Genomic DNA, 72,089 nt, shown 5'->3' on the forward strand with positions numbered 1-72,089 from the left:
TGAGCACTCCTTGTGGGAGGAGTCGTCCAGCCCCTCGTCGGAATTCCTTTGTCTGAGAAGTTGCTGAGAGACTGACGCTTTGTTTGATCAAATTTTTTTCTAAACCTGTGAGACACATCGAAGTGGACAGGAAAAACACCTCCGTGTTGAGAACCATTTGTAAAATCCAGGCGGCTTTTGATGGCTTTCAGTGGAGTGAGTATATGAGAAATTGATTAACAGCTGGACATGTTCCAACTTGTCCTTAAGGCTTCCAACAGAGGTGTTTTTCCTGTGGCGGAGCGTCGCGGCGGCTGCGAGCCGACGCTGCAATCCGCCCGCACGTCTTTCATTAAAAAAAATCTCCTTTAACAGTGGAATATCCGGATAAAATGCTGAAACCGACTTCTTCTGAAACTTCTCTGTTCTCTCACGACGTCCTGGATCAATAGAGCCTGAAATGTGGAGGTTTTAAGCTTGAAACAGGCTGACGATGGCGCCTGAGAGCGTTTCGCGACGTCTCGCACCGTGGGAAGTCCTTAAAGCGACAGTATCACCTCAAAATCTCTCATCAGCTGTTAAAATGTTTACCGAAAACCAGCTTAATTTTTCGAACCATGTCCACTTCGATGTGTCTCACAGGTTTAGAAAAAATTTTGATCAAACAAAGCGCCAGCCTCTCAGCAATTTCTCAGACAAAGGAATTCCGACGAGGGGCTGGACGACTCCTCCCACAAGGAGTGCTCACAGGTGAATGACGTCACCGACAGGCGTGGAAAAACTCACGCATGCGCACGAGGGTTCAAGCATGTCTGACGTAAAAACATATGAATGAAATCCATATAGTTTTTGAAAAAAATAAAAAGGACCTATACTTTATGGACAGCCCTCGTATATACAACCCCTGGCAAAAATTATGGAATCACCGGCCTCGGAGGATGTTCATTCAGTTGTTTAATTTTGTAGAAAAAAAGCAGATCACAGACATGACACAAAACTAAAGTCATTTCAAATGGCAACTTTCTGGCTTTAATAAACACTATAAGAAATCAAGAAAAAAATTGTGGCAGTCAGTAACGGTTACTTTTTTAGACCAAGCAGAGGAAAAAAATATGGACTCACTCAATTCTGAGGAATAAATTATGGAGTCACCCTGTAAATTTTCATCCCCAAAAATAACACCTGCATCAAATCAGATCTGCTCATTAGTCTGCATCTAAAAAGGAGTGATCACACCTTGGGGAGCTGTTGCACCAAATGGACTGACATGAATCATGGCTCCAACACGAGAGATGTCAATTGAAACAAAGGAGAGGATTATCAAACTCTTAAAAGAGGGTAAATCATCACGCAATGTTGCAAAAGATGTTGGTTGTTCACAGTCAGCTGTGTCTAAACTCTGGACTAAAAACAAACAACATGGGAAGGTTGTTAAAGGCAAACATACTGGTAGACCAAGGAAGACATCAAAGCGTCAAGACAGAAAACTTAAAGCAATATGTCTCAAAAATCGAAAATGCACAACAAAACAAATGAGGAACGAATGGGAGGAAACTGGAGTCAACGTCTGTGACTGAACTGTAAGAAATGGCCTAAAGGAAATGGGATTTACATACAGAAAAGCTAAACGAAAGCCATCATTAACACCTAAACAGAAAAAAACAAGGTTACAGTGGGCTAAGGAAAAGCAATCGTGGACTGTGGATGACTGGATGAAAGTCATATTCAGTGATGAATCTCGAATCTGCATTGGGCAAGGTGATGATGCTGGAATGTTTTGTTTGGTGCCGTTCCAATGAGATTTATAAAGATGTCTGCCTGAAGAGAACACGTAAATTTCCACAGTCATTGATGATATGGGGCTGCATGTCAGGTAAAGGCACTGGGGAGATGGCTAAGTTTACGTTGATATTTTGGACACTTTTCGTATCCCATCAATTGAAAGGATGTTTGGGGATGATGAAATAATTTTTCAAGATGATAATGCATCTTGCCATCGAGCAAAAACTGTGAAAACATTCCTTGCAAAAAGACACATAGGGTCAATGTCATGGCCTGCAAATAGTCCGGATCTTAATCCAATTGAAAATCTTTGGTGGAAGTTGAAGAAAATGGTCCATGACAAGGCTCCAACCTGCAAAGCTGATCTGGCGACAGCAATCAGAGAAAGTTGGAGCCAGATTGATGAAGAGTACTGTTTCTCACTCATTAAGTCCATGCCTCAGAGACTGCAAGCTGTTATAAAAGCCAGAGGTGGTGCAACAAAATACTAGTGATGTGTTGGAGCGTTCTTTTGTTTTTCATGATTCCATAATTTTTTTCCTCAGAATTGAGTGATTCCATATTTTTCCCCTCTGCTTGGTCTAAAAAAGTAACTGTTACTGACTGCCACAATTTTTTTCCTGATTTCTTATAGTGTTTCTTAAAGCCAGAAAGTTGCCATTTGAAATGACTTTAGTTTTGTGTCATGTCTGTGATCTGCTTTTTTTCTACAAAATTAAACAACTGAATGAACATCCTCTGAGGCCGGTGATTCCATAATTTTTGCCAGGGGTTGTATATAACAACTTTTATGACACTTTATAAAGGTAATTTGAGGTCCTGTGTGAAAGACTGAACAATAATAAGGTTCAAACAATAAACACAAATGCACATTTTGAACAATATCTACAAAATGGTCTATGCGTTTTGTTGTCCATTGATATGGTAAACAGTGCTTTACACAGAGAAAGCAACAGAGTTATCCAGTAACATTCACATGCAAATTAGTGGAGCAATCCTGATAGTTACACACTCTTTGTTTGAGCACGCGAGATTGTCATCAGAGGCTTTCCGTCTGCTCCTGCTTTCACTGATCGCTGTGCGTAATGGTGCAGGGTGCACTGAGTATGTACTAACAGTATGTACTCAATGGACCACCTAGGGGGCTATTCAAACGGGCCAACTAGTAACATATCACTCCTGAAAACGATCGTTGGGTTTTCACGTGAGGTAAATCTGCCCTGCGATTGGATTTTGGGAAACCATGCGACAGTGAACCAATTCCGATTGGACACTCACATTGGGCACGTCATCACACAGCTTCTATAAGGAGTACAAAGATGGCCGATGGCTGGCTCGAAAGTCCACTGAGTTAACTTTTCAGCAAAAAAAAAAAAAAAGTAAGTTTCTATCTCACATCATTCAAAAGTTATTTATAATTTAGTAAAGCTTGGTCTTAGCCGTCGTATATGACGCCCCATATGTCGGCCCCAGAGGGTTAAGATTCATATCCTGACAGGCAAGAACTGATTAAATTCAAGGTCAAAGGTCAAAGTCAGGAAGAATCTTGGCATACCAGAAAAATCCCCATCATTAACATTCAAAAATTCATAACCTGTCAAAAAAGAACATTTATTTAATATCTGACAGTGTCATGCAGGGTGGTATCCTTTATTAACTGACAAAGTTTGATATGGATCTGATCCAGATTATGAATTCTGTGGACATTTGAATTTAATATTGAAAAGCCCATTTGGTTTACATTTTGCATTATATCTCAATCAAAAGTTCCTCAATCACTCATTTTTATGTTATGGATTCAACTACACCACCAAAATTGGATGGAGCAGAGGTGGGACGAAGTCTGTTATGTGCAGACACGGGTTGAGGAGCGGACCTGCGTCTGACTGAACCCAGCGCTAAATAACCAGAAAGCGGTTCCAAAAACAAAACAATTTTATTTTTCTCCTGTGCAATAATTGGTGTACAACATAAATGTGCATTTGTCTGGCGAGGTGAAGGACGGCGCGCTCTCCAGCGCCCAAATGGATCAAAGCTTGGCGCTTCTGGACCCAGACTCACCACCGAACACCCCCCAGGTGGATACGACAAACTGACTCTGAAGGATGGAAAAGGTGAGGTAAGTCAACAGCTACAACAAATATCCTTCAAAGGCACACACTATCAGCAACACATTCAGGTCTGAATTTAAGCTTTATGTAAATGAGCAGCTTCTCACAACAGGTGGAGGATCATCAGTCCGTACACCACGGCAGTGAGAAGCGAGGTGCACAATTCTCATCAATATTCAAATATACTGCGTAACAAAATACCAAATTACTATTAACGATCATTCAGACGATAATCACCTCTGATGTGTGCTGACAGCATGTGTCCCTCACCCGTCCTCCTTCACAGGCACGATGTGTCAAACCCAGGCGCGGTCCTCAGCGTCTCACAAACGAACGTCACAAGGTCGAGTTCCCAGCAATTCTGCTCGAATTACTCATGGCTTAAATGCAGAATGCCATCTCATTATCTGCTTCAGCTGAAAGTCCTCAAGTCTGCACGTGAGCATCATCCACAGGTGCTGCAAATCATGCTGATGAGGGTGAAGGACTCTTCTGCCAGCACCTTCTCCACAGACAAAAACCAGTTTGCATACCACCTGGAGAGTAAAGAAAAGAAAAAACAACACCAAAATGTCCAGCCAAACCCCCCAACACACAACGGTACCCCCCCATCAATGGGAAGCCTCCTGGTGACCGAACAGACCAGGCCCGAGAACAGCACCTCCCTCCGGGGTCCTCATCAGGAAGCAGACGGCGTAACGCTCCCAAGGTCCACCGCAGACAGGAGGACAGGGCACCGCGGCTGGAAGGCCGGCTGGCAGCAACAAAAAACCCCAAAAAATCCCATATACAACCCAATAAACAAGAAAAAACACAAAACCCACCCAAACCCTCCCCAGGGGACCGTCCCATCCAACCCCGGGAAGAAAAGAAAAACACCCAAATCCAAAAACCCAACATAGCCACAACAACACAATACCAACATAAATTCACAAAGAAAAATAACAAACAACCCCCCCAGAACGACTTGCAGAGCCCAACACCCCCCAGAAGACCTTTACCACCAGTTCCAGGAGTAACAGCCAAAGCCGGAATCCCACAGAGGTCCCCAGGTATTCATGGAGCAACAGCGCCCCCCAGAGGACCGTACCATCAACCCCAGGAGGCACCCTCCCCACAACCCAGGAACCCCAGACCCGGCCACACTTGGCTAGTCGGCCCCACAAGCCAATTCCCCCCCAGAGGACCGTCCCATCAACCCTGGATGTGGAACCTGGAAGGAAACATAAGAAACACAAAATCCAACCCCCGGTGGACTTCATTAAACCACCCCAGGGGCAAATAAAACAACCGGCAGACCCCGTTACCTCCCCCAGCACCCCGAAAGACCCCAGATCACTCCCAGAGCCTATCGTCGGCTCAATTATGGCGAACGGCACAAAACTACCAAGCTGGGGAAGGAAACAGGAAAAACTAACCCAGTCCCATCCCCTAAGCGCAGCGGAAAACCGGAAAGACGTCCGGTGCCCCAAACCAACCATACCAACAGCCCATCGGGAGGGGTGGAACTACCGAAATGGCGAACGGCACAGATCGGCCCACCACTCCGACTGAGGTACGTTCCCGCTGCACCACACCCCGGTAACACCAATGACGAATGGTCAAAGGCCCACCGGGGCTGGAGTGGAACCGGGAATCAACCAAACCCAAAAAACGCCCCTGACAACCCCCCCTAGGTGCAGAGGTTTTCTGAGAAACGCTCTGCGTAACCAACCTGCACCACCCCACAACCCAAAAGACAAACGGTCTTAGAGCATGTGAGGTTGGGGTTAGGGAAACAGGGAAATAAAAACAACAAAACAAAACGACCCAATCCTCAAACAAAAATTACCTAAACTTCAAATAATGATTACCTGAGTCCGGCCGAGCTCCGAACTGCCAGTCATTCACTCCACCAGAACCGCCTCTAAATCCCCAAACAATTTATAACCCCTTACAAGAAAACAAAAACAGCCCTAATAACTGAACAACCAAAGATCTGCCCCTTTTTTTTTTTTTTTTTTTTTTTGTGTCCATTATAATGCCTGTCCCAGAACACCTGGAGATACGTCATCACTATCTTTCTTGGCGCTTATGTGACCGGGGCAATATGGCGGCTTCAGCTCGTCCGAGCTGCATGGGCTCATCCGCAAGAGGAGCCAGAGGTCCCGTCAGAGGAGTCTCAGTGGGGCGAAGAAGAGGCAGCCCAGATCTGTGTCGGGGAAAGCCACGAGACGAAAAGACCCGCTCTGATGTCCGCCCTCTCTCGCGTCCACGCTCCTTTATCCAATCATCTAGATGAATAACCAAAGATATTAGTTCATCTAAATCTTTTGGTCTTTTAATGAATCGTTCAAACCATCCACAAACACTCCTCTTAAAGCTGCGGCATCCCAACCGGACTGAGTAGACAAAATTCGGAAATCCACGGAATAATCCGCCGCACTCCGCCTCCCCTTGGGTGACGGAGTTATCTGCACCGGTATCGATAGTGCTGCAGCTGGAGCAGCAGGAAGCAGAACGGCTTGCGCTGCAAGCTCCGTAATGCGAGCATCTGTTTGTTTAATTTGATTTGCGAGAGGCCGTAATTGCTCCCATATCATTCTTGAACTTTTTCAGCAAAAGGAACCGCTTCTGCCGCTGGGTCCATTTTGGAATGGCTGGGAACTACTGTTATGTGCAGACGCGGGTTGAGGAGCGGACCTGCGTCTGACTGAACCCAGCGCTAAATAACCAGAAAGCGGCTCCAAAAACAAAACAATTTTATTTTTCTCCTGTGCAATAATAAATGTGCGTTTGTCTGGTGAGGTGAAGGATGGCGCGCTCTCTAGCGCCCAAATGCATCAAAGCTCGGCGCTTCTGGACCCAGACTCACCGCCGAACACCCCCCAGGTGGATACGACAAACTGACTCTGAAGGATGGAAAAGGTGAGGTAAGTCAACAGCTACAACAAATATCCTTCAAAGGCACACACTATCAGCAACACATTCAGGTCTGAATTTAAGCTTTATGTAAATGAGCAGCTTCTCACAACAGGTGGAGGATCATCAATCCGTACACCACGGCAGTGAGAAGCGAGCTGCACAATTCTCATCAATATTCAAATATACTGCGTAACAAAATACCAAATTACTATTAACGATCATTCAGACGATAATCACCTCTGATGTGTGCTGACAGCATGTGTCCCTCACCCGTCCTCCTTCACAGGCACGATGTGTCAAACCCAGGCGCGGTCCTCAGCGTCTCACAAACGAACGTCACAAGGTCGAGTTCCCGGCAATTCTGCTCGAATTACTCATGGCTTAAATGCAGAACGCCATCTCATTATCTGCTTCAGCTGAAAGTCCTCAAGTCTGCATGTGAGCATCATCCACAGGTGCTGCAAATCATGCTGATGAGGGTGAAGGACTCTTCTGCCAGCACCTTCTCCACAGACAAAAATCAGTTTGCATACCACCTGGAGAGCAAAGAAAAGAAAAACAACACCAAAATGTCCAGCCAAACCCCCCAACACACAACAGAAGTCACTGTCAAGTCATTCTCAAGTCATCAATGTGCAAGTCCCATGTCAAGTCTGAAGTCAGCTTGGAAACAATTGGTGGTCATTATGACTTGAGACTGACTTGATGGTGACTTTGTCCCACCTCTGGGATGGAGGTCTCAATTTTATGCCTGTTTGTCTATCTTCCAGTTCTCAGTCAGAAAAAAAGGAAGAATGCAGAAACCAGAAACCAGAAAAGTTGACAAAAAAAGTGACAACACCACACACACACAACAAAATTTTATTCAAGTGCCTGAAATAAATACATACTCCTGACATTTCATCACATTTAATTTAGCTTATGAAAAGTCACTTCTCACATCTAACAATTCAGCCACATGGGGTGTGCAACCAGTACATTCTGAGTGCCGGTCCCAAGCCTGGATAAATGAGGAGGGTTGCGTCAGGAAGGGCATCCAGCGTAAAACAAGCCAACCCAACTATGCAGACTCAGAATCGAATTTCCATACCGGATCGGTCGCGGCCCGGGTTAACAACGCCCGCCTCCGGTGCTATTGCTCAACAGGGTGCCGGTGGAAATTGGGCTACTGCTGGGCAAAGACGACGAAGAAGAGGAGGAAAACGCTGCCACGAACAGCGGGAGAAGAAGAAAACTAGAAGGGTGGAAATGAGAGTGGGGACTTTGAATGTTGGTAGTATGACTGGTAAAGGGAGAGAGCTGGCTGATATGATGGAGAGGAGAAAGGTAGACATATTGTGTGTGCAAGAGACCAAGTGGAAGGGAAGTAAGAGCAGGAGCATCGGCGGTGGGTACAAGTTGTTGTACCATGGTGAGGACAGGAAGAGAAATGGTGTTGGGGTCATTTTAAAGGAAGAGTATGTTAAAAGTGTGTTGGAGGTTAAGCGAGTGTCTGACAGGGTGATGAGTGTGAAGTTGGAAACTGAATGGGTGATGATGAATATCATCAGTGCATATGCCCCACAGGTAGGTTGTGAGATGAAGGAGAAAGAAGATTTCTGGAGTGTGTTAGATGAGGTGGTGGAGAGTGTGCCCAAGCATGAAAGAGTGGTGATAGGAGCAGACTTCAATGGGCATGTTGGTGAAGGGAACAGAGGTGATGAGGAAGTAATGGGTAGATATGGTATCAAGGATAGGAATGGGGAAGGACAGATGGTAGTTGATTTTGCAAAAAGGATGGAAATGGCTGTGGTGAATATCTACTTTAAGAAAAGGGAGGAGCACAGGGTAACATATAAGAGTGGAGGAAGGTGCACACAGGTAGACTACATTCTTTATAGGAGATGCAAGCTAAAAGAAATCACAGACTGTAAGGCGGTAGCAGGAGAGAGTGTCACTAGACAGCATAGGATGGTTGTTTGTAGGATGACTTTAGAGGTAAAGAAGAAGAAGAGAGTGAGAGCTCAACAAAGGATCAGATGGTGGAAGCTGAAGGAGGAAGACTGTTGTGTGAAATTTAGCGAGCAGGTGAGAGAAGCAGTAGTTGGAGGGGAAGCAATTTTGGACAACTCGAAAAGTACTGCAGATGTGGTGAGGGAGACAGCTAGGGCAGTACTGGGTATGACATCTGGACAGTGGAAGGAAGACAAGGAGACTTGGTGGTGGAATGAAGAGGTCCAGGAATGCATAAGGAGAAAGAGGTTGGCGAAAAAGTTTTGGGATAGTCGGAGAGATGAAGAAAGTAGACAGGAGTACAAGAAGATGTGGCATAAGGCGAGAAGAGACATGGCAAAAGCAAAGGAAAAGGCATATTGTGTGCTGTACAAGAAGTTGAATAGTAAGGAAGGAGAAAAGGACTTGTACCGATTGGCCAGACAAAGGGACAGAGCTGGAAAGGATGTGCAGCAGGTTAGGGTGGTAAAAGATGCACATGGTAATGTGCTGACAAGTGAGGAGTGTGTGCTGAGAAGGTGGAGGGAATATTTAGAAGAGTTGATGAATAAAGAAAATGAGCAAGAGAAAAGGCTGGATGATGTGGTGAGAGTAAATCAGGAAGTAAAAGAGATTAGCAAGGAAGAAGTGAGGGCTGCTATGAAGAGGATGAAGAGTGGAAAGGCAGTTGGTCCAGATGACATTCCAATGGAGGCATGGAAATGTCTAGGAGAGATGGCAGTAGAGTTTCTAATCAGATTGTTTAATAAAATCTTGGAAAGTGAGAGGATACCTGAGGAGTGGAGACGAAGTGTGCTGGTTCCTATTTTCAAGAACAAGGGTGATGTGCAGAGCTGCAGTAACTACAGAGGCATAAAGCTGATCAGCCACAGCATGAAGTTATGGGAAAGAGTAGTAGAAGCTAGGCTTAGAAAACAGGTGAAGATCTGTGAGCAGCAATATGGTTTCATGCCGAGAAAGAGCACTACAGATGCAATGTTTGCTCTGAGAATACTGTTGGAAAAGTACAGAGAAGGACAGAAAGAGTTACATTGTGTGTTTGTGGACTTAGAAAAAGCTTATGATAGGGTGCCAAGAGAAGAGTTGTGGCATTGTATGAGGAAGTCTGGAGTGGCAGAGAAGTATGTTAGGGTAGTGCAGGACATGTACAAGAAGAGTGTGACAGCGGTGAGATGTGCAGTCGGAATGACAGACTCATTCAAGGTGGAGGTGGGATTACACCAAGGATCAGCTCTGAGTCCTTTCTTGTTTGCAGTGGTGATGGACAGGTTGACAGATGAGATCAGACAGGAGTCCCCATGGACTATGATGTTTGCAGATGACATTGTGATCTGTAGTGAGAGTAGAGAGCAAGTTGAGTCTAGTCTGGAGAAGTGGAGATATGCTTTGGAGAGAAGGGGAATGAAAGTCAGTAGAAGCAAGACTGAGTACATGTGTGTGAATGAGAGGGAGCCCAGTGGAATAGTGCAGTTACAAGGAGTAGAAGTGGCGAAAGTAGATGAGTTTAAATATTTGGGGTCAACTGTTCAAAGTAATGGAGAGTGTGGTAGAGAGGTGAAGAAGAGAGTGCAGGCAGGGTAGAGTGGGTGGAGAAAGGTGGCAGGAGTGATTTGTGACCGAAGAATGTCAGCAAGAGTGAAGGGGAAAGTTTACAAAACAGTAGTGAGACCAGCTATGTTGTATGGTTTAGAGACAGTGGCACTAAAAAAAAGACAGGAGGCAGAGCTGGAGGTGGCAGAGCTGAAGATATTGATATTCTCTTTGGGAGTGACAAGAATGGACAAGATTAGGAATGAACATATCAGAGTGACAGCTCAGGTGGGACGGTTTGGAGACAAAGTCAGAGAGGCGAGATTGAGATGGTTTGTACATGTGCAGAGGAGGGACCCAGGGTATATAGGGAGAAGGATGTTGAGGATGGAGCCACCAGGCAGGAGGAGAAGAGGGAGACCAAAGAGGAGGTTCATGGATGTGCTGAGAGAGGACATGCAGGTGGTTGGTGTGACAGAGGAAGATACAGAGGACAGGGTGAGATGGAAACGATTGATCTGCTGTGGCGACCCCTAACGGGAACAGCCGAAAGACAAAGAAGAAGAAGAAAAGTCACTTCTAACAGGACTTTGACCTTGAAAACATTTTCCAGGGTACAAATTAGTGGAATTGGAAACTAGCGTTGGCAGAGGATTGCACTCTACGAGTGTGCTGCTCAAGTTTGAAACTACTGGTGTGGACAGATTGACAGCTGTCCACAAAGATTAGTTGTATAACTGATCAGTGATTAAAAGAAAACAAAGAGCCCTATCTTCCTCTCGGTGCAAAGTGGCACACAACAAAATGCAGGCATTACTGCTAATTTCCACCTTACAGAGCCAGTCACCACATTGCCTTATTTACAAGTCCCTTTATCCTCATTTGCGCACGTATGGATGTGTTGGCTTAAAGTGAGCTGGTCTGCAGCAAGCATACACTCTGCATACATGGATGCACAATAGTACATTAGAGGTCCATGAAACTGAATTAAAATAAATAAATTAATTAAAAAATCCTGGTCCCAAAAGACTGGCTGTGGCTGGTGCTGTGTGGGGATCATATGGGGATTTAGAGTTTGTCCGGACTTTAAACATGGTTTGAAAGGAAATTGATAGTACATCACCAGGATGCACAGCAACCTGTGGTTTGATACAACTATAAGACACGCTAATCACACACGCCCAACTTTAACTGAAAAAAAACAGTCACTTCATGTGCATCACGGCAAACAGGTACAACAGTATGTAGAACAGAATGCACAACAGTGCATTTCCACTTAGAATCAGACTGAACTGTTTTTAACTTACCTTAAAAGGTACTGCAGGCAAAGGGTATGGGGGTTGTTCATCCAGCATTGTGCATGTGAAGTCTATCTTAAAGTCCCACTTTAACAGCTGTATGTTACATGCATGGCTTGTGCACAGGGTCAGTGAACAATTTGACATAGCAGTGGATGCTACAGGTATTAATCCCACTATCATAGCAGTCACTGCACTTCCAGTATTATATTTATTTTGCTGGCTGATTTTGTGCAAGTGGCCTATGTGATGACGTGTTCTTGCCAGAAAACCTCTCACTGATGAGAGCATTCTTTGCTGCAAGCACGTGGTGCACTTGTGTCTTAAAGATGATGACAAGTGCCACTTTTATTAGTTGTTTATGAGCAGTGTTAGCACCGTTTCCTCATGGTAAGAAGGTCATGGGATTGATTCCCACCTGTGGCCTTGCATGTTCTCCCTGGGTTTGCGTGGGTTCCCTCCGGGTGCTCCGGCTTCCTCCTACATCTAAAGACATTGCAGGTTTGGTGAATTGGAAACATTGTAATTGTCCAGGTCTCTCTTGTAAAAGAGATCTTGCTCTCAATGGGACTTGAGATACTATTGCACTTTCACACCAACCTTATTTGATTCTGATTTTTCAGTTTAGTCTGCACGGTGTGAAAGCCACAGAAGAGAAGAAGGTTTTTGTTTGGACCAAACTCAAACAAGAACTTTTTGTGGCTGATTCAGTATTCCGGGCCAACTATCTGAAGTTCTTGCAAAGTAGGCTTGTGTCAATCATCTTGTTCTAAACAGAAATTGTGTGGCTTAATGGATTGTGTGTGGTCTTCTCCTCTTCTGTCAGCAACACCACAATTTTTATATAATAACTTGGAACCGGTTTTGCATCTTGTATGTAAAGATGTTGCAGGTGGTTGCAATGCCATACTACTAATTACAAAGACAACAAAGTTAAATTAATCAGTGCATGTTCTCCTCTATGCACTTTAATAGCACAGTGACGTCAGACCTACATCCGCTTTTACTCACAAATTACAGGGAACCACAACCTATGTGGGTGAGGATGACAGGATATGCATTTTCTATGTAAACATCTATGTGCTCACTTAATTGTTATGTGAATGCAAACTAAAAAAAACCTCTGTGGAGCTTGGTGACAAAAATAACTGCACATTTTTGTTGGCGTGATACCACAACACAACATTTGTGTGCTGATGCTGAATGTACATTTGGAATATTATGACTGAAAATAAATGACAGTATCAGTTTGTCATATTAAAAATTCATGCCATCTTGTCAAAAAAGACATTTGGTATGTACACTCTCATCTGAATGTGGTACCATATACAAAAATTGGTAGATGAGCGATATAGAGTTAGCCTCTCCAGCTGTTTAACATGATCAATAAAAACCAGAGTGAACAATCAAAATCAATAAAAGCTGGCATCTTGAACATCAGATTAAAAAGGATAAACTGAATAAAACCTGTTTAAATTTTGGGGCACCTGATCTATCCAAAAAGTAATTTTGACTCACAGTGCCAACATATCTATTCACAAATGTAATGACAGGTTTTGATGATGTGTACGTGATGTGTTTCTATGGAAGTAAAATGCTTCTGTCATTAAGGCATCACAAACTGCATTCACAGAGACAGGACAAATGCACTCTTTGACAATCTCACACTATCAGAAGAAGTTTGTCCACGTAAGACCTAGTCCCTTGGTATGCCAGTGATTGGAGTGACTAGACCACCCGTAGGCATCTTCACCTACCATGGTATGGCCGCTTCTGGAGCACTGCCATTGAAATGCAGAACTTTCCAAGTTCCCTCTATATTGGGGGAAGATGGTCTTCCTTGCTAAGGGTCCAGTACAATGTTGCCCTGTGACATTGTACTGGCAGAGCTTGACGGCCACTGACTTACTATAGGATATAGTTCAACTCACCAGAGGGTGAGCACATTGGTAATGCATTAGGTGGAGCACTAGCATAGCCTGGTGGAGGTGATCACTGATTTAATATTTGAGACATAACGTGACGTAGCCTGTATAAACCCGATGTCTGCAATTCCGTTACTCGCTACTGGTGCACTGTCAAAATATGTTGTACATATTCCTTCAATTTTATTCATTTTTCTACCTATTTCTTCATGCACAAGAGATCCAGAGGAAGTGGTGCCTCCAGTCAAACCTCCGATTTTGGCCATTGGAGGCAAATTGAGCAGTAACGGCATAATAGCAAAAAGGTGACATATTGGGTAGTGGTAGCGGAGCACAGCTCTTGGCAGCATTTTAGCGCACATCTAGGATTTTAAGAATATTGAAAATATTTCTGGGACCATGACAAACTTCAATGTTGCCCAACTGTCGTTAACTTAGCTCCTGCACAGTCTGGCGGACCTTGACACAGGTTAATGCTAATCAAATTTCCACTCCCCATCGGCAAATGCCGGCCTAATCGTCAGAGAGTGAATGGGCCTTATGTGAAAGAATGTTCTAGGTGCACACCTATGTCAGCTGTTTCACAGCTCGTGGCCTCTATCTGTCCTAATTGGTTGTGTTGATTGTTCTTCCAACACATGGTCACAAACAGTTAAACCAGGCTGCAGGACCATGACAGCTGCCGCTTTAGGATTGGACCTGGGAATTGTCAGGTAGTGGATGTTGAGGACTTCAGGAACTGGAAAAGACCAAGGGAATGCTCATGTATCACATGGCTGTTGCAGACAGATGACTACTTTCAGGAAGTGAGGATGGATCAGTTGGCAAACCAGGAGCCAGAGCCATTCTGTCGTGGACGATGATAATCAGAACTACAGAAGAATATTTAGACAAACACAGATTTGGTTTCAAGTGAAACACTTTTCCAAATGGTTATTTTAAGAAACCAACATGCCAGCTCCTTCAGTTAACTTTTGTGATGCTGCTAAATGTGTCAAGTCCAACTGTAAAATGTTGTGCATTCATTGATTTAATTTATAAGGACAAAAAAGGAAAACAAACAAACAAAAACATTATGGCATTTAGAAAAAACTATGGCCATATTTGGTACTTTCTTGGTTTTAGGGTGAACTATTGGCTTTCCTCATTGGTTCCCAGTTGTAACCACATTAGTTCTGTGAGGTAATCGAGTTCACCTCGGCCACCACTGACTGATTCCAGGTAGTTGAATACACTTTGTACTGTCCCTTTCAGTACTGGACTAATAAAGTACAGTATCATCACCTCAAATGCAGGAAAGAGTATCATCTGGTATTTTTCTCTTTAAACTGAATTGATTTCATGAAACCTGTAATTCATTTACTCCATGACCACTTTTTCCAAATGGTCACTTTAATCAGCTCACAGCACTCGTTTCCTCTTGTGGAGTAGCTCTTGTCATCCGATTGCTCATTCGTTAATGCGTTCCTTCATCTAAAGTCATCTTGATTTTCTCCCACCCTGAATGCTCAGATAATGTGCGAATGCACCTTTTTTTTTTTTTTTTCTGTACTCATGTGGCTTATTTTGGGCAGGCCTCGTCATATCTTTTCTGAGGAAGGCTGTGTTCTCTCTCTGAGTGCCTTGTCCAGCTGTTGGCCACGAAAGCTAAAACAACAAACCTGTGGTTAGGTACAGAGAGCTCTTCATGTGGATCTGAAGAGGCCCCGAGGACACCGGTATGATGAAGAGCAGCCGTGGATGCAAATGCTTCAAGGACTAGTCAAGGAAGCACTTGTCAGAGGGCAAAGCCAGCAACCAAAATCACCTTTAAAAGCAACTTTGTGTGGTAATTTTACAGCATACAGTGTGTCAGTGTATGTGCATTTTACAAAAAAGCAGAAAATTGTTGCATTGAAGCATTCACTTTATAAAGCCCTTTTTATATTCAAGTTGGAATCTTAAAATACTGCATAGACACCGAGGGTGAATCACTGTAATAAATAAATAAAAAATAATATGAAGGTCACTTGAAAAGTTTTGCCTCCAATGTGATTATTTCGACAATAATAATCGCAGTGAACATGGTTGAGAATAATCCATTACTTATTGACTTTTGACTTCAAATGGTTTTCACCTGCAATTTCAGGCAACACAGAATCACATCAATGGATGAACGTCAGGATGTGGATCCTCAGGTTTACGAGTGGATCCAGATCCCCCAGATGAGGTGTAGTGGATCCAGGTTGTGTTGAACTATTTTCTTTCAGCCATCTTTGTTTCAGTTGGTGCATAATATGAATTTGTTGTCTGCTCATACCAACACAAACAAAATGTCAGACTTGTCAACCTCTGAGATATCACCTGAAAATGATGATTTTCAAACAATGAAGCAGATCAAGGTTTGAGTCTCCTATGTACCTTCCAGCAAACTGCCACTGAACTTTCAAATCTTCCTTTCAATAAATCTTTCTCTGCTCCACCATGATGTCATGTAGCTTTTGATGCAAAATACAAAACTTGCACTATTTCCAGTTTTTCCAGTTGCAGCCAGGGAATAATTTAACTCCTTCAGAGCCAGACAGCGTGGTGGTCAAGTGGTTGATGTGCTTGTGTCCAAATGTGAAGGTTCCTAGTTCAAAACCACCTATGCTCATTCACCGTGGCGTACAACCACCCCCGTCGCTATGGGCGGGCCCTAGGGGGCAGTGCCCGCCCACTGATATGCTTGGGCCCGCCCACCCAAGCCAGATCACAGTCACAGATCTCAAATAAATAAATAGATAAATAAAATCCTAATTTCATTTTATTGTACTTGCTTTAGGTTAAAACGTCCAGTGTTGCATAATCACTAAGACATCAAATATATTAAAACCGTGTGAGTTTGTTGGAAAGTTTGTCTACGTATGTAATCACGTCAGTGTTGCCCAGCAACAGTCAGTTACCGCGTTTATGGGGGAAACGAAGTGTGAGTTTTTGCCAGCAGACAGCAGCTAGTTTTTGTGCTTTCCTAAATGTGGATATACGTAACTGGTTTAAAACCCCAACATCGGTAACTTCAGATAAACCAACACATGATGTCGTTGGCAAAGAAAACCCTGGACCCATTTCTACCTGCGTGGATCCTGCACTGACACAGGGTGGACGAAAGAGAGGACAGCGCTGGCACTCTACTCAAAGTAGGTCCAAATTTTTATTTTGTGTGTGTGTGTGTGTGTCAGAGGCGATTGTTCTAAGACTGCAAGGGAAGCTCAGCTTCTCCTAAATTGTCAAAAAATAAGTGATCAAATATATACTGTTGTGTGTACATGTCACTGACTAAATATGCGCTACAACGCGCTCATCTTTTGTTCAGAATCAGCTTCTTATCACTGGTAACGACGCGCCTTTCCTCTCACTCAAACCCGCAGCTGAGCGTCCACAGACTTCAGTAGCGAAGCAAAGAGTGCAGCGAAACAAGACGAGTCATTGGATAAATGCTGGGCTTTGTCCCGCCCATCGGACGCTCAGCGTGTCTGGGGGTCTATGGGGCAGTGGGCTGGCCCGGACGCTCAGCTTCTGCATGATGATTGGATGATCTGTCTGAGGCTGAATCCCTTTTTGATTGACAGCGAAATGAGCGAATCAGCGATCTTTTGGTGTAAACATCCGTGGGAGCATTTTTTAATTTTCATTCTGTTCCAAGTTGAACGAGAGACTTTCCTAATCCTTTTAGCGGGATTTTCTTTGTTAAAAATGACTAGCGACAAATTGAGCTTCTATTTCTGGTGGGTTTTTTTTGTAGCTGTTTGTGTTTGGAGACTGACTTCTGTCACTCTTTCTGACTTCTACCGAGCAGCGGGTGCTGCTGAGCTCCTCCACCGTCACAAAGCACTCACAGGCGGACAAACTTCACATGAGCCTTGCGCCAGTCAGTAGCAGGCTGCACATAATGGCAGACAATTTGAATGTTGTGGACCGGATTTTGGCGAAGCCATTTGATAGTCTTCCTTACGAAGAAAAACTTAGTTAAACAGCAGGGCCGATCAACTCCTCAGATTAATTTGGTGCAAAAGGTGGGGAAAAGTAACAGGTCTTTTCAGCTGTCCTGGTATGACAAAGTGAGCTAGCTGAGTGGAAGTGCTGTAACAAATAAAATGTACTGTTTCTTGAAAAGGAACGGAGGGTAGAATTTACGTATAAATAAACCGACATATGATGTAGGCCGAAATTGAGCTTCCCCTCCTGGAAAGACCAGCATCCGCCACTGGTGTATGTGTGTGTGTGTGTGTGTGTGTGTGATGGCAATTGGTACTATTGCTACCCCTCTGTTGGTTGCTTTGAAATACACCCGCCGTGGTGTTTTTTGTTTGTTTAGTTCGAGATTCTGCGTGTGATCTAATACGTTATTTGTACTTGTGTGTGTGTTTGTGTGTGTGTGTGTGTGTGTGAATGAGTGAGTGAGTGAGTGAATGAGAGAGAGAGAGAGAGAGAGAGAGAGAGAGAGACAGAGAGAGCGCGCTGGTCCGGTCATGGTTAATGTGATGATTATTGTGAGGGATTAGGGCTGTGTGAATAGTAAAAATAAGCAAAAATAAGCTATTAATAGTGGTGCCCACCTGGTGGATTTTATAAGCCCCCTTAAGACTGAGATCTGGTGACGGGACTGTGTACAACTAATATAAACATAAGGTAAAATGAAATGAAATGTGGACCAAGTAGAATGTAAAATGAGAATTATATACAACTGTGGAATCATATTGCAGGGGAATATTGCACATGGTTTACAGATATTGGTTTTAAGAAACTTGAAAGGTGCGGATTAGAGCGATTTGTTTTTGTTCAGAGCAGTGATCTCTCTGGGGAGAAAGCTGTCCCTGAGTCTGTTTCTCCTAGTTTTGATTGACCTATACCGTCGGCCGGAGGGTAGTAGGTCAAACAGGTGGTTGCTGGGGTGGGATGTGTCTTTGCTGATGCTGGCAGCTCTGCTGAGGTAGCGAGAGCTGGCAATGTCTTCCAGGCTGGGCAGAGAGCAGCCAGTGATGCCCTGGGCCATTTTGATCACCCTCTGCAGTGCTCTCCTCTCTGCTGCTGAGCCCCCCCATACCACACTGTGATGCAGTACGTCAGGATGCTCTCGATGGTGGCTCTGTAGAACAACACCAGCAGCTTCTCCTCCAGATTGTTTCTCCTGAGCACCCTCAGGAAGTGGAGTCACTGCTGGGCTTTCTTCACCTGTAAAAATGATGATTTACTTACATTCTACTAAAGAGTGCCATTACTTATGCAATCCAAAATTGAGAAACTAGTTCAATACGCCATGAAAATTACTGGCAAGAGAGAGTATCCCTCTTTAAAAACTATTTTCGAAACCTTGGTCCTGGCGTAAGGTAAAAGCATTCTTAAGGAGCCTTCCCATACGCTTTTCAGTGAATACGAGCTCTTGCCATCAGGGAGATGGTATCGAGCTGTCAGGTATAAGTGTAATAGATTTAAAAATTCTTTTGCTCCTTTGTCAATTACTCTTTTTAATAAATCTGGATAGTACCTACAGACACATTACTGGACATTGAGGGGCTTCACTGAAGATTATCTCATTTTTACTGACTGTTTCCTGTGTTCTTGTAATGGTATATTGTGTGGTTGTTGTATGATTGCATGTGTTTTTACTTTTCTAAACCTAGCATTGCAAGCCCAAGACAAATTTGCCTTGGGACAATAAAGTAAACCTTGACCTTGATCATCATTTTGGCTTTGATATGTTTATTTAATTTATATCAGAGATTTATTGTTGGCTGGATTTAAAAATGATCATTTTAAAAATTTTAACTTAAGAGAAGCCTGAATTCATGTGTTTTTCAAAAGGGCATAAAGAAATTAAACATGGAACAGCCTGAGGGGATTAATACTTTTAACAAGCACTGTAGGTCAGAGTGATTAAGGAGGTGGTCTGTGAATAGACCTGGGTGCAAATACCACTCATGCTCCCTGTTTGTGATCTTGGACAAGACACTTAATCTGTATTGTTTCAATCAACCCAGCTGTACGGGCCTTACCTGAGGAAGTAACCTTCCTCAGACTGGTGTCCTGTCAGCTTCATGCTATGGAATCTGGAGATAAACACCAGCAGATCAGACAGCCTGTAAAGGAGCTCTTTGCATGTACATGAGTTGACTCCTCCCCACGTCCAAGACTTCCTTCAAGGTTGGCAGGTCTGCGAAGTGGAAAATTGTCTTTGACTACCCCTAGATGGGACGTTAATCAATCACAGATGACTTCTCCTTCCCATTACCTTTGGGAATTCCATTCCATTACCATTCCATTACCACTGTCCCATTCCCATTGGTCAGGGACAATGTAGATGGAGTGTCTGTTTCAAGGACAGAGGCAACAACAGAGTTTCTTTTTGCATCTCTTGGTTTCTTTTAATACAGGTACGAAATATAACAACAGTTTTCTAGAATATGCAATTCACAGTAAAACCAGTAACCATAAACCCTTTAACATTATTATATTTTTCAGTAGAATGCAGTAGATCAATATGCTCTCCCAAACGGTTGAGTTGACTGTTAAAGGGTTTAAAACAGTGACAGTGTCACAACAAAGGGTTGCAAGTCACAGCATCATTATGGCTTTCACATAATGGCAGTACGTTTAACAGAACTTGACTGACATTCAAATTCCAGAAATGAAAAGTGGAGCTGTATTACAGTGCTGTCTGACTTGGGTAAGGTACTTGATGAGGGGCATTTGCAGTTCCCACTAAATTCTGTTGTACAGTTGTGGACAAAGGTTTACATAAACCCTGGCTAAAAGACACTGACTTTCAAATTTTCCAAAACGCAAATATTCCACTTATCAAAAACCATTTTGTTAAGTCAAACTACTGAAACAAAGTGCAATAACTTGGTCACCACCCCTGCCCTGAGGTCGAAGGTTCTAAAACATTCTGGACTCACACGGCATTCCAACTCACTGTCAAAACATTGCATAACTTATTACCAGCATTTCTAAATGTGAGCTCCCTATTTTATAAACACTACCTCATCTAGAGCCTGTGGATGCCAACGGGCAATATGCTAGTATTGAATGAATATGTTTTATGGAAACCTTGAATATATTGAATGGCAACCTTGAATAGGTTTTATGGAAACCTTGACTCAACTCTCAGAATATTGAATAGAAACTTGATTAATCTCCTTTTAACATATGCACAGTCATTTTGTAGCAGACATAATGTTCGGTTCAGGCTTGGTGACATATTTTACACTCAATTCATATGCTTTTCTCAGTTATACGTAACTCCTAAATTGTCATACCAGCTGTAAAACAAGGGAATGCAAACAGATGAAATGAGAAAAAGGTGGTGTTGCTTTTGAAGGAACTGCTGATGAATTAAGTTAGATAGCCAATTACAATGTTATTTATTAAAAATCTTTTTTGTTCCCCTCCAAAATTAGCCATGTTCGTAAAGTGAAGATTTAGCTGGTGCAACCACATGTCTTAAGTGCGGTAGCACAACAAGCAAGAGACCAACAATGTGCAAAGCGAATCAGATGACACCGCATCCCATCGGTTATAATTATTTAACAGACACAAATGTTACTATGTGCAGCACTGTGAAAACCTTGGACCCATATTTAAACATGCAATCCCAGAGATTCCCTAGAAAAAGTTCAGCCAGAAGTCAATCATTTGCATGAAGGTCAGTATCACTGGAGTCAAACTGCTGTTACATGTAATGTCTTCATGCCCATGGGTGCTGTCAGTTTTACAAAATACCCATTTTCTTTTAGGTGGTCACATACATAAAAAATAAGGTTTATTAAATATACCATATTTACTTTATTAAATGCATTTATTGACAGTTGTTTGTGCTTGCTTGCATGCATGCATGCAGAACACAGTATGGCCTTATGTATGTTTAAACATGCATACTGCATGTAAGAGAAGCAGTGCAGGCTCAAAACAAATGTTTTCTGCATGCAGTAGCTGCTACACAATTAGATAAAATGGCTCTATGCAAATGTTACTCTGCAGTGTTCAAGCTAAAAGTTGTGAAAGAAGCGGAAGGGGAAGCACCATGCTGCTCAGATATTCCTAGTCAATAAGAAATGTATTTGGGAATGGTGTAGCTTGCAACCTTGTCCAAATCAGAAAAATGGCTGCCTGGTGAGGGGATGAAAGTGTGTTATCAGGACATTGAAAAGAAGCTGATAAAATGCTTCCTGGAAAGGAGAACGGAAGGCGTTCGCGTGACAGGGAAGGGTCTGAAATATGGAGACGCTGCGACTGCATAAACAACATGGAAACCAGAACAGTCTTGATGAGATTTTATGTCAGTGAGCTAGGATGGTTTCATTTTCCTCTGTTCTCTCACGAATTCACAATTTCACTACATGCAATGTGCCCAAAAAGAAGTTGTTGTTGGTGGTGGGCGCGTTTAATAGGCTAGGAGCCTTTAATTGAGCAAATACGGTATTCAGGGTTCGTTCAACATATTCAAAGTTCATTCAATACCCTCAAGGTTTGCATTAAGGGAACTCAAGATTTCATTTCCATATTCTCATATTTTCCTGTTTGGCATGCCATAATATATACAGTAGTGTTCAGAATAATAGTAGTGCTATGTGACTAAAAAGATTAATCCGGGTTTTGATTGTTACATGGGAAACAAGGTACCAGTAGATTCTCACAAATCCAACAAGACCAAGCATTCATGATATGCACACTCTTAAGGCTATTGGGCTATTAGTAAAAAAAAAAAAATAGAAAAGGGGGTGTTTACAATAATAGTAGCATCTGCTGTTGATGCTACAAACTCAAAACTATTATGTTCAAACTGCTTTTTTAGCAATCCTGTGAATCACTAAACTAGTATTTAGTTGTATAACCACAGTTTTTCATGATTTCTTCACATCTGCGAGGCATTAATTTTGTTGGTTTGGAACCAAAATTTTGCTTGTTTACTAGTGTGCTTGGGGTCATTGTCTTGTTGAAACACCCATTTCAAGGGCATGTCCTCTTCAGCATAAGGCAACATGACCTCTTCAAGTATTTTGACATATCCAAACTGATCCATGATACCTGGTATGCAGTATATAGGCCCAACACCATAGTAGGAGAAACATGGCCATATCATGATGCTTACACCACCATGCTTCTCTGTCTTCACTGTGAACTGTGGCTTGAATTCAGAGTTTGGGGGTCATCTCACAAACTGTCTGTGGCCCTTCGACCCAAAAAGAACAATTTTACTCTCATCAGTCCATAAAATATTCCTCCATTTCTCTTTAGGCCAGTTGATGTGTTCTTTGGCAAATTGTAACCTCTTCTGCATGTCTTTTATTTAACAGAGGGACTTTGCAGGGGATTCTTGCAAATAAATTAGCTTCACACAGGCGTCTTCTAACTGTCACAGCACTTACAGGTAACTCCAGACTGTCTTTGATGATCCTGGAGCTGATCAGTGAGTGAGCCTTTGCCATTCTGGTTATTCTTCTATCCATTTTGATGGTTGTTTTCCATTTTCTTACACGCGTCAGTTTTTTTTTTGTCCATGTTAAAGCATTGGAGATCATTGTAGATGAACAGCCTATAATTTTTTGCACCTGACATAGGGGACACCTGCATATAAGTTTTCCCCTCTCCAATCAGCTTTTTAATCAAACTACGCTGTTCTTCTGAACAATGTCTTGAACGTCCCATTTTCCTCAGGCTTTCAAACAGAAAAGCATGTTCAACAGGTGCTGGCTTCATCCTTACATAGGGGACACCTGATTCACACCTGTTTGTTCCACAAAATTGACGAACTAACTGACTGAATGCCACACTACTATTACTGTGAACACCCCCTTTTCTACTTTTTTTTTTACTAATAGCCCAATTTCATAGCCTTAAGAGTGTGCATATCATGAATGCTTGGTCTTGTTGGATTTGTGAGAATCTAGTGAATCTACTGGCATCTTGTTTCCCATGTAACAATAAAAAATATACTCAAAACCTGGATTAATTTTTTTAGTCACATAGCACTACTATTATTCTGAACACTACTGTATATATATATATATATATATATATATATATATATATATATATATATATATATATATATATATATATATATATATATATATATATATATATATATATGTATACACACACACTCACTAAAACTAGCCAAAACCGTCAATGTATAAACTGGATACTCACAGTCAATGGACAAAAGCAAGAGTCTCAATGTAATAAACACTGTATATACACTGGATGTTGTACAACAGATTTTTGCTCACATTGGACAAAATGTCCTTTCCGATAGCAATGCATTTCCATTAAAGAGAAAAAAAAAAAAACTGGTCAGAGCAGTCTGGGTGTGCCCAGTCACAACAGATGTATGAAATGATCAGTACTGACACTAGCTGATTTGAGGACAGTGGGTACTGTATTTCTTTGATTAAAAGCCTGCGGCACCTAAACAAGACAGGCCTTTATTCAAGGCCGGCGACTATTAACAGAATGCTGGTTGCACTCTAATATTTCTAATATTGTGTTACATTTCACACATGTGTGAAATGTACCAAAGATGTACCAATATGTGTTGCAAACCAAAGACAACCACTTATGACCTGCAATTCATGGAAGGAAATTGCATGTACTGTAATGCTGGTTTGGAGGTTGATGATTGAATAAAGAAGTGGAGCTCTTTGAAAGACAAATTGATCCAGACAAAGCCACTGTTCCTGCGGCAAATTACAACAAGACACCCACCAATGCAATGTAGAATTTTAAAGGGTTATGCGCATGTCAATGTCATTGTATGGCCATGGAGTTGTAGAAGCATAAATCAGGCTTTAAATTTTAAAAAGGTACCACTCTGCAGTGGGCTTTAAAGAAAAAAAAAGACTCGATGAGATGTAATCTTTAATGCCCAGCGCTTATTTAAGTAATTTATTTTTCTCAGACGAAGTTTTGACACGCCCATGAAATGAGTTAGGCCACTATGTAAGATCAGGCAATTAATTATGGAAATACGTAAGTCTAACTGGTGCTGGGGATTCCCTGTAAATCCTTCCACACCTCCTGCAATTACTCTGTTACATGCATATAACAGATTATGTCCATTTTATACATATAGCAGATTTCAATTATAGTAAGTAAGCCCCTTCGTCTGCTCCCTTGTTTTCACTCGGGGTCACCACAGCAGATCCAAGATGGATCTGCATGTTGATTTGGCACAAGTTTTACGCCGGATGCCCTTCCTGATGCAATTCCACTTTATATGGAGAAATGTGGCAGGGGTAAGGTCGTCTTTCAGAACCTTCCGCATTGATACGAAGCACAATAACCACTTGGCCACCACCCCTGCTACTACTATTTCAGTTATAATGGACATAATTCAATGGTCCACCTAAATCCATTATATACGAGATTTACGGTACATAGCACTGCATATCATTCACTACATCAGAATCAAATTTATTGCCAAATAAGTTCTCACATCAAGGAATTTGATCTGGTATTTTTGGTGCATAAACGACAATAAAAAAAGGAAAAAAATACTTCTGTAAGAAGTAAAAGTCAAATAATGAAATAGGCAAAACTATGTTCACTGTTCAATATAATGTAGTGGGATGGGGCTTTGCAAAAACATGTGATTGGTGTGCAGATGTACAGTTCCTTTCAGTGCAGGGATAACCAGTCTGTACTTTGTGGAAGTGGGGGGAGACCAGGAAAATGGGGGTCTCTGGCATTATTTATTAGTCTCGCTCCAGATGGAAAGAAGCTGTTTTTGTGTCTTGAGGTTTTACTCCTGATCGACCTCAGCCCTCTGCCAGATGGGAGGGTGACAAAAAGTTTGTGTCCTGGGTGAGGGATCGGCCACAATCTTCCTTGCTCACCTCATGGCCCTGGAGGTGTACAGGTCCTGTAGGGATGGCAGATTGCAGTCGATCACCTTCTCTGCTGCAGTCTGCTCTGTCCTTAGCAGTGATGGAAGAGGAGATGACTGACACAATGATGGCAGTGTAGAAGTTCACCATTGTTTTTGCCAGGTTGAATTTACTCAGCTTAGGCAGAAAGTACATCCTCTGTTGTGCTCTCTTGATGAGAGAGCTGACATTCAGCTCCTACTTGAGGTCCTGGGTGAGGGTGATCACCAGGTAACAGAAGAACTCCACACTGGTGACTGGAGAGTCACACAGGGTGACGGGGTTGGCCAGTACTGGGTTCTTTCTGAAGTCAATCAAGGAAGAATCAGAATTCAAAGAGGACAAACACCAGAAGTGAGAATCATGAATAAAAAAGGAAGTATACTGCCACCTAGACTCACTCCTGGACAAGATGTGGAACATGGATATATTGGCATTTTTCTCTTTTTTCTTGTAAATCTATTTTTTCCTCTTTCTTCATATTGAGTAACAGTTAAGTGGCATAACCAAATTGGACTGGCACTCTCCTCCTCCATCATGGGCTTAGTGTGGTAGCCTTTACTGCATTTTAATATGGAACAAACATACTGGGATGTGATGGGACACTGCAGAGAGGTGTTTTTAAGGCTGACATAGGTACAGAGGCCTTTTAAGCCATCATAAAAAGGTTTCCAGACAAACATCTGTCTCCATGGTAATCAGCAGGCTAGGACTGATGAACTCAGACATCTGAACCACTCTGCTGCATCACTTCATACATCCTACTATAAAACCCATTTTGATCTTTACAGAGCAAAGAGCCTTAAAAGCAGTGGTACATTAACCCTCAAGCGACCAAGTGGGGTCATTTATGACCCCAGACATATATATTTTTTGTGCACCATTTTTTCTAATTTTAATCAGAAAAAAGTTTCCTACCATGAATGTGCCAATCTATTTGTCCTGCATTTGTTCACAGAATTTTGCAAGGATCGGCTGATCCATGTGGCAAGTATATATTCCAAACTTGTGCTGGGTTACTTATGACTCCAGGAAGATCTATGAGATTTTTGACATTATAGCTTCAGATGGCATGGGAGTTTGCCAACTCTAATCATTATATTTTACTGTTGTGCAAGGAAGCTGTTACAATTGGGGGTTATGGCAATGAACTGGAACCAGGACCTAGGCGGACAGAGTAGAACCTCAGGATGCAGGTCAGCTCAGACACAGGATGGCGTTAAAGCACAGTTTTATGAAACAAATGAGAATCAAACAGTCGTAATGGAGAAAATCCTCTTCATAAACTTGTGCAGCCAAACTCAAGAATCTTCCTACTGGAGTGATCAAGCCAAGCAGTCTTCTTCTGAAGACTGGAGAGTTCCAAACACAGACAGAATTAACCAAGGAGTTTCATTTCTACAAAGAAGGAGAATGTCAATACAAACAGAGTTCAAACTTAGAAGTGTCCTTTGTTCAAGGGAGGCAAGTGTCAACACAAACAGAATTAAACTGAGGATATCTTCTTCATAAAAGAGTGCAAACTTAGAAATCTGTCTTCAGAGGTGGGAATCAACTCACGAATAAGATGTTAATAATAATAAGAGTAAAAACTCAGACTATGTACAACGAAAGAATATATTTTTCTTCTTCGGAGTGAAATACAAACTCAAAGACAAGACTCAACCAAAGTATTTTCTTTTTAACAAAAGGTTCAACCCAGAGAACAGAGTTAACTTAGAAAGTCTTTTCTTCATAGTAATGAGTTCATCTCTAGAGTGCAAAGACCAAGACCATCACTACCAAGAGTGGCAACAGGAAACACCATGGAAATGAAGCTATCAAACTATTATATACCAAAGACATATGAAGTCTGTCCAAAAAGTATCGGACCTTTTTATTTTTTGCAAAAACCATATGGATTTGAATCACGTGTGATTGCATCAGCCAAGCTTGAACCTTCGTGTGCATGAGTGAGTTTTTTCACGCCTGTCGGTTGTGTCATTCGCCTGTGAGCAGGCTTTGTGTGAGCACTGGTCCACCCCTCTCGTTTTATTGCGAATAAATGTCTGAATGATTTGGAGCTTTGCTGCATCAAATTTTTCCAGAAACTGTGAGAGACCTCCAGCTGGACACCATTCGGAAAATTTAGATGGCTTTCAGCGATGATTTTATGGGGATTGCACAGATTAAGGAGTGCTCCAGCCGGTTTAAAGACCGCCCACAGCGTCTGAGAGTGCGGCGTGCTCCGAGCGCCGATCGACAGGCTCAAACCCTGCTCAAACAACCAGATAATTTCCAACGTGAAGGCTTTGTTGCTCTGGGACGTCGTCTAACTTTCACAAAAAAGGCAGAAGGCATGGACATCAGCACTTTTTCGGCACATTCTACTGTTACAGGAGTTTTTGTTCATGGAAAGAGAAGTGGAGGATTGCAACACCATGCCGCTCATGGCGCGGGACAAAACCACCTCCATGTTGGTCTCACAGGACGGCTTTCACGTGGCTTTCAGACGGCTTCCAGTTGCTTTTCAGTCGTGTGAGTATCTGAGAAATTGTACATGAGCTGGACAAGCCCCAACATGTCTGGTGAGGCTTCATCACGGCGATGCTTTGCGTCATGCGGCTCCACCACGACGCGCGGAACTCCTCTGCACGTCTGTCTCAATGTGCCGAAAAAGTGCTGATGTCCATGTCTTCCGCAATTCCTGTGCTAGTCAGACGACATAGTGGATCAAGACAGCGTCCAGTTTAGAAATGAACGGCACATTCCACTGTTACAGGAGTTTTTGTCATGGAAAGAGGAGCATCAACAAAGCCTTCACGTTGGAAATGATCTGGTTGTTTCAGCAGGGTTTGAGCCTGTCGTTACTGTGAGTTTCTCTGTGAATTTTCAGAACTTTTGTCTGACTTAGTGCTTAGCTCAGATAAGATAATTATAGTGGGCGATTTTAACATCCACACAGATGCTGAGAATGACAGCCTCAACTCTGCATTTAATCTATTATTAGACTCAATTGGCTTTGCTCAAAATGTAAATGAGTCCACCCACCACTTTAATCATATCTTAGATCTTGTTCTGACTTATGGTATGGAAATTGAAGATTTAACAGTATTCCCTGAAAACTCCCTTCTGTCTGATCATTTCTTAATAACATTTACATTTACTCTGATGGACTACCCAGCAGTGGGGAATAAGTTTCATTACACTAGAAGTCTTTCAGAAAGCACTGTAACTAGGTTTAAGGATATGATTCCTTCTTTATGTTCTCTAATGCCATATACCAACACAGTGCAGAGTAGCTACCTAAACTCTGTAAGTGAGATAGAGTATCTCGTCAATAGTTTTACATCCTCATTGAAGACAACTTTAGATGCTGTAGCTCCTCTGAAAAAGAGAGCTTTAAATCAGAAGTGCCTGAATCCGTGGTATAACTCACAAACTCGCAGCTTAAAGCAGATAACCCATAAGTTGGAGAGGAAATGGTGTCTCACTAATTTAGAAGATCTTCACTTAGCCTGGAAAAAGAGTCTGTTGCTCTATAAAAAGCCCTCCGTAAAGCTAGGACATCTTACTACTCATCACTAATTGAAGAAAATAAGAACAACCCCAGGTTTCTTTTCAGCACTGTAGCCAGGCTGACAAACAGTCAGAGCTCTATTGAGCCGAGTATTCCTTTAACTTTTACTAGTAATGACTTCATGACTTTCTTTGCTAATAAAATTTTAACTATTAGAGAAAAAATTATTCATAACCATCCCAAAGACGTATCGTTATCTTTGGCTGCTTTCAGTGATGCCGGTATTTGGTTAGACTCTTTCTCTCAGATTGTTCTGTCTGAGTTATTTTCATTAGTTACTTCATCCAAACCATCAACATGTCTGTTAGACCCCATTCCTACCAGGCTGCTCAAGGAAGCCCTACCATTATTTAATGCTTCGATCTTAAATATGATCAATCTATCTTTATTAGTTGGCTATGTACCACAGGCTTTTAAGGTGGCAGTAAAAAGCCCAGCTTGACCCAGCTATCTTAGCTAATTATAGGCCAATCTCCAACCTTTCTTCTCTCTCAAAAATTCTTGAAAGGGTAGTTGTAAAACAGCTAACTGATCATCTGCAGAGGAATGGTCTATTTGAAGAGTTTCAGTCAGGTTTTAGAATTCATCATAGTACAGAAACAGCATTAGTGAAGGTTACAAAGGATCTTCTTATGGCCTCAGACAGTGGACTCATCTCTGTGCTTGTTCTGTTAGACCTCAGTGCTGCTTTTGATACTGTTGACCATCAAATTTTATTACAGAGATTAGAGCATGCCATAGGTATTAAAGGCACTGCGCTGCGGTGGTTTGAATCATATTTGTCTAATAGATTACAATTTGTTCATGTAAATGGGGAATCTTCTTCACAGACTAAAGTTAATTATGGAGTTCCACAAGGTTCTGTGCTAGGACCAATTTTATTCACTTTATACATGCTTCCCTTAGGCAGTATTATTAGACGGTATTGCTTAAATTTTCATTGTTACGCAGATGATACCCAGCTTTATTTATCCATGAAGCCAGAGGACACACACCAATTAGCTAAACTGCAGGATTGTCTTACAGACATAAAGACATGGATGACCTCTAATTTCCTGCTTTTAAACTCAGATAAATCTGAAGTTATTGTACTTGGCCCCACAAATCTTAGAAACATGGTGTCTAACCAGATCCTTACTCTGGATGGCATTACCCTGACCTCTAGTAATACTGTGAGAAATCTTGGAGTCATTTTTGATCAGGATATGTCATTCAAAGCGCATATTAAACAAATATGTAGGACTGCTTTTTTGCATTTACGCAATATCTCTAAAATCAGAAAGGTCTTGTCTCAGAGTGATGCTGAAAAACTAATTAATGCATTTATTTCCTCTAGGCTGGACTATTGTAATTCATTATTATCAGGTTGTCCTAAAAGTTCCCTAAAAAGCCTTCAGTTAATTCAAAATGCTGCAGCTAGAGTACTGACGGGGACTAGAAGGAGAGAGCATATCTCACCCATATTGGCCTCTCTTCATTGGCTTCCTGTTAATTCTAGAATAGAATTTAAAATTCTTCTTCTTACTTATAAGGTTTTGAATAATCACGTCCCATCTTATCTTAGGGACCTCGTAGTACCATATCACCCCAATAGAGCGCTTCGCTCTCAGACTGCAGGCTTACTTGTAGTTCCTAGGGTTTGTAAGAGTAGAATGGGAGGCAGAGCCTTCAGCTTTCAGGCTCCTCTCCTGTGGAACCAGCTCCCAATTCAGATCAGGGAGACAGACACCCTCTCTACTTTTAAGATTAGGCTTAAAACTTTCCTTTTTGCTAAAGCTTATAGTTAGGGCTGGATCAGGTGACCCTAAACCATCCCTTAGTTATGCTGCTATAGACGTAGACTGCTGGGGGGTTCCCATGATGCACTGTTTCTTTCTCTTTTTGCTCTGTATGCACCACTCTGCATTTAATCATTAGTGATCGATCTCTGCTCCCCTCCACAGCATGTCTTTTTCCTGGTTCTCTCCCTCAGCCCCAACCAGTCCCAGCAGAAGACTGCGCCTCCCTGAGCCTGGTTCTGCTGGAGGTTTCTTCCTGTTAAAAGGGAGTTTTTCCTTCCCACTGTAGCCAAGTGCTTGCTCACAGGGTGTCGTTTTGACCATTGGGGTTTTACATAATTATTGTATGGCCTTGCCTTACAATATAAAGCGCCTTGGGGCAACTGTTTGTTGTGATTTGGCGCTATATAAAAAAAATTGATTGATTGATTGATTGAAGTTATTGTACTTGGCCCCACAAATCTTAGAAACATGGTGTCTAACCAGATCCTTACTCTGGATGGCATTATCCTGACCTCTAGTAATACTGTGAGAAATCTTGGAGTCATTTTTGATCAGGATATGTCATTCAAAGCGCATATTAAACAAATATGTAGGACTGCTTTTTTGCATTTACGCAATATCTCTAAAATTAGAAAGGTCTTGTCTCAGAGTGATGCTGAAAAACTAATTCATGCATTTATTTCCTCTAGGCTGGACTATTGTAATTCATTATTATCAGGTTGTCCTAAAAGTTCCCTGAAAAGCCTTCAGTTAATTCAAAATGCTGCAGCTAGAGTACTAACGGGGACTAGAAGGAGAGAGCATATCTCACCCATATTGGCCTCTCTTCATTGGCTTCCTGTTAATTCTAGAATAGAATTTAAAATTCTTCTTCTTACTTATAAGGTTTTGAATAATCAGGTCCCATCTTATCTTAGGGACCTCATAGTACCATATCACCCCAATAGAGCACTGAGTGTTTCTTTCTCTTTTTGCTCTGTATGCACCACTCTGCATTTAATCATTAGTGATCGATCTCTGCTCCCCTCCACAGCATGTCTTTTTCCTGGTTCTCTCCCTCAGCCCCAACCAGTCCCAGCAGAAGACTGCCCCTCCCTGAGCCTGGTTCTGTTGGAGGTTTCTTCCTGTTAAAAGGGAGTTTTTCCTTCCCACTGTCGCCAAGTGCTTGCTCACAGGGGGTCGTTTTGACAGTTGGGCTTTTTCTGTAATTATTGTATGGCTTTGCCTTGCAATATGAAGCGCCTTGGGGCAACTGTTTGTTGTGATTTGGCGCTATATAAATTAAATTGATTTGATTTGATTTGAATTTCCCTCCTTGGCAGATAAACTGCACTATCACAATAGTGGATTTTTTGCAGTCATTTCCCGGCTAAGCTAATGGATTCCCCACCCACCTTTGTCATAAACCTTGCAGGTTCTCTACTCACCTGCTCCGTGGCCTTCATTAATTTCAGGTTTGTTTCGTTCCTTTTTGTGCTCTTGATTTGCAGCCTTTTCAGTGATGGGAAAAGGGCAGTATCATTCATCCACCTTTTCTCAATGTTTTGTGACTTTTTATCCTTCATTTCGTATCACCATGTGCCGGGCCCTTAGGAATTGCAAAATAAAAACAACACATCATGAAAATGTGACTAATTTCGTGATGGGCGAACAAAAAATAAGAGCAATGGGAGATTTTAACTAATCAACTAATATGACCCCGGACATCTTGTGTTTCCTTGTGAAAAAGGTGAGCTTCTTCTATCACACTTAAAAATGGAATTTCAAACATACATGTTTTGTTTCTACTTATTTCTATCAAAGACATATAGATTGTCGCTGAATGTATTCCCTTCTCCCGTGGTTTCATTAATGACATCATCAGCAGTTAGAAGACCTCCACTCAGCTTTAATGACATAGCCATTGACTTTTAAGAACCTGAAGCTATTCAACCCCTACTTTACACCCTATTTAACCTTCAGTTATTGTTGAAAGGCATACAGTTCTGATGTACAGACATGCAAAGATCAGCAGAGAGGTTGGGCGTGTGCAGGCAGCAGCCCCTCGAAACCGTTCGGTGGGTTTGTACTCCAGAGACATTCATTGCACCTCAGAGTGTAGTTCAGCTTGGCTGCATAAGACAGCGGGGCAGCAATGAAATTAACAAGTGAGAGGGCATCGAGGTGGAAGATAAAATGGAAGCTGAGGGCTGTGTGTCAGTTTGTGGAAGTACGAGGTCTGTCCGTAAAGTATCGTACCTTTTTATTTTTTTCAAAAACTATATGGATTTCATTCATATGTTTTTACGTCAGACATGCTTGAACCCTCGTGCTCATGCGTGAGTTTTTCCACGCCTGTCGGTGACGTCATTCGCCTGTGAGCACGCCTTGTGGAAGGAGTGGTCCCGCCCCCTCGTCGGATTTTCATTGTCTGGAAATGGCGGAATGAAAAGGACTTTTTTTCCATCAGAATTTTTTCAGAAGCTGTTAGAGACTGGCACCTGGAAACCATTCGAAAAATTTATCTGGCTTTCAGTGAAAATTTTACGGGCTTTACAGAGAATAAGGACTTTAACTACAGGTTTAAGGACCCCTTTAAAGGACGGTCGGTGCTCCGCGCTGCGAGCTGCGATGATGCGGCACAAACCACTGGATCATTTCTAAGCTGATGGCTCTGTGGATACGAGACCGTCGTGTGCTCTTTCTCTGGTTATCACAAGAGCTGGACATCAGCCATTTTCCGGCAGATTTCACTTTTAACAAGAGATTTTGTCATGGAAAGCCGCGCGGAGGCTTCGCGCGTCACGACCGATTCGCTGATGAAGCGAGACAAAGGAACACCTCCGTTTCGGAGTGTTAGAGGACAAGTTGGGACATGTCCAGCTCTCCACAAGTTCTTTTATACTCACTGGGCTGGTAAGCACTGAAAGCCGAGATAGACATGTCCCAACTTGTCCTCTAACACTCCGAAACGGAGGTGTTCCTTTGTCTCGCTTCATCAGTGAATCGGTCGTGACGCGCGAAGCCTCCGCGCGGCTTTCCATGACAAAATCTCTTGTTAAAAGTGAAATCTGCCGGAAAATGGCTGATGTCCAGGTTTTGTGATAACCAGAGAAAGAGCACACGACGGTCTCGTATCCACAGAGCCATCAGCTTAGAAATGATCCAGTGGTTTGTGCCGCATCGTCGCAGCTCGCAGCGCGGCGCACCGACCGTCCTTTAAAGGGGTCCTTAAACCTGTAGTTAAAGTCCTTATTCTCTGTGAAGCCCGTAAAATTTTCACTGAAAGCCAGATAAATTTTTCGAATGGTTTCCAGGTGCCAGTCTCTAACAGCTTCTGAAAAAATTCTGATGGAAAAAAAGTCCTTTTCATTCCGCCATTTCCAGACAATGAAAATCCGACGAGGGGGCGGGACCACTCCTTCCACAAGGTGTGCTCACAGGCGAATGACGTCACTGACAGGCGTGGAAAAACTCGCGCATGCGCACGAGGGTTCAAGCATGTCTGACGTAAAAACATATGAATGAAATCCATATAGTTTTTGAAAAAAATAAAAAGGTACGATACTTTACGGACAGACCTCGTATATTGTTCTCTACTGGGCTCAACTTGGTCAACCATCATTACTCAACAGACGGGTGGACAGGAGGGGGTCGAGATCAACCGGTTCAAACTTCTGTGTGAATGTCCTAATAAGTTAAAGATTTCAAGGTGGAACAGACATGGTTTTTTAAAGAAAACTGGGTTTTCATGTGACAAATCACTTGATCATTCAAAGTCAGCACACAGATGTAAGAAGTGCAAACATGGATGGAGAAAATGGATATTTATCAGTAAATGTCACAAGAGCACTGGTCATGCCCAAAACGAGGCATAGCTGAGGTAGTAGAGTAGTTTGTCTGCGATATTGATAATTTCAACTCTAACTCATTCTATCTGTATTTAAAAACCAGTGTGATGAACAGAACTGAAAACATATTTCACCTTCAGAGTACAACAAACAATGTATTCATGTGCAACAACAACTCTGGAGAAGTATTTTCTAGATTGTGGATTTTGACATATCCTAATTCATCCACTTGATGCTGTTCCAGGTCATTTGGTGTCTGTGAGTCTACAACTGCATTGTTTCTTTCTCAGGCTATAACAAACAGCTGATCTGACCACAGTTAATGTGGTCATGATCACTCTAATGGGTAGCTCTGATGGTTTGCTGTACATGCTTTGGCAGAGCTTTGGACTTTACACCACATTCAATAGCAATGGATTTGAAGAACAAAACCAGCATGTGATGTCATTCTACACTCTTTTTCTGCTTTTAACTGAAATAATGAGGAATTACCACGCACCTGGTCATGAAACACATAAGTAAATAATTGTTAATTTACATTTGATCCTTTAAGCTTCTGGGTCCATGGGCACTCCCTGCAGATGAGTGTACTTTTATTCATGTTTCTATTGACATATCAGGGAAAGAACATACAGATTTCATTCACTTCCTGAATCTACAAACTGTCAGCGGTAAAATGCATCTCTGCCCAAGGCAATATGACTGTCAGCCAATCCGAGAGGCAGGAGGTCACATGGTATCTTCTGTTCATCTCTGCTTTTAGCACTGATGACACTCAGACTGTGTCCAACATTGCTGACAGAACGCTGGAAGAAATACTTGAAATCTCAATATAAAAGGAAGAGTAGGCTTGTCAACAACTGGAAGACTTTAAATTTATTCACTTTTTCACAAAAGGAATTAAGATGTGCAATAACATACAGGCGGATGTGTTTGCATAGCTGTGGACACACCCTGAAACGTCAGGGCTTCACTGACCAATTTCTAAGGATTTAAAAGCAAGACGGCATCCTGCTAAGTTGGTGAGTGCTATTATAGTATTCTGTCTATATTCAGAAAGCTACAAAATTGTGTAAATGTTTTATCCAGACATGAGCAGCATAAAGCAATAGCTTGTTTTGTTAGAACATATCTGATTGTTTCTGTGTTTGACAAAGTGACTAAACATTCATCTTCAATCATTCATTCATTTTCCGACGCTAATCCGTGTCAAAGTAGCAGGAGACCAAGCAACTCATCCCACACTTTACTGTTTCAGCCAAGTCCTGTCACTCTTCCCAGGGGTTCCTGAGGAATTCTCAAGCCATCTGGGAAATATAATGCCTCCTGCGTGTTCTGAATCTTCTCCTCGCCCTCCTCCAAGTTGGACATGACTAGAAGACCTCCTTCAAAAGATGATTGGGGACCTCCTCACCAGATGTGCAAACCACCTCAGCTGGCTCCTTTTGATGCAAAGAAGCAGTAGCTGCATTACAAGTCACTCCCAGATAGGTGAGCTTCTCACCCTTTCCCAGAGTTTAAGTGCAGATGCCCAACAGAGGAATCTCATTTCCACTACTTGTATCAATGGGTTCAAGGGCACCCCCACCCCCGCCAACATTTCCGCTGATCATCCTTAAAATGTTTCTACAGCTTAATTGGAGTCCACCTGGGGTAAATTCAGTTGACCTGATTTGGAAAGTCAAACACCTGTCTTCAGATAATGTGACTCAGTTGACAGTGCAATGTCAGAGCACTAAGCATGAAGTCAAAGGAATTGTCTGTAGACCTCCGAGACAGGATTGTCTTGAGGGAGAAATCTGGGGAAGGGTACAGAAACATTTCTGCTGCTTTCAAGGTTCCAATGAGCACAGTGGCCTCCATCATCCATAAATGGAAGAAGATAAGATGCACCAAAACTCTTCCGAGAGCTGGCCACCCATCTAAACTTAGCAATTGGGAGAGAAGGGCCTTATTCAGGTAGGTGACCAAGAACCCGATGCGCACACTGTCAGCTTCAGCATTCCTCTGTGGAGAGAGGAGAACCTTCAAGAAGGACAATCCATCATTCTGTATGGTAGAGTGGCCAGATGGAGGCCACTTTTTGGGGCAGTATGTCTCATGGTTAATTTGCTACTTTGCTAACTTCATATAATACTAATAATAACTTCATATCTCCTTATACAGATAATGATAGTAATAATGATAACTTGATATGATATGCCATGATGCATACTGTTCTGCTGCTTACCATGCTACACAGACAGAACAGTTTTACTTTTACACATACCATTTAATACAACATGAGCACTCACCACAGATAAAGGTCAAAATGCAACATCTTTCAACCAATCACATAACTTTACTGATCCACATTGAGGGGAATGGCCCGCCCATCTGGGGATGGAGCTGATGTGCAGGGAGAAGAGGCAGGCAGAGGGGGTGTGTGGTCAGCTTACAAGCTGAAGTAGAAATGATCTATTCATTGAAGGAATGAATGTTGTGTGGGCCGCTGAAGAGGAGGTACTGCTGGCCCACCACCACCAGAGGGCACCCTGCCTGGAGTGCGGGCTCCAGGCACCAGAGGGCGCTGCCGCCTCACAGGAGCAGCCGGGGTGACAGCTGTCACTTATCACCTACGACAGCTGTCACCAATCATCTGATCTTCAGTGGTATATCAGCAAGACGACATCTCCACCTCTTTGCCGAGATATCGCTCTACCGAGGAGGTAAAGTACTCAACCGACTGTGTTGTCTTCCTGACAGGAATACTTGTTGCTTTGTGTGTTGGATAGCAGATATTTGCTTTTTTTTCGACGAGAGGTGGAGGTGGTTTTCCCACCATACGTGTTGCTGGGTGCAAACGCACCCACATCTAACTGTTTTTGTTCCTCGCCAGCAGTACCAGATCCGACAAGTGGAGGCAGTGGCCACCTGGGAGTTCGGGACTTGGCGGCTCCAGTATTCCCGGGGTTCGGTGGCGGAGGAAATCGTGTGGTTCCGGTTCTGCTTTGGACAGACGTCTCTTATCTTCGAGCCTGCCCACGTGACACATTTTGTGAATTGACTTCTTGTCTACTATTGTAATTTGCCGTGTTTGTTGTGCTTATTCACAACAGTAAAGTGTTGTTATTTGACTTCCTCCATTGTCCGTTCATTTGTGCCCCCTGTTGTGGGTCCGTGTTCCTACACTTTCACAACAGGATATCTCGGCCAACGTCATGGACCCCGAGGGGCGTCAACCGGCTGTTGAACGGCCAATGGAAGAGCAGGGCGCACAGGCGTCTGCAGGAGGTATGATCGGTGAGTTGCAGCGAATCCTCACCGCTTTTACAGCTCAGTTGGATCTAATGACCGAGCAGAACGTCCTCCTTAACCGCAGGGTGGAGGCTCTTGCCGCGCAGGTGGAAGCGCGCCCTCAGGGCGCTGCTGCGGCTCCCCCTCCTGTCGATCCTGTGCACAACAGTGACGTTCCACAGGTCGTTCAACGACCCCTCCCACCTTCCCCTGAAGCATACATAAGCCCTCCAGAGCCGTACGGGGGTTGTGTGGAGACGTGCGCGGACTTTCTTATGCAGTGTTCGCTCGTCTTCGCACAACGTCCCGTCATGTACGCGACTGATGCTAGTAAGATAGCTTATGTGATTAATCTGCTTCGCGGTGAGGCACGCGCTTGGGCTACAGCGCTCTGGGAGCAAAATTCACGGCTCCTTCAGACATATGATGGGTTTGTGAGGGAATTCAGAACAGTGTTCGATCACTCAAATAGAGGAGAGACCGCTTCAGCCGTGCTGCTGTCAATGAGACAGGGGCGCCGGAGCGCAGCTGCTTATGCAGTCGACTTCCGCATCGCGGCTGCGAGGTCCAGCTGGAATAGCACTGCCCTCCGTGCCGCCTTCGTAAACGGACTGTCGTTGGTCCTGAAGGAGCACCTGGTGGCTAAGGACGAACCGCGGGATTTAGACGGGCTTATTGATCTCGCTATACGATTAGACAATCGGTTAGAAGAACGCCGTCGGGAACGTGGCGTGGCCGGGCACGCGCCGTCCCTCTCCCTTCCGGTTCCGACCGAGTTCCACCCTCCCCACGCTCCACGGCCTCTACACTCCGTGTGGTTACAGCTCCCCCTGCTGATGAAGCTATGGACACGAGCAGGGCCACATTTAGGCCACCAGATAGACAGAGGAGGCTGGTCCGCGGAGCGTGCTTTGTTTGTGGCTCAATAGAGCATCAAGTGAGGGACTGCCCCGAGCGGTTAAACACCAACGCCCGCCCCTAGAAACTGGGCCAGCGGTGGGCCAAGTCATTCACGTGGGACATACCCATATTGCCACACGACTCCCAGTTACAATCCTTTATGAGGATTTAACCCTTCAGGCCCCAGCACTGGTGGACACGGGCTTTGAAGGGAATCTGCTAGACAGCAGATGGGCCAGGGAGGCAGGGCTCCCTCTGGTGGCGCTTACTTCACCTGTGCAGGTGCGGGCACTAGATGGCTCCCTACTCCCTCTAATCACACATAAGACACCACCAGTAACTCTGGTGGTGTCAGGGAACCACCGGGAGGAGATCGAGTTTTTTGTGACTCCTGCCACCTCCCGTGTGATTCTCGGGTTCCCCTGGATGTTAAAACACAATCCCCGGATCGATTGGCCGTCCAGGGTAGTGGTTCAGTGGAGCGAGACCTGCCATCGGGTATGTTTAGGTTCCTCGGTTCCTCCCGGTTCCCAGGCTAGGGAGGAGGTCAGAGTCCCGCCCAATCTTGGGACGGTGCCGGTGGAGTACCATGACCTTGTGGATGTGTTCAGTAAGGACCTGGCGCTCACCCTTCCCCCGCACCGTCCGTACGATTGTGCCATTGATTTGGTTCCAGGCGTTGAGTTCCCGTCCAGCAGGCTGTACAACCTCTCACGACCTGAGCGCGAATCAATGGAGACCTACATCCGGGACTCGTTAGCTGCCGGGTTGATCCGGAATTCCAACTCCCCAATGGGTGCAGGTTTCTTTTTTGTGGGAAAAAAAGATGGCGGACTTCATCCATGCATTGATTACAGGGGGCTGAACGAAATCACGGTTCGTAACCGATACCCGTTGCCCTTGTTGGATTCAGTGTTCACGCCCCTGCATGGAGCCCAAATATTCACTAAGCTAGATCTTAGAAATGCGTATCACCTGGTTCGGATCCGGAAGGGAGACGAGTGGAAGACGGCATTTAACACCCCCTTAGGTCACTTTGAGTACCTGGTCATGCCGTTCGGCCTTACAAACGCCCCCGCGACGTTCCAAGCATTAGTTAATGATGTCTTGCGGGATTTCCTGCACCGATTCGTCTTCGTATATCTGGACGATATACTCATCTTGTCTCCGGATCCTGAGACCCATGTCCGGCATGTACGTCAGGTCCTGCAGCGGTTGTTGGAAAACCGGCTGTTTGTGAAGGGCGAGAAGTGTGAGTTTCACCGCACTTCTTTGTCATTCCTGGGGTTTATCATCTCCCCCAACTCCGTCGCTCCTGATCCGGCCAAGGTTGCGGCGGTGAGAGACTGGCCCCAGCCTACCAGCCGTAGGAAGCTGCAACAGTTCCTCGGCTTTGCAAATTTCTACAGGAGGTTCATTAAGGGCTACAGTCAGGTAGTTAGCCCCCTGACAGCCCTGACCTCGCCAAAAGTCCCCTTCACCTGGTCGGATCAGTGCGATGCCGCGTTCAAGGAGTTGAAACGGCGCTTCTCGTCTGCACCCGTTCTGGTGCAGCCCGATCCTCGTCACCAGTTTGTGGTTGAAGTGGACGCCTCGGACTCAGGGATAGGAGCTGTGCTTTCCCAGAGCGGAGAGACCGATAAGGTCCTTCACCCGTGTGCCTATTTTTCCCGCAGGTTGACCCCGGCCGAACGGAACTATGACGTTGGCAATCGAGAACTCCTTGCGGTGAAAGAGGCTCTTGAAGAGTGAAGACATCTGTTGGAGGGAACGTCCGTGCCATTCACGGTTTTCACTGACCACCGGAACCTGGAGTATATCAGGACCACCAGGCGGCTGAACCCCAGGCAAGCCCGCTGGTCACTGTTCTTTGGCCGTTTTGACTTCCGGATCACCTACCGCCCCGGGACCAAAAACCAGAGATCGGATGCCTTGTCCCGGGTGCATGAAGACGAAGTCAAAACGGAGTTGTCGGATCCGGAACCCATCATCCCGGAGACCGCTATCGTGGCAACCCTCACCTGGGACGTAGAGAAAACCGTCCGGGAGGCCCTGGCACGGAGCCCGGACCCCGGAACTGGGCCGAAGAACAAACTTTACGTCCCACCAGAAGCCAGGGCTGCAGTCCTGGACTTCTGTTACGGCTCCAAGCTCTCCTGTCATCCGGGGGTGCGAAGAACCGTGGCAGTTGTCCGGCAGCGCTTCTGGTGGGCGTCCCTGGAGGCCGACATCCGGGATTATATCCAGGCCTGCACCACCTGCGCCAGGGGCAAGGCTGACCACCGCAGGGCATCGGTACTGCTCCAGCCGCTGCCTGTGCCTCATCGCCCCTGGTCCCACATCGGCCTTGATTTTGTCACGGGCCTCCCGCCGTCCCAGGGCAACACCACCATCCTCACGATAGTGGACCGATTCTCCAAGGCGGCCCACTTCGTGGCCCTCCCGAAGCTCCCGACTGCCCAGGAGACAGCGGACCTCCTGGTCCACCACGTCGTCCGGCTGCATGGGATTCCAACAGACATCGTCTCCGATCGCGGTCCCCAGTTCTCCTCGCAAGTCTGGAGGAGCTTCTGCTGCAAAAGGTGCAAGTATTGAGCAAAGGGTGTGAATGCTTATGTACAAGTGATTTCTTTTTTTAAAGAAAAACTGAAAAGAAAAACTTTTTTCATGTTGTTATTATGGATTGTTGAGTCGAATTTTGAGGGAAAAAATCCATCTGGGAATAATGCTATAGCATAACTAAATGTGGAAAAGTGAAGCATTGTGAATACTGCCTGGATACACTGTAATGAAGCTTGATATACTTTGTGCATTGTTTTTGTTGTCATTTTATCTAAATTACTCAAATTTTGTTTATATTGAGTGACTGAAAGCATTTTAACTCACTATCTCTCACTTAATTACATATTTTCAATTTGGACTTTTATTATAGTACAATGATCTACAATTTTACTACATTTATTACACTACTTCTGAGACCTCAGGACTTTGGCAGACCCATTTCAAGCACTGAAACAGAAGGTGTCATTTCATTAAAGATGTGAAGAATTTTCTAAAAATGCATTTTTACTTAACATGACACAATCACAGGCAGCACAGTGGCTTAGTGGTTAGCACTGTTGCCTCGCAGTGAGGAGTCATGGTTCAATTCATGCCTATGGCCTTTCTGTGTGGACTTTGCATGTTTTCCCTGTGTTTGCGTGGGTTTCTTCCCACGTCCAAAGACATGCAGGTTAGGTGGACTGGAATCTTTAAATTGTGCGTAGGTGTACGAGTGGGTGTAAATGCATTTGTTTGTCTGTTTGTGGTCCTGTGACAGACTGGCATCCTGTCCTGGGTGTACCCCGCCTCACACTCTATGACTGCTGGGATAGGTTCCAGCCCCCCGCGACCCTTAATTGGACTAAGTGGTTGAAGATGAGTGTGTATGAGTGAGTGTGCATTTTTACAAAAAATCTTACGGGATGTCTAAAAGCTTGTTTCATCTTATATGTAACCCAAATCAATATGATTTCAAGATTTTAATAGATCTTGTCATTACACAGTATCTCACTGAAACTGTACTTGTTAGGTGATTGTGCCATCCATCCATCCATCCATCCATCCATCCATCCATCCATCCATCCATCCATCCATCCATCCATCCATCCATCCATCCATCCATCCATCCATCCATCCATCCATTTCTATATCTGCTCATCCCAATTAAGAGTCACAAAGAGGCTAGGCCTATCAGTAGGGCATGAGGCAGGATACACCCTGGATGCCAGTCTGTTGCAAGGCCACATATAGACAAACATATTCACACCCGCACGCACACCTGCGGACAAATTAAAGTTTCCAATTCACCTAACCTGTGTGTGCTTGGATGTGAAAAGAAGCCAAAGCACCTGGAGGGAACCTACACAAACACAGGGAGGACAAGCAAAATTCACACAGAAAGGCCACAGGTGGTAATTGATCCCTTGTGAGGCAACAGTGCTAACCGCTAAGCCACCATGCTGCCTGCGATTGTGTCATGTTAAGTGCAATTAGATATTTTCACTACAAATTATACAAATCCAATTGGTAATATTGTGAGTTGCTGCAGTGAAGCAGTTTTTGGTAGTTTCTGTTTTTACTTTATTTTATTTCCAATGCCATAACCTCCAAACTACTTGTTGCTGCTATGAAAAGAGAGCAGGAGATACAGTTAGCGAGACACCTGAGACTTGCTGCTCAGCAACAAGTATATTTGATGTATTAAAGATCAAAAGGTGTTATTCAGATATTTTCTTTGTCCATGAAGGACATTTAATTCAAAAGCTACATCCTGATTCTGCCTGATCAGGTGTAAATGAATTCTACAGAAAAAGTCTATTTTCATATATATTTAAGTACAGCTGCCACCTTATCCGCTCCGTTAGAGATAGGGTGAGGAGCTCGGTCACTCGGGAGGAGCTCGGAGTCGAGCCGCTGCTCCTCCATGTCGAAGGAGTCAGTTGAGGTGGCTCGGGCATCTTTTCCGGATGCCCCCTGGACACCTCGCTGGAGAGGTGTTCCAGGCACGTCCCATTGGGAGGACCATCGGAAGACCTCGGGACTCCTCCAACCCCTGCCGGTGCCTCACCGCCCCTGGTCTCACATCGGCCTGGACTTCATCACAGGCCTCCCGCCGTCCCACGATCCCGCCGTCCCACGGTCTCACGATAGTGGACCGGTTCTCCAAGGCGGCACACTTCGTGGCCCTCCCGAAGCTCCCGACGGCCCAGGAGACGGCAGACTTCCTGGTCCACCACGTCATGCGGCTGCATGGGATACCATCGGACATCGTATCAGATCATGGTCCCCAGTTCTCTTCGCAGGTTTGGAGGAGTTTCTGTAAGGAGCTGGGGGCCACCGGGTACCACCCCCAGACAAACGGCCAGGCAGAGCGGGCTAACCAGGAGTTGGAGCAGGCCCTTCGCTGCGTCACCTCCACGCAGCCGGCGGCCTGGAGTCACCATCTGGCCTGGATCGAGTATGCCCATAACAGCCAAGTCTCGTCTGCCACCGGCCTCTCCCCTTTTGAGGCATGTTTGGGGTACCAGCCCCCATTGTTCCCACTGGTGGAGGGAGAGGTTGGTGTGCCGTCGGTCCAGGCCCACCTCAGGAGGTGCCGCCGGGTGTGGCGGACCGCCCGCTTTGCCCTGTTAAAGGCCCGGACGAGGGCCAAGACCCATGCGGACCGCCGGCGTTCCCCGGCCCCCACATACCAGCCCGGGCAGGAGGTATGGCTTTCGACAAAGGACATCCCTCTCAGTGTGGACTCCCCGAAGTTGAAGGACAGATTTATAGGACCCTTCAAAATCCTCAAGATCATCAACCCGGCTGCAGTGAAGCTCCAACTCCCAGCTTCACTGCGGATCCACCCTGTGTTCCATGTGTCCCGCCTCAAGCCACACCACACCTCGCCCCTCTGTGCTCCTGGACCTACGCCGCCTCCTGCCCGGCTCATTGACGGGGAGCCTGCTTGGACAGTCCGCAGGCTCCTGGACGTCCGTCGTAAGGGCCGGGGGTTCCAATATCTGGTGGACTGGGAGGGGTATGGACCTGAAGAACGCTCCTGGGTGAAGAGGAGCTTCATCCTGGACCCGGCCCTCCTGGCCGATTTTTACAAGAGACACCCGGACAAGCCTGGTCGGGCGCCAGGAGGCGCCCGTTGAGGGGGGGGGGGGTCCTGTTATGTGGGCCGCTGAAGAGGAGGTACTGCTGGCCCACCACCACCAGAGGGCACCCTGCTTGGAGTGCGGGCTCCAAGCACGAGAGGGCGCCAGACCCAGAAGAAGTGACAGCTGTCACTCATCCTCAGCACCAGCTGTCACTCATTCATCATCATCACCATCACCATAAAGGCCGGACTGCAACTCCACCTCCTCGCTGAGAAATCAACTACCGAAGAGGTAATTTTCTCTGCTGACTCGAAACGTTGAGTAATAATCTGAACTTCTTTTGCAGCCGTTTTCCTGTGGTGCTTGCCTTATCTGTGGGATTGGCGTTTGGTGTGATCAGCGACGGCTTCGCCTCACACCCCAAACCAGATAAGTGGTTAAACAGGAGCTGCACGAGTGTGTGATTGGAGGTGGAGGTGCTCCCTCCTAACTGAGTGCAGACTGTGGATTACTGAGTGTGCGAATTCACACTCATCCATCCTGTCTTTGTTTTCTGCCAGCAGTACCAGGGTCGACAGCCGAAGACAGAGGCCACCTGGGGATTCGGGACTTGGCGGCTCCGGTGTTCTTCAGGCCGTTGGTGGTGGAAGCCGTGTGGGACGCGGCTCATCTCTCGTCGGGGGTCTTCTATCTTCGAGCCTGCCCACACGTCACCTGGTGTTAATTGACTATACATATCTTGTGCGTTTGTCACAACATTAAATTGTTACTTATTGGCTTATTCATTGTCCGTTCCTTTGTGCCCCCTGTTGTGGGTCCGTGTTGTGGGCTGTGGAATCCATTAGCTTAGTGGGGAAATTAGTGCAGAAAATCCACTATGGTGATAGTGCAGTTTATGTGGCAGGGAGGGAAATTCGTCCAGTTGAAACTGTGGCCTGTCACTGCAGATGTGTCCATAAAAATCATAGAGGGGTATGCTTTGCAAACTTAATACCCATAACTACATTGGATGACACTGAAATTGAGGATCGCCTGCTGGCTGCTACAGCAATATCAAATATTTTGTGCCTGCTACCTAAAATCTGAGTGGAATGTCTCAAACCTAAACCTACTTCCAGGCAACTAATGTATGCTACTTGGATACCACCCCTAAATCCAAACAGTCCAACTGTTGGTCCCATTGAGGTCCTTAGTCTGGATCTCATTAACATAAGCTCACAGTCCTCAAAATCATTGTTGATTAATGATCTAATTATGTATCATCACTTAGATATGATCGCGTTATGTGAAGCCTGGCTTTACACTACAGCTGTCCTCCCCTTAAATGAGGCCTGCCTACCGACATACACATTTAGTCACACGTCCTTTGTGATGCGAACCGAGGCGGGGGTGTCAGAAGAATGTCAGAAGACTAAAAATCAGCCACATTACTTTGTCACTGTATATATACCCCCTGGCCCATACTCTGAATTCTTAGATGGTTTTGTTGATTTCATCTCTAACTTCTCAACTAGTGTAGATAAAAGTGATTACTGGTGACTTCAACATTCATATAAATAATCCTGCTGATCCCCTCTGCAAATCATTTATGAAATTTGTGGATGCATTACAACCCCAATTCCATTGAAGTCAGGACGTTTTGTAAAATATAAATAAAAACAGAATACAATGATTTGCAAATCCTCGTAATGTTCAAACTCATAAACTTTATTGTTTTTGTGTAAATATTTGCTCATTTTGAAATGGATGCCTGCAACACGTTTCAAAAAGCGTTTGGAAACTGAGGACACTAATTGTTGAAGCTGTGTAGGTGGAATTCTTTCCCATTCTTGCTTGATGTACGACTTCAGTTGTTCAACAGTCCGGGGTCTCCCTTGTTGTATTTTATGCAGGAAAGCATAAGGAGAAAGAGGTTGGCGAAAAAGTTTTGGGATAGTCGGCGAGATGAAGAAAGTAGACAGCAGTACAAGGAGATGCGGCGTAAGGCAAAAAGAGAAGTGGCAAAAGCAAAGGCAAAGGCATATTGCAAAGGCATATAGAGGACAAGTTGGGACATGCCTATCTCGGCTTTCAGTGCTTACCAGTCGAGTGAGTATAAGAGAAATTGTGGAGAGCTGGGCTTGTCCTCTGGCACTCCGAAACGGAGATGTTCCTTTGTCTCGCTTCATCAGCGAATCGGTCGTGACGCGCGAAGCCTCTGCGTGGCTTTCCATGACAAAATCTCTTGTTAAAAGTGAAATCTGCCGGAAAATGGCTGATGTCCAGCTCTTGTGATAACCAGAGAAATTGCACACGATGGTCCCGGCTCCACACAGCCATCCGTTTAGAAATGATGTGGTGGTTTCTGCCTCTTGATGATGGCTCAGAGCACGGCGCACCATTGTGGGCTGTCCTTAAAGCTGTAGTAACACTCCTTATTCTCTGTGAAGCCCGTAAAATTTTCACCAAAAGCCAGATAAATTTTTCGAATGTTTCCAGCTGCCTGTCTCTAACAGTTTCTGAAAAAATTCTGATGGAAAAAAAGCCCAAATCATTCCGCCATTTCCTCGCAATGAAACAACAACGAGAGGGGTGGACCAGTGCTCACTCAAAGCCTGCCCACAGTGCGAATGATGCAACCGACAGGTGTGGACAAACTCACGCATGCGCACGAAGGTTCAAGCTTTGCTGACGTAAAAACATATGAATCAAATCCATATAGTTTTTGAAAAAAATAAAAAGATACGTTACTTTTCTAACAGACCTCGTATGTATGGTTTAAGCACAAATCTGTATAAATTACAGAAAAGCATATTTATATTCACACATGCTGCAACTTGTCCAGTTTTGATAAGTTCCACAATAGACACAGAAAATAGAGTGCATACACAGTAAAATCACCAGTGTTAAATTAACACTGACAGTGAACATACCCAGACAGCAAATAGATCCGGGCCGGATGTAGTCCAACATCTGGTACCAATCCTGAAAACAGATCCGGTCCAGACAGTTTTTGCACCCTGGCCCAGATCCGGCATGGCTCCACTTTACCATTCTGGAACAGATCCGGACCAGATCTGAACTGGATCCGCAAAAGACCAACCGTTTACAGACCATATCTGGCACGGATCTGGGGCAGATGTAGACCGCATCACAGCACTGTGGCTGGAACAAGTTTTACAGGGGTAAGTTCCGTGGATCCGAGGAAACAGATTTGTATCTATAACACACAGATCAGTGTCCCTGGACTTATAAAACTTGATTGTCGTAAAGAAACAAACCGCTTTGCAATAACCATTTAAAAAAGCCTCAGTGATGATCACGATTACAGAGTACAGAGTTTACAACCACTAATGGATAGTTTCTACAGAGTGCAGATAAAATTGCTTATCATTATGCCCCATGTTCCTGCCACAGTGCTGTGATGTGGACCACATCTGTCCCAGATCCATGCCAGATATGCTCTGTAAACGGTTGGTGTTTTGCGGATCCAGTTCAGATCTGGTCCCGATCTGTTCCAGAACTGTAAAGCGGAGCCGTGCCGGATCTGGGCCAGGGTGCAAAAACTGTCTGGACCGGATCTGTTTTCAGGATTGGTACCAGATGTTGGACTACATCCGGCCCGGATCTATTTGCTGTCTGGGTATGGCCCCACTCTCACCAAAGAAGGACGATATGTTCACTGTCAATGCCATTTTAACACTATCAGTGTTAGTTTTACACTGGTGATTTTACTATGATCCAAAATAAAAATGTTAGATGTCAAGATAAATGTTCAAGAAAAAAAAATACAAATTGTGCCCCAGACATATCAAATGGAATCTTTCTTTTGTTACTTTATTTTTGTGATTTAATTTCAACTTCAAGTTCCAGCAATTATTTGCCTTCACACTACAGTCACATAATGGCCACCTCTGTTAAAGAGGTCATGTTGCCTCAATTTAGGTGCACGTGTGCAAACCTATTTATTTGTATGTGGACATTTCAGGGATGGGAACAAATACTTGCATTTTATTGATTAGGGTGGGTGTCAAAATCCATCTTCCACGTCGTGACACCAACACTCGAACACCAGAAGAGGAAGTTTTTCTCAATTTCAATTTATTTTCATTTATATAGCACCACATCACAACAGAGTTGCCTCAAGGTGCTTCACACAAGTAAGGTCTAACCTTACTAACCACCAGAGCAGCAGTGGTAAGGAAAAACTCCCTCTGAGGAAGAAACCTCAAGCAAATCAGACTCATCGTGGTGATCCTCTGCTTGGGCATGCTACATGCTACAGACACAAATTACAGAACAATTCACAAAATGAATATACATTAAATGCTGTTGGTGCACAGGACAGGAGGCTTTTCTCCAGCACAAATGCCACACCCATCTCTGGATGGAGCTGCACCTTAAACAGAGATGAAAAAAAACAAAAAAACAATCAGGCATCAGAAAGACAAGAAATAGAGTATAATATGCCAGCATTAAACAACAAGAAAAACAGGAAATACTAAGGTGATCGCCGGCAACTAAAGTTGATGCCGTGGCACGCGCCGTTTCCTAATTAAATGAATTAAGAGTAAAAGGCATGGAACTATACTATGCCAGTATGCTAGCCATACGAAAGGGAAAATAAGTGCGTCTAACAACCGCAATTCCAATGAAGTTGGGACGTTGTGTAAAATGTAAATAAAAATGGGATATCCATTTCAAAGTGAGCAAATATTTGCACAAAACAATAAATTTTATGTTTGAACATTAAATATCTTGTCTTTGTGATGTGTTCAATTGAATATAGGTTGAAGAGGATTTGCAAATCGTTGTATTCTGTTTTTATTTACATTTTACACAACGTCCCAACTTCATTGGAATTGGGGTTGTAAGTCTGGACTTGAAAGTCTCCACAGAATCTGACTGTTTTATTGACGCAGGGAGATCAATCCACAGAACAGGGGCACGATAAGAGAAAGCTCTATGACCCGCAGACTTCTTATTCACCCTAGGGAAACAAAGTAGTTCTGCACCCTGAACACGCAAAGCCCGGGCCGGTACGTAAGGTTTAATTAGGTCAGCTCGGTAGGGAGGTGCCACTCCATGAACAGTTTTATAGACTAGTAGCAGAACCTTAAAATCTGACCTCACTGGGACAGGAAGCCAGTGAAGGGATGCCAAAATGAGTGTAATGTGGTCGAACTTTCTGCTTTGTGTCAAAAATCTGGCTGCAGCATTTTGAACCAATTGGAGACCCCTAATGCTGGACTACAGTAAGCCAGAAAATAGAACACTGCAGTAGTCCAATCTAGAAGAGATAAACACATGGATCAGTGTCTCACCATCAGCCATAGACAGGATGGGACAAATCTTCGCTATATTTCACAGGTGGAAGAAAGCAGTCCTCATAATATTTCTAATGTGGAGGTCAAAGAACAATGTAGGATCAACAATTACCCCAAGGTTCCTCACTTTGTCAGTGTGATGTGTGAAACTGACAAAGAGTGAGCTGGTCAAATTTATGCCAACGTCATACTGGACCAAGAACCATCATTGTACTTGGCCCCACAAATCTTAGAAGCATGGTGTCTAACCAGATCTTTACTCTGGATGGCATTTCCCTGACCTCTAGTAATACTGTGAGAAATCTTGGAGTCATTTTTGATCAGGATATGTCATTCAAAGCGCATATTAAACAAATATGTAGGACTGCCTTTTTGCATTTACGCAATATCTCTAAAATCAGAAAGGTCTTGTCTCAGAGTGATGCTGAAAAACTAATTCATGCATTTATTTCCTCTAGGCTGGACTATTGTAATTCATTATTATCAGGTTGTCCTAAAAGTTCTCTAAAAAGCCTTCAGTTGGTTCAGAATGCTGCAGCTAGAGTACTGACGGGGACTAGCAGGAGAGAGCATATCTCACCCGTGTTGGCCTCTCTTCATTGGCTTCCTGTTAATTCTAGAATAGAATTTAAAATTCTTCTTCTTACTTATAAGGTTTTGAATAATCAGGTCCCATCTTATCTTAGGGACCTCGTAGTACCATATTACCCCATTAGAGCGCTTCGCTCTCAGACTGCAGGCTTACTTGTAGTTCCTAGGGTTTGTAAGAGTAGAATGGGAGGCAGAGCCTTCAGCTTTCAGGCTCCTCTCCTGTGGAACCAGCTCCCAATTCAGATCAGGGAGACAGATACCCTCTCTACTTTTAAGATTAGGCTTAAAACTTTCCTTTTCGCTAAGGCTTATAGTTAGGGCTGGATCAGGTGACCCTGGACCATCCCTTGGTTATGCTGCTTTAGACGTAGACTGTGGGGGGGGTTCCCATGATGCACTGTTTCTTTCTCTTTTTGCTCCGTATGCATCACTCTGCATTTAATCATTAGTGATCGATCTCTGCCCCCCTCCACAGCATGTCTTTTTCCTGGTTCTTTCCCTCAGCCCCAACCAGTCTCAGCAGAAGACTGCCCCTCCCTGAGCCTGGTTCTGCTGGAGGTTTCTTCCTGTTAAAAGGGAGTTTTTCCTTCCCACTGTAGCCAAGTGCTTGCTCATAGGGGGTCGTTTTGACCGTTGGGGTTTTTCATAATTATTGTATGGCCTTGCCTTACAATATAGAGCGCCTTGGGGCAACTATTTGTTGTGATTTGGCGCTATATAAAAAAAAAGTTGATTGATTGATTGATTTCAGTCTCATCAGAGTTTAAAAGTAGGAAGTTTCTAGACATCCAACTTCTCACTGATGCAAGGCAATCTTCTAAGGATTTTATGTGAATGAGGTTACCAGCAGTTATCGGCATGTATAACTGAGTAATATCAGCATAGCAGTGAAAGGTAAGCAGGGGGCCTAAGACAGACCCCTGTGGAACCCCAAACTTCATGTCACTAAGGTTAGAGGTAATGTTATTGCACAAAACACAGTGAGAACGACTGGTCAAGTATGACGTCAACCATGTGAGGCCACTCCCAGTAATCCCAAAGTGATTTTCCAATCTATCAAGTAGAATATGATGATCCAAGGTATCAAATGCAGCACTGAGATCTAACATCTAACTGGTCCTGGAAACATCAGGACCAGTTTTCAATGTTTTTCAATGATTCATCAACCAAAAGGAAAAAAGGTGTCCTTGACTACCAGAAAGGTCCAACCTCACAAGACAAAAGTCAAATTCGGCAAAGGAAAGTGACTCTTGGAAAGTGAAACCTGCAAAATGAAAAATCAGTGATGAATCAAAGACCAAAGATGACATCAGCGCATGATGGAAAGTAAAGAACATTTCAAAGGCCTCTAGAACAGTAACCCAGTTGTTGAGGAGGGGGAAGTACTCAGCCATCTGAACAGACAAGCCATTGTTAAAGAACTCAGCCAAACCCCAATTCTTGAAAAATCTGCCCTGGCCCTTAAAGGCATAAAAACAACAAACATCATCTGGAGAAGACAATATTCCTGTTGAGGTTTTTAAAGACCGATGCCCATTTCTCCAATGCCAACTGCACTAACTCATCATCAAAATCTGGAATCAAAAACAAATAGCAGGAGGTGAGAGACTCAATGAGTGTCACCATCTACAAGTAGAAAGGAGACAAATCTGACTGTGGAAACCACTGCGGAATTTCATTGCTGTCTACCACAAATAAGATTCTTACATGAATTGCCAACAACCATCTGAGACCACCAGCAGAAAGCATCTTTGCTGAAACCCAGAGCAGCCTCTGACCATCAAGATGGACAACAGACATGAACTTCACTGTCCACCAATTGCAAGAAAAGTGTCAAGACCAACACCGACCATCATATCTCACCTTCAATGACTTGACAAAGGCATATGACAACATGTCATGCCCACTTCTATGGAATATTTTGTCCAGAGAAAATCATTAAGATCCTGAGGCGTCTTCACAATGACATGTCTGCCAAAGTTCTGGTACATGGGACCGAAAAAGCTCAAGACTTCAAACAGGAGTAAAGCAGGGTTGCGTCATCACCCCTGCACTGTTATACATGTTTTTTTGGGGGTTTTTTTTTTGGCAACAGTGGTGTACTTACTTGGAAAAGAGTTAACTCAAAGAAAAAGAAAAATCTAAACGTGTAACTTATTAAGATAAATTGAGATACTTACAGCCCAATCTAAAATAAAGTAATCAAACCAAACAGGGAAATTGGGTCTGATTTGCATAATAACACTTAAAGAGAGATTATTTCAGTTGATAGTTCAGATTTGTTCGAGTGGTGGTTGAATCAGGGAAATGACCTAAACTCTACTTAGAATTCCTTGCAGGAAATCTTGTGTAATCTTTTCAGAGTATTTTATTGCCTTCAGTATGTTCTGTTCAATAAATCTGCCAGCTCTTGCATTTAAAGCTGGTACAATAATTGGTCTTTAGTACAAATTCATACATTTTTCTCCTCAGTCCTTAGAACCTAGAAGTGGTCCAGCAGCATTGCCACTGTAACATGAGGATGCAAGGATTAGAATAAGAATAAGAAAGAACTTTATTAATCCCAAAGGAAATTGTTTTATGTTGATAGTCTTGCACATAGCTCTGAGTAACTGATAAAACTCCATTCGTTATGTATTCATCCTGCAGAAGGGGGAGGAGTTATACAGTCTTATTGCCACAGGTTAGGAAGGACCTCTTACGCCTTCCTCCACCTTCTCAGTTGTGTTTTCAACAACAGAGGCCTTAGACACTACTACTGTGACTTCATTATGCTACACCTAGACCACCTATCACCTCCACCTGAAGACCCTCAAGCGATTCCACCAACATTCCCTGAGGAGTATCCTCCACATCAGGTGGGAAGACTACCGTACCACCTTCCTGGCTAAAGCTACGCTTCAGAGCACACAGTGTGTCATCATCAAGAACCAGCTTTGGATAGGATAGATGACAGCTGACTTCCCAAGCGGATCTTCTACTCCGAGTTTAGCAATGGAAAACAGTCCAGAGGAGGGTACGAGAAACCCTACAAGGACTTTGTGAAGCACAATCGCAAGAGCAGGTCAATTTATTGGAAGACCTGGAAGGAACAAGCAATGAGCCACACAGGAGCAGAAGTCTTCAAAAAAATGTCAACAAACAACAGAGAAGAAGAGAAAGAGGAAGGAGAAAAGGCAAGATCCTGACTGACTTGTTTTTATCTTAACATGCAAGATACATAGAGGACTTTTAGTCTTGTTATTCTCATATATGGTCATTAAAAAAGTTAGGTGTAGTTAGTGAGGCCAAGACCAGCAGCCAGATACGGTGAGGAAAATAAGTATTTGAACACCCTGCAGTTTTGCAAGTTCTCCCACTTAGAAATCATGGAGGGGTCGGAAATTTTCATCTTAGGTGCATGTCCACTGTGAGAGACATAATCTAAAAGAAAAAAAATTGAAAATCACAATGTATGATTTTTTTAATAATTTATTTGTATGTTACTGCTGCAAATACGTATTTGAACACCTACCAACCAGCAAGAATTCTGGCTCACACAGACCTGTTAATTTTTCTTGAAGAAGCCCTCTTATTCTGCACTCTTTACCTGTATTAATTGCCCCTGTTTGAACTTGTTACCTGTATAAAAGACACCTGTTCACACACTCAATCAATCACACTCCAACCTGTCCACCATAGCCAAGACCAAAGAGCTGTCTAAGGACACCAGGGACAAAACTGTAGACCTGCACAAGGCTGGGATGGACTACAGGACAACAGGCAAGCAGCTTGGTTGAAGACAACAATTGTTATGATTATTTATTAGAAAGTGGAAGAAACACAAGATGACTGTCAATCTCCCTCGGTCTGGGATTCCATGCAAGATCTCACTTTGTGTGGTAAGGATTATTCTGAGAAAGCTCAGAACTACACAGTAGGACCTGGTCAATGAGCTGAAGAGAGCTGGGACCACAGTCACAAAGATTACATTAGTAACACATGATGCTGTCATGGTTTAAAATCCTGCAGGGCAGCAAGGTCCCCCTACTCAAGCCAGCACATGTCCAGGCCCATTTGAAGTTCACCAGTGACCATCTGGATGATCCAGAGGAGGCAGGGGAGAAGGTCATGTGGTCAGATGAGACCAGAATACAGCTTTTTTGGAATCAACTCCACTTACCATGTTAAGAGGATGAGAACAACCCCAAGAAAACCATCCCAATCGTGAAGCAATGTGGGTGGAAACATCATACTCTGGGGGTGCTCTTCTGCAAAGGGGACAGGATGACTGCACCGTATTGAAGGGAGGATGGATGGGGTCATGTATTGCAAGATTTTGGCAAACAACCTCCTTCCCTCAGTAAGAGCATTGTAGATGGGTCATGGCTGGGTCTTCAAGCATGACAATGACCCCAAACACACAGCCAGGGCAACTAAGGAGGGGCTCCGTAAGAAGCATTTCAAGATCCTGGAGTGGCCTGGCCAGTCTCCAGACCTGAACTCAATAGAAAATCTTTGGAGGGAGCTGAAACTTCAAACCTGAAAGATCTAGAGAAGATCTGTATGGAGGAGTGGACCAAAATCCCTGCTGCAGTGTGTGCAAACCTGGTGAAAAACTACAGGAAACATTTGACCTCTGTAATTGCAAACAAAGGCTACTGTACCAAATATTAACATTGATTTCAACAGGTGTTCAAATACTTATTTGCAGCAGTAACATACAAATAAATTATTTAAAAAATCATACATTGTGAATTCCGGATTTTTTTTTTTTTTTAGATTATGTCTCTCACAGTGGACATGCACCTAAGATTAAAATGTCAGACCCCTCCATGATTTCTAAGTGGGAGAACTTGCAAAATCGCAGGGTGCACAAATACTTATTTTCCTCACTCTAAGTCCTCTGAATGATTAGTGTGAAGTAAGTGACAGAGCAGTGAAGGCTCACCAGCACAAACATCTAACCTGACAAAGTCAGCAGCACCAACAGTCTGTTTTCAGAATGTGGTTGAACATCACCACCACCCTCCCATCTTGCTGCACTGCAGACTTTTTTTTTAACAGGATCACATTTGAAGGAAGCATTTCAGCAAGAAGCAACCGTCAGCCACCACAAGCATGCAAAGAGAAAAAGTCTCTCATGATTCTCATTAATTCTGCAAAGCTGCTTTCTTTAATGTGGTATCCATGGTACCTGCATACTACATTTACATTCTCTTATGTTTTCATACCAGTCAGGAGATGTGTTGTTTTTTTTTCAGTGCATTGCAGTGAAATGTTTATTCTAATCCAATTCCATTTTTTTCCACAAATCTGATTGGTTAATCATGTGAAATTTCAGAACATACAATATTGCGTGGACGGTGGCAAAATATTAAAACCTTTTCACATTTGATATGTTACTCCACCCCTGACCTTGTTACTGCACAGGTGTCAACAATGACGCTGTTGTCTGAGACCGACAGAAACTAGTGCAGCAATGACGATCCCGAAATGCGTGGATTTAATGGATTTAACTGGATTGATTGATGGATTTAACTCAATGGAGCTGAAGAAATGGAGAAATCTGTGGTTGTGCTCACAGAATTTCCAGTTTGGCATGAAGACGCTGTTGCAGCGGTAAGCTCTGAAGAGCCGACCACACCCCTTCACAATGATTCGCCCATTGAATTACTTACAGAAAAAAAACAACAACATGCAAACGATGGAACTGGATTAGAATGGGAATAACCCTGTTGTGTCTGATGATTTGGAGACATTCACATTGCATTATGGTTACAAATATCCGTTCTCTGTAAAACTCCTTTTTAAAAATTTGTGACCGTAAAAACAAGCATGAATGTTAGCAAATCAGACACAACAGGGTTATTCCTTAAATGTTATCTCACAGATCCCTCATTTGGAGTACATGTTGCAAAACAGGCATTCTGGCAATTTTGCATGAATGGATAACTACATCTTGTTGAATTTATGTGTATGGGTGATTCTTTAACTACGGGCACTATTGGCCTTGTAAATGTAATTTCCACCACACCATTGCCTTACAATATAAAGCGCCTTGGGGCAACTGTTTGTTGTGATTTGGCGCTATATACATGTGCTCTGATGTCACTGTTTATCTCCATAGAAACTACCCAAACAGTCTTTCAAACTGTTTAAAGGGACATTACGTGTTGTGGTGGAAATTACGGCAATAGTGTGGGACAACTACATTTTGTTTAAAAAAATCACAACAGTTGTATGACATTGAATTATGTTTTGATTATTTTACTGATATTTTATTCAGAGATATTTTAAAACATTAGAAAAAAGTTTCTTTACCATTCATTTTTATCACTGAAGATCAAAAGTCTGGGTGTGGGACAAGCACAAAACGGCAATATTTGCATAATGATGCTGAAAAAAGGTGAAAAAGTCATCCTAGACTACTAGAACAAATTTCTTAACATGCTTTCATTGTAAAGATAACTATAAAAGTGTGAAATTTCCCCTTTTTTCTGTTTTTCATACAATATGATCAAAGGACATAATAAGTGCCCGTAGTCTAAGAATCACCCGTACGCTAACCAAAGCCGAAGAGGAAGCGACATAATCTGTGCCCGCCTCTGTTACTCAATAGAAGTATAGAAAACCCTTAAAGTGGAATTACTGCACTGATGGGCTGACCATAGAAGGCTTCGGAGCACATATACATTACAGCACCCGACTGCATGCTGTACTTTATTGACAGTTTTATACTGGTGTGTGTAAACAGCGTCTTGACTCATTTCGTACTTTTTTATTGAAACCTATTCTCTTATAATTGAGGTATTTTTCTTTCTTTGCAAAGCTCTCTATGCGCCACCATAAGTGCTATTACCTTATATTGACATTTTTTACCAGCTCCCATAACTACAAAGGATCTCAGCTTTCAGAAAAGTCACGCCAGTTGGTCTCCAGGTGGATATAGAAGAGAATCCGCTTCAGCGATATTCTCTTTTGGTCAATGTATCCATTTATTTTATTGCCTCAGTCCTCATTCACAGCGAAACAGTTGATTACTAAATTGTATCTACTTAGAAGCATGACTTTTGATGAACGGTTGCTATGGAACTGCAGTGACCTCTGACCACCTGCAGTGGGTGACAGGCAGAGACAAAGAGAGAGCAACAGACATTGCTCACTGTTTCACTGCAGTCTTGCGGTTTGATGTGATGAGGTGCTCCATGAGTATCTACAATTGAAAACAGGAAGTCCTTGAAAACATCTGTTGGTGGCCTCTTCTCGCTGTGTTTACTTGACCCGTGTTCTCCACCTTGTTCTCCTTTCATTGTTTTTCGTTTCTACGCCTCGCTGTGTGTTCTCAGCCTGGCTGGATTTTAATGAATTGGCTTCTGATGCCAGAACACTGATTACAATGCATGTCTGAGCACCTGTAAATCAGTTTGAGCCCGACAGCAGCGCCAGCAAAATCCAATTTTTGTGTGATGACAGACAGCTGTTACTTTAATGGAGCGTTGGGTGCAAAGAGAGTGAGCGGAGGGTAAAGTAGAAACAGAGTGAATGAAAAGCTATCAAAGAGCAGACCAATATGGAAGGTTTCAACTTGACATGATTTCATCAGTATTCAGCTGTACAGCCTTTAAACAACCAGTCAAAAGTTTGGACCCATTTTCCAAAATGGGTCCAAACTTTTAATTGGTAGTGTATATTTCCACTTTATTGGAGAACGGGGTTCTTAATGCTCATCACATTACTTTTTCTCTAAGTAATATTTTTCCAGGAGTGTAAAACCTGGTGACCCTGAGTAAAAACAAGGGAGCAGCCAAAGGGACTATTACAATAGTGACAATTATTAGACTAGTGGGTGTGAATGCATGCAAATTGTGAATTTAGCACACACCCCACCAAAAAAACTGTTAGGTTTCAGATTTGTGGCATATGTGGGGCCTTTTTGTTCTGTGGTTGCACTTTTTAAGGCATTGCCTCCTATATTTTTGCTTTTGCTTGCCGCTACTGGTGGTTGGCTCTCACTGCGGTATTGTATCACTTCCTGTTCCGGAGCACAGCGGTGTTTTGCTGTATCTGTTAGCTGTTTAATCTGCGCAGTTAGATTGATCTAGTTACCTAGATAACGATTTGTTTCACAGTGTAATCTTCACGTGCCTTAACTAAAGCACTCCCTCTGCTGAATCACCTCTAAATTATTTACACATTATTCACTTTGTGTGTTTTTAGGAATCCGCTAGCTTAGCGCAGCTACTAGGTCTTAGCCGGTTTAGCATGGCGGCTTCTCCTGTCTCTCCCTCACTTTTCTGCTCTGGGTGTGAAATGTTTAGTTATTCCTCGGCCTCCTTTAGCAGTAATGGTACTTGTAATAAGTGTAGCTTATTCGTAGCTTTGGAGGCCAGGCTGGGCAAATTGGAGACTCGGCTCCGCACCATGGAAAATTCTACAGCTAGCCAGGCCCCTGTAGTCGGTGCGGACCAAGGTAGCTTAGCCGCCGTTAGTTTCCCTCTGGCAGATCCCGAGCAGCCAGGAAAGCAGGCTGACTGGGTGACTGTGAGGAGGAAGCGTAGCCCTAAACAGAAGCCCCGTGTACACCGCCAACCCGTTCACATTTCTAACCGTTTTTCCCCACTCGACGACACACCCGCCGAGGATCAAACTCTGGTTATTGGCGACTCTGTTTTGAGAAATGTGAAGTTAGCGACACCAGCAACCATAGTCAATTGTCTTCCGGGGGCCAGAGCAGGCGACATTGAAGGAAATTTGAAACTGCTGGCTAAGGCTAAGCGTAAATTTGGTAAGATTGTAATTCACGTCGGCAGTAATGACACCCGGTTACACCAATCGGAGGTCACTAAAATTAACATTGAATCGGTGTGTAACTTTGCAAAAACAATGTCGGACTCTGTAGTTTTCTCTGGGCCCCTCCCCAATCGGACCGGGAGTGACATGTTTAGCCGCATGTTCTCCTTGAATTGCTGGCTGTCTGAGTGGTGTCCAAAAAATGAGGTGGGCTTCATAGATAATTGGCAAAGCTTCTGGGGAAAACCTGGTCTTGTTAGGAGAGACGGCATCCATCCCACTTTGGATGGAGCAGCTCTCATTTCTAGAAATCTGGCCAATTTTCTTAAATCCTCCAAACCGTGACTATCCAGGGTTGGGACCAGGAAGCAGAGTTGTAGTCTTACACACCTCTCTGCAGCTTCTCTCCCCCTGCCATCCCCTCATTACCCATCCCCGTAGAGACGGTGCCTTCTCCCAGACCACCAATAACCAGCAAAAATCTATTTAAGCATAAAAATTCAAAAAGAAAAAATAATATAGCACCTTCAACTGCACCACAGACTAAAACAGTTAAATGTGGTCTATTAAACATTAGGTCTCTCTCTTCTAAGTCCCTGTTAGTAAATTATATAATAATTGATCAACATATTGATTTATTCTGCCTTACAGAAACCTGGTTACAGCAGGATGAATATGTTAGTTTAAATGAGTCAACTCCCCCGAGTCACACTAACTGCCAGAATGCTCGTAGCACGGGCGGAGGCGGAGGATTAGCAGCAGTCTTCCATTCCAGCTTATTAATTAATCAAAAACCCAGACAGAGCTTTAATTCATTTGAAAGCTTGACTCTTAGTCTTGTCCATCCAAATTGGAAGTCCCAAAAACCAGTTTTATTTGTTATTATCTATCGTCCACCTGGTCATTACTGTGAGTTTCATTATGAATTTTCAGACCTTTTGTCTGACTTAGTGCTTAGCTCAGATAAGATAATTATAGTGGGCAATTTTAACATCCACACAGATGCTGAGAATGACAGCCTCAACACTGCATTTAATCTATTATTAGACTCAATTGGCTTTGCTCAAAAAGTAAATGAGTCCACCCACCACTTTAATCATATCTTAGATCTTGTTCTGACTTATGGTATGGAAATTGAAGACTTAACAGTATTCCCTGAAAACTCCCTTCTGTCTGATCATTTCTTAATAACATTTACATTTACTCTGATGGACTACCCAGCAGTGGGGAATAAGTTTCATTACACTAGAAGTCTTTCAGAAAGCGCTGTAACTAGGTTTAAGGATATGATTCCTTCTTTATGTTCTCTAATGCCATATACCAACACAGTGCAGAGTAGCTACCTAAACTCTGTAAGTGAGATAGAGTATCTCGTCAATATTTTTACATCCTCATTGAAGACAACTTTGGATGCTGTGGCTCCTCTGAAAAAGAGAGCTTTAAATCAGAAGTGCCTGACTCCGTGGCTAACTTTAACTAGTAATGACTTCATGACTTTCTTTGCTAATAAAATTTTAACTATTAGAGAAAAAATTACTCATAACCATCCCAAAGACGTATCATTATCTTTGGCTGCTTTCAGTGATGCCGGTATTTGGTTAGACTCTTTCTCTCAGATTGTTCTGTCTGAGTTATTTTCATTAGTTACTTCCTCCAAACCATCAACATGTCTATTAGACCCCATTCCTACCAGGCTGCTCAAGGAAGCCCTACTGTTGTGTGGGCCACCAGAAGAGGAGGTACTGCTGGCCCACCACCAGAGAGCGCCCTGCCTGAAGTGCGGGCTTCAGGCACGAGAGGGCGCTGCCGCCACGGACACAGCCGGGAGTGACAGCTGTCACTCATTATTTCCTGACAGCTGTCACTCATTCATGCTTCATCATCTCACTCCATAAAACCCAGACGTCATCTCCACCTCATCGCCAAGATATCGTACTTCTATGGAGGTAACCTTCTCAGCCTGCAGATTCAGATAAGTGGTTACACAGACGCTGCACGAGTGTGTGTTAGAGGTGGAGGTGGCATTCCCACTGTTGTTGTTACGGGGTGTACACACACCCACACTTGACTGTCTTTGCTCTTCGCCAGCAGTACCAGATCCGACAGTCGGGGACGGTGATCACCTGGGAATTCGGGACTTGGCGGCTCCAGTATTCACCAGGTTCGGTGGCGGCGGAAATCGTGTGGTTCCGGCTCTTCTCAGGACAGACGTCTTCTATCCTCGAGCCTGCCCACACGTCACCTTTGTGGATTGACTGTTATCAGATTCTGAGATTGTCTGTATATTCGTTGTGTACCTTCACAACATTAAATTGTTACTTTTTGGCTCATCTATTGACCGTTCATTTGCGCCCCCTGTTGTGGGTCCGTGTCACTACACTTTCACAACAGGATATCTCGGCCAGCGTCATGGATCCCGAGGGGCATCACCCATCTTTTGGACAGCCAATGGAAGAGCAGGGTGCACAGGCGTCTGCAGGAGGCGTGCTCGGTGAGTTGCAGCAAATCCTCACCGCCTTTACAGCTCGGCTGGATTTGATGTCCGAGCAAAACGTCATCCTTAATCGCAGGATGGAGGCTCTCACCGCACAGGTGGAAGCGCGCGATCAGAGCGCTGCTGCGGCTCCTCCTCCTGCCGACCCGGTGCCGGATATTAACATTCCACTGGTCGTTCAACGAACCCCCCCACCATCCCCTGAAGCATACATAAGTCCCCGAGAGCCGTACGGGGGTTGTGTGGAGACGTGCGCGGACTTTCTGATGCAGTGTTCGCTCGTCTTTGCATAACGACCCGTGATGTACGCGTCTGACGCCAGCAAGGTGGCTTATGTTATTAACTTGCTTCGGGGTAAGGCACGCGCCTGGGCTACGGCGCTCTGGGAACAGAACTCACGGTTGTTATCAGCATACACTGGGTTTGTGGGGGAGTTCAGAACAGTGTTTGATCACCCTAACAGAGGAGAGACCACTTCAACAGTGCTGCTGTCAATGCGACAGGGGCGCTGGTGCGCAGCCGAATATGCAGTCGACTTCCGCATCGCGGCTGCGAGGTCCGGCTGGAATAACGTTGCGCTCCACGCCGCCTTCATAAATGGACTGTCATCGGTCCTGAAGGAGCATCTGGTAGCTAAGGAAGAACCACGGGATTTAGATGGGCTTATCAATCTCGTTATACGGTTAGACAATCGGTTGGAGGAACGCCGTCGGGAGCGAGGCGAAGGACGTGGCCAGGTATTCGCCGTCCCTCTCCCTTCCGGGTTCGAAAAGGGTCCGCCCTCCCCACGCTCCACAGCCACAGCGGTCCGTGGGGCAACAGCTCCTCCTGCTGATGTTGGTAGGGAACCGCACAGGGCCAAAATGAGAACAGATGACAGAATAAGGAGGCTGGTCCGCGGGGAGTGTTTTCTCTGCAGCTCAAAAGAGCACATACAGAAAAACTGCCCCAAACGGCCAAAACAACAACAACCGCCCTTAGAGACTGGGCTAAGGGGGGGTCATAACATTCACGTGGGACACACACATATTGCCACACGACTCCCAGTTACAATCCTGAGCGGGATTTAACCCTTCAAGCCCCAGCACTGGTGGACACGGGGTCAGAAGGGAATTTGCTAGACAGCAGATGGGCAAGGGAGGTAGGGCTCCCTCTGGTGGCGCTTCATTCGCCATTGCAGGTGCGGGCACTAGATGGCACCCTCCTCCCTTTAATCACACACAAGACACAACCTGTAACTCTGGTGGTGTCTGGAAACCATCGGGAGGAGATTGAGTTTTTTGTAACTCCTTGTACCTCCCGCGTGATTTTGGGCTTCCCATGGATGTTGAAACACAATCCCCGGATTGATTGGCCGTCTGGGGTAGTGGTTCAGTGGAGCGAAACCTGCCATCGGGTGTGTTTAGGATCCTCGGTTCCTCCCGGTTTACATGCTAAGGAGGAGGTCAAAGTCCCTCCCAATCTGATGGCAGTGCCGGTTGAGTACCACGATTTTGCTGACATCTTCAGCAACGATCTGGCACTCACCCTTCCCCCGCACCGTCCATACTATTGTGCCATTGATTTGGTTCCAGGCGTTGAGTTCCCGTCCAGCAGGCTGTACAACCTCTCACGACCTGAGCGCGAATCAATGGAGACCTACATCTGGGACTCATTAGCTGCCGGGCTGATCCGGAACTCCACCTCCCCGATGGGTGCAGGTTTCTTTTTTGTGGGCAAGAAAGATGGCGGACTCCGTCCATGCATTGATTTCAGGGGGCTGAATGAGATTACGGTTCGCAACTGATACCCGTTGCCGTTGTTAGATTCTGTGTTCACCCCCCTGCATGAAGCCAAAATCTTTACTAAGCTGGATCTTAGAAATGCGTATCACCTGGTTCGGATCCGGAAGGGAGACGAATGGAAGACGGCATTTAACACCCCGTTAGGTCACTTTGAGTACCTGGTCATACCGTTCGGCCTCACCAACGCCCCCGCGACGTTCCAAGCCTTGGTTAACGATGTCTTGCGGGACTTCCTGCACCAATTCGTCTTCGTATATCTGGACGATATTCTCATCTTTTCTCCGGATCCTGAGACCCATGTCCAGCATGTACGTCAGGTCCTGCAGCGGTTGTTAGAGAACCGACTGTTTGTGAAGGGCGAGAAGTGCGAGTTTCACCGCACGTCTTTGTCCTTCCTGGGGTTTATCATCTCCTCTAACTCCGTCGCCCCTGATCCGGCCAAGGTTGCAGCGGTGAGAGATTGGCCCCAACCAACAAGCCGTAGGAAGCTGCAACAGTTCCTCGGCTTCGCTAATTTCTATAGGAGGTTCATTAAGGGCTACAGTCAGGTAGTTAGCCCCCTGACAGCCCTGACCTCTCCAAAAGTCCCCTTCACCTGGTCAGATCGGTGCGAAGCCGCGTTCAAGGAGTTGAAACGACGGTTCTCTACTGCGCCAGTTTTGGTGCAGCCCGACCCTAGCCGCCAGTTCGTGGTTGAAGTGGACGCCTCTGACTCAGGGATAGGAGCCGTGCTATCCCAGAGCGGAGAGACCGATAAGGTTCTTCACCCGTGTGCCTACTTTTCTCGCAGGTTGACCCCGGCTGAACGGAACTATGACGTCGGCAATCGAGAACTCCTTGCGGTGAAAGAGGCTCTTGAGGAGTGGAGACACCTGTTGGAGGGAGCGTCTGTGCCATTCGCGGTTTTCACTGACCATCGGAACCTGGAGTATATCAGGACCGCCAAGCGGCTGAACCCCAGGCAAGCCCGCTGGTCACTGTTCTTCGGGCGTTTTGACTTCCAGATCACCTATCGCCCTGGGACCAAGAACCAGAGGTCGGATGCCTTGTCCCGGGTACACGAAGAGGAGGTCAAAACTGCACTGTCGGATCCACCGGAGCCCATCCTGCCTGAGTCCACTATCGTGGCCAACCTCACCTGGGACGTGGAGAAGATCGTCCGGGAGGCCCTGGCACGAAGCCCGGACCCGGGAACTGGACCAAAAGACAATCTATACGTCCCACCAGAGGCCAGGGCTGCAGTCCTAGACTTCTGTCACGGTTCCAAGCTCGCCTGTCATCCGGGGGTGTCAAGGACCGTGGCAGTTGTCTGGCAGCGCTTCTGGTGGGCGTCTATGGAGGCCGACGTCCGGGAGTACATCCAGGCCTGCACCACCTGTGCCAGGGGCAAGGCTGACCACAGGAAGTCCCAAGGTCTGCTCCAACCGCTTCCTGTGCCTCATCGCCCCTGGTCCCACATCGGCCTGGATTTTGTCACGGGTCTCCCACCGTCCCAGGGCAACACCACCATCCTCACGATAGTGGACCGATTCTCCAAGGCGGCCCACTTCGTGGCCCTCCCGAAGCTCCCTACGGCCCAGGAGACAGCGGACCTCCTGGTCCACCACGTTGTCTGTCTGCATGGGATCCCTACTGACGTAGTCTCGGATCGTGGTCCCCAGTTTTCCTCTCACGACTGGAGGAGTTTCTGCAGGGAACTGGGGGCCACCGTGAGCCTCTCGTCCGGGTACCATCCACAGACGAACGGACAGGCAGAGCGGGTCAACCAGGAGTTGGAACAGACCCTCTGCTGTGTGACATCCGCGCAACCGACGGCCTGGAGCAACCACCTGGCCTGGATCGAGTATGCGCATAACAGCCAGGTGTCTTCTGCTACCGGCCTCTCCCCATTTGAGGTGTGTTTGGGGTACCAGCCCCCATTATTTCCCGTGGTGGAGGGAGAGGTCGTTGTGCCCTCGGTCCGGGCCCACCTTCGGAGGTGCCGTCGGGTGTGGCGCACTGCCTGTTCTGCCTTGTTGAAGGCCCGGATGAGGGCCAAGACCCATGCAGACCGCCGGCGGTCCCCGGCCCCTGCATATCAGCCCGGGCAGGAGGTGTGGTTGTCGACGAAGGACATCCCGCTTCAGGTACAGTCACCGAAACTGATGGACAGGTTCATTGGACCCTTTCGCATCCTCAAGGTCCTTAGCCCTGCCGCAGTGAAACTCCAGCTCCCAGCTTCACTGCGGATCCACCCGGTGTTCCACATCTCCAAAATCAAACCGCACCACACCTCACCCCTCTGTGCTCCCGGTCCGGCGCCGCCTCCTGCCCGGATCATTGATGTGGAGCCGGCTTGGACAGTGCGCCGGCTCCTGGACGTCCGTTGAATGGGCCGGGGGTTCCAATATCTGGTGGACTGGGAGGGGTATGGACCCGAAGAACACTCCTGGGTGAAGAGGAGCTTCATCCTGGATCCGGCCCTCCTGGCCGATTTCTACCGTCGACACCCCAATAAGCCTGGTCGGGCGCCAGGAGGCGCCCGTTGAGGGGGGGGTCCTGTTGTGTGGGCCGCCAGGAGGTACTGCTGGCCCACCACCAGAGGGCGCCCTGCCTGAAGTGCGGGCTTCAGGCACGAGAGGGCGCTGCCGCCACGGACACAGCCAGGAGTGACAGCTGTCACTCATTATTTCCTGACAGCTGTCACTCATTCATGCTTCATCATCTCACTCCATAAAACCCAGACGTCATCTCCACCTCATCGCCGAGATATCGTACTTCTATGGAGGTAACCTTCTCAGCCTGCAGATTCAGATAAGTGGTTACACAGACGCTGCACGAGTGTGTGTTAGAGGTGGAGGTGGCATTCCCACCGTTGTTGTTACGGGGTGTACACACACCCACACTTGACTGTCTTTGCTCTTCGCCAGCAGTACCAGATCCGACAGTCGGGGACGGTGATCACCTGGGAATTCGGGACTTGGCGGCTCCAGTATTCACCAGGTTCGGTGGCGGCGGAAATCGTGTGGTTCCGGCTCTTCTCAGGACAGACGTCTTCTATCCTTGAGCCTGCCCACACGTCACCTTTGTGGATTGACTGTTATCAGATTCTGAGATTGTCTGTATATTCGTTGTGCACCTTCACAACATTAAATTGTTACTTTTTGGCTCATCTATTGACCGTTCATTTGCGCCCCCTGTTGTGGGTCTGTGTCACTACACTTTCACAACACCTACCATTATTTAATGCTTCGATCTTAAATATGATCAATCTATCTTTATTAGTTGGCTATGTACCACAGGCTTTTAAGGTGGCAGTAATTAAACCATTACTTAAAAAGCCATCACTTGAGCCAGCTAACTTAGCTAATTATAGGCCAATCTCCAACCTTCCTTTTCTCTCAAAAATTCTTGAAAGGGTAGTTGTAAAACAGCTAACTGATCATCTGCAGAGGAATGGTCTATTTGAAGAGTTTCAGTCAGGTTTTAGAATTCATCATAGTACAGAAACAGCATTAGTGAAGGTTACAAATGATCTTCTTATGGCCTCAGACAGTGGACTCATCTCTGTGCTTGTTCTGTTAGACCTCAGTGCTGCTTTTGATACTGTTGACCATAAAATTTTATTACAGAGATTAGAGCATGCCATAGGTATTAAAGGCACTGTGCTGCGGTGGTTTGAATCATATTTATCTAATAGATTACAATTTGTTCATGTAAATGGGGAAACGTCTTCACAGACTAAGGTTAATTATGGAGTTCCACAAGGTTCTGTGCTAGGACCAATTTTATTCACTTTATACATGTTTCCCTTAGGCAGTATTATTAGACAGCATTGCTTAAATTTTCATTGTTACGCAGATGATACCCAGCTTTATCTATCCATGAAGCCAGAGGACACACACCAATTAGCTAAACTGCAGGATTGTCTTACAGACATAAAGACATGGATGACCTCTAATTTCCTGCTTTTAAACTCAGATAAAACTGAAGTTATTGTACTTGGCCCCACAAATCTTAGAAACATGGTGTCTAACCAGATCCTTACTCTGGATGGCATTACCCTGACCTCTAGTAATACTGTGAGAAATCTTGGAGTCATTTTTGATCAGGAAATGTCATTCAAAGCGCATATTAAACAAATATGTAGGACTGCTTTTTTGCATTTACGCAATATCTCTAAAATTAGAAAGGTCTTGTCTCAGAGTGATGCTGAAAAACTAATTCATGCATTTATTTCCTCTAGGCTGGACTATTGTAATTCATTATTATCAGGTTGTCCTAAAAGTTCCCTGAAAAGCTTTCAGTTAATTCAAAATGCTGCAGCCAGAGTACTAACGGGGACTAGAAGGAGAGAGCATATCTCTCCCATATTGGCCTCTCTTCATTGGCTTCCTGTTAATTCTAGAATAGAATTTAAAATTCTTCTTCTTACTTATAGGGTTTTGAATAATCAGGTCCCATCTTATCTTAGGGACCTCATAGTACCATATCACCCCAATAGAGCGCTTCGCTCTCAGACTGCAAACTTACTTGTAGTTCCTAGGGTTTGTAAGAGTAGAATGGGAGGCAGAGCCTTCAGCTTTCAGGCTCCTCTCCTGTGGAACCAGCTCCCAATTCGGATCAGGGAGACAGATACCCTCTCTACTTTTAAGATTAGGCTTAAAACTTTCCTTTTTGCTAAAGCTTATAGTTAGGGCTGGATCAGGTAACCCTGAACCATCCCTTAGTTATGCTGCTATAGACTTAGACTGCTGGGGGGTTCCCATGATGCACTGAGTGTTTCTTTCTCTTTTTGCTCTGTATGCACCACTCTGCATTTAATCATTAGTGATTGATCTCTGCTCCCCTCCACAGCATGTCTTTTTCCTGGTTCTCTCCCTCAGCCCCAACCAGTCCCAGCAGAAGACTGCCCCTCCCTGAGCCTGGTTCTGCTGGAGGTTTCTTCCTGTTAAAAGGGAGTTTTTCCTTCCCACTGTCGCCAAGTGCTTGCTCACAGGGGGTCGTTTTGACCGTTGGGGTTTTTACGTAATTATTGTATGGCCTTGCCTTACAATATAAAGCGCCTTGGGGCAACTGTTTGTTGTGATTTGGCGCTATATAAATAAAATTGATTGAATTGATTGATTGATATATTAAAGAAGTTCCTCACAAATACAGCACCAAGCCTAGGGAGATGCAACTCTCTGGACACTAGCCCATGAGAACTTTTCTCAGGGATGTTAAATGGATAATTAATGCATAAGCAATGTATTTATCACATACAGCAGCAAAGTTAACAGATGTAGAGAACACAAAGGAAATTTATAGCTGTTTACTGAGTTAACTTTTTACAATTAAAGTGGTCTGTGGGCAGTCATTTGAAGTCATGCTGACAATGTGGTAGAAGCCATATTTTCAGCAAAATGACAATATATTGATACTGCCTAAAAAGCTTACCTTCTCATGACTGATGAGGCCAAGAATGACATTTTTACCCAATAGTAGTGAAGCTGAGGAAGTAGCTGAGGAAGCTTCTGCGATTTGAAGTGAAACGTCCTCGCGTCAAGCAACCCAGTCCAGTCGAAGATTCAAGCTTCTCTACTATGGAAACCACCTGGACAACTGAGAGCCTACACAGAAACATTTTTACCCGATGGCCAAAATATGGCTATTGGGTATTGCGAAGACTTTGTGCCTGTCCGTCTGTCTGTCTGTGCTCAGCACAAGTCCAGTCCTATTACTGACAGGGTCTTCAAATTCACAGGGAAAAGTCTTCAGACACAGACCTTGGACAAATTCAAAGATGGCTAACCTTGACCTATTTTAAGGGGTGAACGGTCACATTTGTTTCCTATTTTTATGCTCATACGGCCGAGGGTATTTTAGCATTTCATCATATTTAATGCTGCAATTACTCTTAAAATAAAAGAACAGAACAAGACAGCCTCCTGCCCCCCCCCCCCATAACACCCTCACAGTCTGATGACGTCATTACAGCAAACGTTTTACATTTTAAAGTCCTTTACGATAATTCAACAGCAAACTAGCAACGGATGATCAATGGTAGCTTTTGTTTAACTAGGGCAACAGGCACAATTTCACATATGCAAGATATGTGTTAAATGATAGATCCCTCCATAGGACAAGCAGCTATGTGGAACAAGGGGAAGCATTTTGATTTCATTTTATTTATTGGATAAGAAATGAAAATGTTACAAAGCAGATCCAGTAATACTTGAAAAATCAGAGAACACACATTGTGTTCCTTAAAAGCAGAAGACAAAGGCTTTATTTTTATTTGTATTTATTCATTTGGGTGTACAATTCATCTTTAGTACAAACCAATCACCATGCCCATTTTGTATAAGAACAGGGACAACAATGGCACCAAATGATTTTATTTTTAGTTTGTTCAACAATTCTGTATCTTACTGCAGTTTGAGTTTACATATCTTGTAACAAAAATTAATTCAAATAGATAGCCTATGTTCATGAAATAGTGTTTTTAGAATTATTGTTGAAGGAGAGAATGTCTAAACTTATAGCCAACTTTTTTTTTTTTTTTCGAACGTTTTAAAAAGTTTTCTCTCAATCAGTACAAAGTCTCATTTATCACATTTTCAGGAAAATAAGCCTTTACTTTTGGGTATGTCATTTAGGTGGAAATTGCACAAAACCACCCATAGGTCAGAAAGGGTTAATGCATTTCTAACAGTTACTAAAGTCAATGATTTAGTTGTCTTGGAAAAGAGCAAATGGCCCATTTATCTAAGACAGGCAAGGAGATTCACAGGAGAGAGTAAAAAGGGTTTTTAAATGTTAATGTTTAAAGGTGAAATATGGTCACATATTTTTTTTTTACATGTTTAAATTCATACAAATTAGATTTCTGTAGTTTTTTTTTTTTTTTGCAAAGATTTTGGTGACAGTAAATGTGCCCAAAATGTTTGCACAGTAATATAATGAGCACTACACTAATTATGTAACAGTCTTTTATGTAAGTATTCAGATGTCTCTTTGTATTTTCAGATATCTCTTTGCAGAACCAAATTTATTTTACGTAACAATCATTCAGTTTCCACTGTAAAGGCAGCTTACTAAGGTGCAGGATGCAAAGGAGTTATGTTTAGTCACACGTGTGTTTGAGCTACATGATTCATTTGTCCGATCAGGTTGCCCTTGTAGTTCCGTTAAGACCAGAGTGCACTTCAAGCTGGTGCTACTGTGTTGATTTTGGATTGAAGGGAGATGTGTTTTGGTAAGCAAATGGTTGTAGTGTGTGAGATGAAGATGTGGAGTGCCTTGTTCCTGCAACCTCAGTGTCAGCCCACCTGGGGCCTCATGTACAAAGACCTCCATGGATTTCCTACTGAAAGATGGCGTACAACAAAACCCAGAAACATGTGTAAGCAGTGTGCGTATGCATGGATCCAAGCACATTCCTGTTGCACATCCCACTGAAGGAGGAATTGAGTGCACATTGAGAAGTACCAAACTCCTTCCTGTCCTAGTTATATATGCAAATGTATTTCAATAGGCCATGGGACCTGGGGATTCCCCTCCCTGTCTGGAATGATCACAGTAAGAAAAGGAATTTCACAGAGTGTGAGCTATATAGATGAAGTGGAGTAAATGAAGTGGAAATACGCAGGGATATTTTATTTGGTATCCTGTACACAGGACTAAACATGAATGCACACGCACTGAATGCGCTGCAGCTGACAATGTGTGACATCACAACTATACACATAGTTTCACCATCAAGAAAGAAAAAATAATTATAATATTAATAATAACAAAAGCGTATTATTTAACATTCAATTAATAATTTCAACAAAAAAACATATTTAATATTTAAACAGTCTAATCTAAACTAATTTGAATGTGCATATGCCCAAATTAATTAATAAATTAATTGTTTTCTTGATGATGAAACTAGAGCTGCAGCGCTTCTTAACATGCCCCTGATTGTCTCCCTGTGTTCAGTATTTGTCAATAAATGCATGTGTAATGTTGTGAATGTCACACACTGTCAGCAGCAGCATACCTCACTTTTTTTATCTTCAGTATGTGTGCACTGCCGTGAGCTCACTGCATTTGCTACCCCACAGACACGCTCACACTAACATTTTTCCAGTTTCATGTTATTCCATTTGACGGGGTACCAAATAAACTAGCCCTGGTTGTCTCCACGTCATTTCCAGTCATCTGGAGCTCACACTGTGTATAATTTCTTTTCTGTGTTCATGTTGACTGATCTAACGGAGGGGGAATCCCAGCTCCAGGGGCCTATTTACATGGATTTGCACATTTAAATGGGGCATGCAGTGGGAAGAGCTTGGCACACCTACATGTGCGCTCAGTTCCATGTTTAATGGGATGTGCAAATGGAAAGTGCTTGGATCCATCCGTACACACACTTTGATACATCTAGATATGTTTTGTGCTTACGCCAATTTCTGGGTATTAGCATATGACGTGTTTCAATAGGAAATCCACACAAGTCTTTGTACATGAAGTCCCAGGACTCCAAGGAGGCTTTCATATCAGGGACCCAGGCCCAGATCAGAGTACACTTGACCACTAAGTCTACTACTGTGAACACTGTGTGCTTTACTCAAGCACAGATCGATGAACCATGCCTTGGTGCACTTGAAAAGGTGGTCTTCAGTAAAGATCATATGTACTCAGGCATGAGTTTCCATCTCGTATGAAAACAAATTTTACCAAAATATGGAAGTGGACTGCTGTTTAGAATGTGACAGTCTCATTCAAACATGACACCTAAAGGATCTTTCC

At 44.3% G+C, this 72,089-nt stretch overlaps 1 long non-coding RNA gene across 1 annotated transcript; it reads right to left on the minus strand.

The window, feature by feature from the left end:
- Positions 1-17,245: 17,245 nt before the first annotated feature.
- LOC117503170 lies at positions 17,246-36,312 on the minus strand. Its single transcript, XR_004558506.1, has 4 exons — positions 36,175-36,312; positions 25,561-25,565; positions 22,879-22,884; positions 17,246-17,258 (listed from the first exon to the last, which is right to left on the minus strand). It is a non-coding gene; the product is annotated as an uncharacterized LOC117503170 (long non-coding RNA).
- Positions 36,313-72,089: the final 35,777 nt, after the last annotated feature.

This window comes from Thalassophryne amazonica, chromosome 2 (assembly GCF_902500255.1).
Source record: "Thalassophryne amazonica chromosome 2, fThaAma1.1, whole genome shotgun sequence".
Taxonomy (NCBI): Eukaryota; Metazoa; Chordata; class Actinopteri; order Batrachoidiformes; family Batrachoididae; genus Thalassophryne; species Thalassophryne amazonica.